Raw genomic sequence first — 57,190 nt, forward strand, 5'->3', positions numbered from 1 at the left:
CTAAAGTCCCAGAAGGACAGAGTCTACAGCATGCATGGAGCATGTAGACCAATCGGTTTCAAATATAATAATCTTTGAAAAAGGGAGGAGCAAATGATCATAATAAGGAGGCAATGTGCTCTTGAAGATCTACGACATAACACTTCATAGACCTTATGAAAGGTTCAAGTACCAAAAAATAATGAAGTGATGAGATTTCAGTAAGTTTTGTCGTATTGAGAACCGATACAAATGATATATTGTTGACGATATCTTTGATACTATATAGCGCGCAATATAGTATAAGGTTGTGAGGATCAGATTTCTACATCTCTTAAAGCATGTTGACGTAGAAATAATTAGCAAGTGAAATGATGCATCTTGGTAAGCGGTTGGACCTATAGTCCAGACATCAGAAGATGTCACAATTTATACTGATGGAAGTTGTCACAGCCCATATGGCTTAGTTGACAAAATTTATATAAAATTTCTGAAGGATTCAAAATGCCTGAAGCATATACAAATTCTTAGGAAACTTGTTTATAATCCTTAAATGGATTAAATGAATCAAGGTTGATGTACTGAAATCGCCTTAATGTATATTCATTGACGAATGGTACAAATATACTATGTTTGCCCTTGTCTCTTTATGATAGTCAGAATCTTTCATATGAATATTGTTGGAGCTCTTGAAGAGTTTACAAAAGCAGTACATTATCTGCTGAAAGAATTTGAAATAAGAAAATTGAATTGGTCCTAAAGTACCATATCTTTATGCAATTGATGCACTTATATATCTTGCTATAACTATGAGCATGATATAATTTACTCCTATATGGAGATATTAAAATAAGATCAATTGCATACTGCTAATGAAAGTATTACATGAATGTGTTTATCCTAACAAATATTGTCAAGTGTTTTAGATATACAAGGCATTCATCTGATCGACATAAGAGTTCGATCCAAATATGTTATCTCTTTCCATGAAGGATTATTGTTAAACCATGTTATTATACATGACAGTTAAACCATAGAATGATAACATCAGATAGATTATGAAGCAAGTCAAGAATGTACTTGACGTGATTTTAACAATATTATATGGTGATGATGCAACTCTATCTAAGGAATAAAGATGCATATTATCAGCCAGGTCATTTGACAGATCTGATCACAAACACAGTATCAACCTCAAGATATGATATGTTGGTATATACAAGATCGGAGTACATCATCTTCAAGAATTATGTGATGCTTTAATCAGGGGGAGCAAATTCGCGCTGTACTCTTTTTCCCTTAACCAAGGTTTTGTCCCATTTGGATTTTCCTGGCAAGGTTTTTAACGAGGTAGCTCTCAAAGTGTATTACTAGATATGTGTACTCTTTTTCCTTCATTTAGGATTTTTTCCCACAGGATTTTTTACTACATAAGGTTTTAACGAGGCACATCATCTAATTAATGGACATCCATGGGGAGTGTTGCAAATATTAATATGTTTGTCCATGAATTTACTTGTAAGTTAGATGCCCACCAAAATACTTGGGCATCAAATATGTGTAGCCACCAAGTCGTTCACTTATGGCCACCAAGTTGTTAACATATTTCCTCCTATAAATAGGAGTGTGTTTTCTTGTATTAGCGACACCAAAAAACAAGAAGTGAAATATAAAGTTTTTCCCCTTTTTCTAAAGCTTTTCTTCTTTTCAATTATTTAGTTTTATAACAGTTTTTACTTCTTTTTTTTTCTACTTTTTTCACTTTCATTACATTCAAGCAATCAAATATTTCAAAAATTATAAACAAACACAACTTCATCTTCAACTCCAACTTCAAAATTCCATAAAAAGTGAAAAATCTTTGATTTTTCATGGCCAAACGCCTACTATTTTTTTTTTTTTTGCCGAAAACACAACTAACATATACAGTAGTTACTTATATATATATATACTCCCTCCATCCCATATTACTTGTCCACTTTTCCTTTTACACGCCCTTTAAATACTGGATACATATTAGCTGAGGCACCATAAGGTGCATTGCACATTAGACATAGTAAACCAACAGGTAGAGCAAGTTTATAAGTTTAACCAACTATTACTATTTCCGGGAAAGAACTTCAAAGAAAATCTTAACTGGCTTGTTATTTTCCTGGGTGAAATTTTCCTGTTCTCTCACAATTGATAAAGGCATCTGAAGCCAGGGGAGAATCCATATTTTCATGAGGATGAGTTCACCATTGCTTTAGAAAATAATGGCAAAAATTAAAAAAGCTACCCGAGCTGGGGATTGAACCTGTGATCTTCAGAATACAAAGATAACCTTTGACCAGTGCTCTACTCAGCCTATTATGACAATGTGTTCATGTGACCCAAAATATACACACAGATTCGCCCCTGTTTGAAGCATGAGAACCCGGAGAGAAGCATTACGAATCTCTTATTAAGAAACTGGTTATACATATATAGTCATTTACATGAGGACATATGTGTTAGGGACGACCTACATGAGTTTAGAGCTGGATTCAGAATTTTGAGTTTATGAATTTTAATATCTAGAAAATACAGCTTAGCAAGTTCTGGTAAGCATATTTCTTAACAAAAATACAGAATTTGGCCTGGCCAAAACTATTGAGTTCTGCCACACTAGTAGTTAGAACTCTAGTTCCGCGCCTGCACGATTAAAACAAAGATGCATAGATGAGGCTTTCAAAGAGTAATAGCTCATGATGTTAAATCTTTCTTTGGTACATTTTGTGTTTACATGTTCTTGCTGTCTAGTGCCAAGAATAATATGACTAGAAAAGAAAAGGCCCTTTCTAATATTAATTAAAAACCTGCCACATTTCGCTTAATAAAACCCACGAATACATCAAGAACATGCAAACACAAAGTATGCAAATCGTGAAACATTAAAATATCTCCTCCAACTAATACATCAATTTAGTTCATCTCAGCATATAATACAATGCAAACTTCACATATAATACAATGCAAACTTCACATATAATACAATGCAAATTTCACAGAATACAAGTGATAAATTCATGAAATGCAATCTACCAATTCCCTAAATGATACTGAAGTAAGAAATTCATCAACATTTCCCCAACACTTAACTAAGCAAGCACGAAAGAAGCGAAGAGCACGAGTAAGCTTGACATTCCAGTCCATGCGACCCTGCTCACTCCATTTTTATTTTTTGCTGTCATGGAAAAAATTCATCATGAGGACAATATTGTGAGCTAGAACGCAATGTAAATTAATTCTATCTGGAGTCTACATTTGAATAGGAGATTAATTCTAAATGAGGAAAGATGATGGATGCATATAATTTAGACATAGACACTTCCGTGCTCCATTTGGCTAACCCACCTGTCCAGTTCAGTGATTAGAAGTGCCTAAACAGGGTACCTTCCAGACATAACTTGTAAATTTATATATTGTGATCATAAGTTGAGAAGCATAACAAATTTGCAGAAAGCTGAAAAGCAACATCCACGATAAACTGCTCTATATAATACCAGTGGCTTATTGGATAGTAGCGCCACCGTGATTGTCACCGTGATCAGAAAGGAGTGTTTGGAGGAAATCATGTTTCTTTGTTTGGTTTGATTGTTTTGCTTCCTACGGAAAAGGTTTTCTGTCACCTTTTTCTGCTCTAGACTAGATGACTACTAAAATGCCACATTTATATTAGTGGTTTAGGCTGGACTATTTTTTGGAACTTGTGATACGAAGCAGGCGTCTGGCCAGGAAAAGCAAATATTTTTTTTCACTTTATTTTGAGATTTTAAATGGAGTTGAAAATGAAATTGTGTTTACTAATAGTTTTTTGCAAATATCATTTGGTTATTTGAATGTAATGAAAATAAAATATAACTTGAAGTTATATTTGGAATTTTCATGGCCAAACAATAATTTTCAAATAAAGTGAAGAAAACAATTCATAAAAAGTGAAAAATTCTCACAGCCAACGGTTCCGTGTCATATTTTTTCCCCCTAATTCACATGGTCGTATTTGAATCTTGAGAGTCAAATGAGTTATTTTTATCACAATATTTTCTTGTCTTTAAGATATTTCAAGTTATTAATTAGCGTGACTTGTACTAGTATTTTTTTTTGTAGTTCTAAAAATGTATATTTTATTTTAAAAAATTTATGTCGAATTTAAAGTCAAAATTAAGAAGTTTGACCTCTCAAAGTTAAAAAATTGACATACAAATTTGGACATAATGGATAAAATTTATAGCAATAAAACTTTTTGAGATAATGATTTTCACTCGCAAATTTTAAATTCTTAATTTTCATATCTAAGCACACAATAGAAACCCACTTTCAATTTCTTTTTTCCTTTTTTTTTGAACTTTAACTTCAAATACGCAATTTGTTCAACTTCTCTCAAATAAATCGTGTTTGAAAATTTGTTTAAATAAATTTCTATGACAAATTTTCTATATTTTATAAATTTAAGTGAAATATTTCTTAAAGACTTTTAACCAAAGTAAAGGAGCTAAAATATGATAAGATAGAGCTAGAGCCCGTTTGGATTGGCTTATAAGTTAGCTTATAAGCTGTTTTCAATTTTTTTGAGTGTTTGACTGACCAGCTTAAAGTCATTTTGTGCTTAAAATAAGCTCAAAAAAATAATTGGGCCCATTTGACTTAGCTTATCTAAAGCAGCTTATAAGCTGAAAACAGCTTATAAGCCAAAAAAAATAAGTTAGACTACCCCAACTTATTTTTTTTAGCTTATAAGCTGCAAACAGCTTATAGGCATAAGCCCATCCAAACAGGCTCCTAGTATGGTTACTTTGGCCATGAGAATTTTTCACTTTTTTCTAGATTTTTTTTTTTCACTTTATTGAAAAATCAGCATTTAGTCATAAAAATTCAAAATTTTAAAATTAGTTAAAATCTTGTTTTTACTTTTTTTTTTATATATATTTTCACTTTCATTACATTCAAATAATCAAATATTTCAAAAATTATATACAAACACAACTTTATCTTCAGCTCCACTTTCAAAATTCCATAAAAAGTGAAAAATATTTGATTTTCATGGCCAAATGCCTACTAAATATTTCTTTTTTTTTCTTTTGCTGAAAACAAGAACCAACACATACAGTAGTTACATTATATATATATATATATATATATATATATATTCTCCCTCCGTCCCATATTATTTGTCCACTTTTCCTTTTACATGCCTTATAAAAAATCATAAATAAAAGTATATTTTTACTACATTACCCTTATCTCTCTCTAATTAATTGCACTCTAATTAGGGCTAAACACGAAAAACCTAACCAAACCAATAACCAAACCAAACCGGTAAAAAAAATTGACATTTATTTGGTTTGATTTGGTTTGATTTTTAAATTTTAAAACTGACTATATTTGGTTTGGTTTTGATTTCAAGTCGAAAAAAATCGAAAAAAACCGAACTTAATCGTCTTTATATATACATATTTTAAAAATTATATTTGTATATATATATATATATATATGTGTGTGTGTGTGTGTGTGTGTGTATTTTAATTTTTTTATGAAAAAATTACAATTTATATTATGTTTTTATACTCTTGGACCATGCTTTTGGAAAAACTACTTTGGCATATTTCCATGTTTATAGCAACCTCTGGCAAGGAGTATTATATCTATAGACAAGTGAGTCACTAGTACTGTTAGCTAATTTGGCATGTTTTCATGTTTTCATAATAAAGATGTGGCAAGTTTTTATTTTTAGAAAGGTAATAACTAGTAAAGGTGTGGCAAGCTTTTGTGGCAATATCCAGTTTTCTATTTTAGATGAGTTTGGTTTCAGATAGTGATTACAATGTATTTTAAAAAACCGTCAAAAACCGAATAGTAAAAACTGATATAGTCTGGTTTGACAATTTGAATAACCGACTTAATTGGTTTGGTTATTTTTTAAATAAAAACCGATCCAAAACGAACCGTGAGCACCCCTAACTCTAATCAATATTGTTACTTTAAAACAATTAATGTTAAGGGCAAAGTAACAAAAACTTAATTAATTCTATCTTGATTTTGTAAATGAATAAATATTTGTTACGAATATTTATAGTAATGTGGACAACTAATATGAAACGGAGAGAGTATAAATTATTCAATCGTAAGGATCCTAGCTTCCCACCACACGTCACTTAATAGTGGCCTCTCTTGTTGACTCGAATGGTTTGAGGTTGAAGGTGGGGCCTGGGGATCATAAACAACTTGAATAGTATTCTCTCGAAATCTTTAAGATAAAGTCTTACATAACATATTAGCATACTCTACTTGGAAATATCTAAATTAATTGGTAATTAATCACCAATTGCTACAAACTCGCAAATTTAAAGAAAACTGCGCTACACTAACATGAATTGAATACGAAAAAAATCACGAATTTGAAAAAAAATAAAAGTTGGCCTGAGATATTAAATAGTACTGCGCTACACGATCATACTCGAATGATTATTTTCCCATGCTGGCCAGAGTACTACCAAAGTTGGAGATTTCTTGCTCAATTTGTTTTCTTTGTAAATTTGTTAAGGATACTGTATACATGGAAAAGTAAAGATTGACACGTGGCGTATTAACAGGATATGTGGCAATTCGGGTAATAACTATAAACTGATACTAAGGGAATAATAATAACTATTAGTTAAGCCAGTGGTGGAGCTAGGAATTTTATCAAGGGTGTTCGAATTCATATAATATATATATTAAGGGTGTTTAATATGTAATATATGTTTGTATTACGTGATAATTGACATGTCTACACTGTATAATTTTTCGGCGAAGGGTGTTGGTTGAACACCCTTGTTGGGCTGTGGCTCCGCCACTGAGTTAAGCGACAGAGAAATACCCTTTTCCCATCCAAAAAAGGAAGAAGATGAAGACAGAACAAAAAAGGCGGAATAGCCTGGAAGGCCTGTACTTGTCCAGTTTTGTCATCCGATGTTCGTATTTACGAGTTTGCCAACTAAACCTCTCCACTCTTAAAAAATGAGCATTTTAAGTCCTTCCCATTTCAAAAAACAAAAATAAAATCAAAATCTGGGGTTTGAACTAAAAGCCCACTAATTTAGTAACAAGTGAAGAAAACTGCTCTAATTTATTTCAAGTGATAAAGCAATTGTACCTTTACAAGCGGTAACATCACCACGGATCTTACAGTATTTAGGAAGAAGATCAAGAGCTTGAGTAACATTAATACCAAGAGAACTTAACGAAGTGGGATTTGGATTTTCATAAAGTTTGCAAAGACAAGCATGATCTTTAGTTACAGCTTCTTTAAGTGGGTTACAACAAGATGCTGGTGGTTTCTTTGACTTAAGATATTGTGCACATGGTGCTAATTTTGAAGCACATGATGGCAGTTGGGCGGTGGTGGTGGTTGCTGATAGCAGCGCCACCGTGATTGTCAGCGTGATCAGAAAGAAGTGTTTGGAGGAAATCATGTTTCTTTGTTTGGTTTGATTTTTTGCTTCCTACGGAAAAGGTGTTCTGTTACCTTTTTCTACTCTAGATCACTAGTAGTAGAGTTGTCGAGGGAACTAAATGCCACATTTATAGGAGCTGTTTAGGCTTGGAGTATTTTTTAAAACTTGTGATACGAAATGTGTTATATTTTCCCTAATTCACTTGGTGGTGTTTGAATCGGTGTTTTAAGAGGCGACAGAGCGAGGCGAGGCGTTTCACCCAGTACGAGCGAAGCGTAAGTTTCGAGATACGGGGCGTAAGTCCCAAGCATCTACAGATTGTATGTTTCATGTATCTTCAATTTTATTACTAACAAATATGTAAAAGTAAAATTTTCATTAAAATTCCATAAAAATTCAAATACATCACCAATAATATAAAAAATTACCATAATTATTTTTTGAGAAAGGACAAAAAAAGGATAATAGTTTAGGTAATTTTTAAAAAATAAATCTTTATCCACTTCATTATCAATCTCCGTCCTTTTCACCCTCAACTAATATTTGCATTGATTTTTATTTATATATTTCAAAGAAGTAGAAGGGTAAAAAGTATAAGAGTAGAGAAAAAAATAGATAAAGTTGCTTCAGGAACATAGTGCTATGAAATCTCTATCCTACTCAGAGATAATTATCTAAAAAACTATTTATGGCAGTGTTATTTTCTACGAAAGTTGCTTTCTTTATTTATATATTTTAAGAAAATGACTACAACATAAAAACATGATAACATAAACTATAAATATCATTGCACCAATAATAAAAATCATAATCTATAGCAAAATACTTTTAAAACAATAAAAGTCAAATTTTACGCCCGGGATTAAGCTTTTGCGCCCGAGACTTACGCCCTATGGATCTACGCCTTTCATTTTGCGCCCCGAAGCTTTTTGATACGCTCCGCCCTAGAGTTCACCTCTAAAAGGCCTTGAAAACACTGATATGAAGAGAGTAAAACAAATTATTTTTTATCGCAATAATTTCATGTCTTTCAGATATTTTAAGTTATTAATTAGTGTGACTTGTAATGTTTCTTTTCGTAGTTCTTAAAAATTTACAGTCAAAATTAAGAAATTTTGCCCCTCAAAGTTAGAACCGTGACACAAATTTAAACATAATGAGTAATATTATAGCAATAAAACTTTTGAAATAATGATTTTCACTCCCAAATTTTAACTTCCTAAAATTCATGTCTAAGTACACAATAGAAACCCAACTTTCAAATTATATTTGTTTAACTTTAACTTCAAATACTCAATGTGTTCAACTTCTCTCAAATAGACCGTGTTTAAAAATCTGTTAAAATAAATTATTAGAAATTCTCTATACTTTATAAATATAAGTGAAATATTTCTTAAAGATTTTTACCAAACTAAAGGAGTTAAAAGTTATGATAAGATAGAGCTAGGACTAGTACGGGGCAAAGGTTAATACTCCTATTAGTTACTTTAGGCTGTTTAAGATTTTTTTTTTTTAAATAGTAGTATAAAATTAAATATTTCGAAAACAAAAACTAACATATACAGTAGTTACTTCTTCTTTTTCTTCTTTTTTTTTTAAAAAAAAAAAAATATTTCAACCGTAAGCATCCCAGCTTCCCACCAGACATCACTTAATAGTGGCTTCTCTTGTTGACTCGAATCGTCAACATCTATATTATTTCATTATAGAAGTGTGAAAAAATGGACGACCAAGGGTAGTATTGTAATTTCGCAGCCAGCATTAAAACATCTTCTTCGATTCTTCCATGGGCCCCACCCCACCCATTCAATCTCGTGCATTTGTATGTTCAATATTTTGCCATGCTCATTTAAATATGTACTACAAATGATGTCATTTCAAATAGCATGTAATAATTATCCGCTAACCACGTGTCACTTTTTATGCTTTTACTTTTCGCTCTTTTGTTTATGCTCACATAATTTACTTCTTCATTTCATCTATAAACTCTTTTTAATACTTCTATAGTCAATGACATGAATATACACTATTTATATTTAGTTGGGTATTTTGTATACACTCTTCGTTTTAATTTATGTGACACTTTTTTATTAGTTAATTAAAAAAAATGACATCTTTCTGTATTTCGTAACGATTTAACATCAAACTTTCCATTTCCTCCTTAATAAAATAATTTACAACCACATAAATTTTTATACCTTATTCTAGACAACAATTTTCAAAAATATTTCTTTATTTATCAAATTTCATGTCCAGTCAAACACCATCATATAAATTGTGACGGAAGGAGTAATATATTGTGGCATATTTTCTTAAAAATCCAAATGAAGCTTTATCACCTTAGTAATTAATTTCACTGTCTTTATTAACTAAATAAAATGTTCATATGTGCCTCTTTTATAAAGTATTTTGATTATATAATTAAGAAGAAACTAATCTAACCTATAAATAAACAATATTAAAACACAACATCAAAATCTAATGCAATAAAACGTTTGGGAAAATAAATTAATTTTGACGGAGGATGAAATCAAATAAATGATGGAGGATGAAATTCTTCAACTTTTTTTTGACTTATAAAAATGTTCTTGAAGTACTTTCCAGAAGAGCTTAATTAATAGTACGCTAAAATGTATTTCTTTTCATTGTTGTTGTTTGTTAATAGCAAATGATGTTATTAAAAAGGTTCAAGTTCAACATTGTAATAATTTCATTCTATTAAAAAAATAGTAAAATGTTGAAGAAAAGCAGTTTTTGTTTCTATTCCAAATTCGTTCAGAAAATATATACTATATGAAACTTTTTTTTTTCTTAATAATTAGAATTCTTTATCTCAAATCTATGTTTATTTGGGGAGAATATACCTTAAATCTTTGATATCTAAGAAACACGAATATATTAGGAGAGATATTATCAAAGTTGACTTCAAAGTAGCAAATTTTAATTTCTTAGCCGTCTATATTTTTCTAAATAGTATTACTTTAAAATTAAATTAAAAAATTATGGAAAGAATATCAATTTGAATACAAAATTTCTATTATATAGGAAAACCAAGAAGCAGCTCATGTGCAACATGTCTACTTCTTGGCAATTAATTTATTTTTAAGGTATTTTTTTACTTTTAGCATTTAGTGATTTTTAAAATTATTTAAATTTAATTGTTATCAAATATAATATATTATTATTTTTAAATATATTAATAAAATTTAATATTAAATAAATTAAAACAAACGGTGTAAAAAGGACTACATTAATAAGCAAAAAACAATGAATAGTTGGGCCGTGCTTCGGTGGCATCTTGTTCTAGTAATAATAATAATTGAAGTTGAAGGTAGGGCCTGGAGATCATATACAACTTGAATATTATTCTCTCGAAATCTTTAAGATCTATCTTACATAAATATTAGCACACTCTACTTGGAAATATATAAGTTAACTAGTGAATTTATTTGCGCTTCGCGCGATCATGAAGGATCTCATTAAGTTATGATATACTAAACATATATGTTTATAAATTCAACAGGCCATACATATTTTGAGAAACTAAATTAAAAGACGAAGCAAATCAGATCATCACCATTATTTTTTGTGAATCCAAAAAAGAAGTACGAATGACAGCACAACAATAAAAGCTTAAAATAAGTCTTGAATATATCTTATCAACAAAATATATATATATTGCAATTGAATTTATCAATTTAACCCCCATTTGGCTTATTTTAGTATAATTAACTACAAAAACTAATATGAATAAGCAATGTATTTCTTAACGTCAGATGACGTGGAACTCTTTGTGGTTTGCTTGATCGTCAAGAAAAGTTTAAAAAATGCCGATTTTCCTTTAAGATACTACATCAAATCTCTTTCTAAAAGGCTCGCTTACTCAACTATATATGAGCAAATGAAATTTCATGGAAAAATAATTAAAGAAGTTCATGAAAAACATATACCATAAATTTAAAGCGAAAAAATCTTCACTAATAGAAAATCTTCATGTGAGACCAATCTTTCCACCCTTTTCCCTCTGGCAAGGAAGATAATTAGACATGTATGAAGCTTATGAAACAAATTCTAACCTTGTCAACATGCATATTCTTTTGATTAATAAAAAACTCAAACTTTTACACAAACTAATAAACAATATATACCTTTCTCTAGCACGTAGTGAATTGTTTTTAATACTCCTTAGCATTCTGCATCAATCTTTATTTTTTTTTATTTCGGCAAAAAATCTTTAAAATAGTCATTTCGTTCGAGACTCTGTCTAAACGTCTTCTCAGTGCTTTCTTCTCCCTTAATTCCCTGCCTCTTCCTCAATCATTTAAATCAGTACATATGAACTTGAATAAAGAAAGATAATATAATTTATTCTACTCATACTTTCTAGCTTCAATACATGTGAACTTGAATAAGAAAAGATAAAATACAATGATAATTGTTTTGGTAGAAAATAATTTCTCTAGTTTATATGGTGTAGTTTCTTGATGAATAATCTATTACAATATTATCGAACTGAATAATCAGATCCATCTCATTGATCTATTCAAATATTATTAAATTAAGGATATATCAAGAAACAGATAGACTTTTTTTTTTTTGGGGGTCAAATAAGTGTTTACACATTATGAGTTATTATAATATTATAATAATAAAAAGAAAACTTACCTTTATTTGGCTGGTAAAAATCTTCACTATGAAAAAAAAAAAAAAAAAGGAAGAAGATATTTTATACGATATGATTGTCACAAAGCAAATGCTATATATTTCTAATCTCAATTCAAAATAAGCCACATAAAAGATGGGAGGAAAAAACAAATACCGTAGCGGTTGGTTATGATTCGAAATCTATTTCAAGTTTCAAACAGTGTCGTGCTTAGTTTGAGACCTTCCATGACCATTTCTCTGGCAAACCTTGCATAGGACTACATATAAAAATTCCTCTCTTCTTCTTTATAAACATATTAAATTGTCATAAATTTACACATTAAATATTTGGAATTAAGGACATGAATAACATAAGAATTATGGTTGTTAATTGTTATTATGAGTAGAAGTTGTAGAGGTGTGAGTTACGGAGGTGAGACGTGAGATTTTAAAAAAAGATAATTCAAAAGTAAGAGGAAAAGTTCAAAAAAAAAAAAAAGATAAAAAAGATAAAGGCAAAAGTCATAGATAGCCCCCTAAACTTTGTCACATTTTTCTTTGGGGTACCTAAATCGAGGGTTGTACCTATTTGGTACTTAAACCAGTCCAAATTCGATCCTATTGGATACCTTTTTCACTATAATCAGCAAAATTCTCCATGACGTGGCAACTTTGTCAAATGAAGTCGTGACACGTGGCGGTGGGGTCCAGCATAATAATTAAAAAATAAATTATAACCTCCCCCCCCCCCCCCCAAATTTTCATCTCCTTACCCCCCCGCCCCCCCCCCCCCCCCCAACTGGCCGCCGCACCACCACCCCAACCACCGTCCCTCCACACCATCAATAATTTATTCCCCTTTTCTTCTCTTATTTAGGTCTATCAATGTCTTTACAAGACCCACCAAGCTTTAAAGTTCTTGCTAAATATAAGTTAATCAACGAAAGGTGAGATAAAAAAAAGAGTCATAGTAATGGTAAATTTCCATTTTTTTCGGTGAATAAGATGGTAATGCTACTTTTCAAATCTAAAAAGGACAAAGAAAATGGTGGTAAGAAATAACATCCAATTCACAAATTAATTTATATAAATAATTTAAAGAAATGAAGTGTTATAATAAAGAAGAAGAAGAGGAAAAAAAGGAAGAAGAAGAAGAAGAGGAGAACGTACAGTGGAGAAAAAGAAGAAGAGAAAAAAAAAAAAAAAAAAGGAAGAACAAGAAGAAGAAGACGTACAGTGGAGGAGAAGAAGAGAAAAAAAAAAAAAAAAAAAGGAAGACCAAGAAGAAGAGGACGTACAGTTGAGGAGAAGAAGATGAGAAAAAAAAAAAAAAAAAAAAGGATAACACGTACAGAACATTTTGGGCCAAAGGGAAGGGGTGGGGTGGGGTCAGGGGACAGACGTGTGGAGGGGGGGGGGGCATGGTGGGGTAGGTGGGTTAATTTTTATTTATTTATCTATCAAATTTTATTTAAAAGAGATAAAATTTTAATCAATAAAAAAAAAATTAAGGAAAAAAAGGGTTGTCCACGCGCCTAACAAAAAGTGGACTCAATTGCTGCGTCACGTAGGCAAAAGGTATCCAATGAGATCGAATTTGGATTGGTTTAGGTACCCAATAGGTACAATCCTCAACTTAGATACCCCAGAAATAAATGTGGCAAAGTTTAGCGGGCTATCTATGACTTTACCCAAAAGATAAATGTATCCTTGGCGATAGAGATGTGACACATCATGTTATTTATGCCTTATATATACAAGCGCGCGCACACACACCCTGTAGAAAATGTGTAACGTAGATTGAGAAATTATTCTAAGAGGTGACTTTTTTTTTTTTTTTTTTTTTATAGCACATAAATTTTTAAAAAAATAAGAGAATGTAAAAATATTGAGAAAAAAGAAACATATCATTGCCGACCAATAAAGAGTGCCACATCATTTTGTTTATGCCCAACTTTATATATTAGTTTTCCTTTACTCTAATACAAACAATGTAATAGTTGCAAGTTGCAACTTGCAACCATTCAATTGATGAAAAGTATACTTACCACCGTTATTGACATTACGATAGTATATTAATAGCTTGTTTGGCCAAGCTTTTAAAAATAACTTATTTTAAAAAATATTTTTTTTAAAAGTACTTTTCAAATGACTAAAAGTAGTTTGTGTTTGGTCAATTAATTTAAAAAATACTTTTGAGCAGCAAATTAGCGTTTGACTAAGCTTTTAAAAAGTGCTTCTATATGTGTTTTTCTCAAAAGTACTTTTTAAAAAAGTGCTTTTGAGCAAAAACTATTTTTTTTAGCTTCTGAAAATCTGCTTCTCCTACTCCCCAAAAGTACTTATTTTCTCCCAAAAGCTTGGCCAAACACCTCACTTTTTTTAAAATAAGCACTTATTGAAAGAATAAGTACTTTTGGGGGAAAAATAAGCTTGGCCAAACATGCTATAATTCCCCTATTTTTTTAACGCACACGTTCCTTCCCCATTGAAACCCATTACTTTCGGTTATCAATGAACAACATTGCATATTTTCTTCACACATTGCATCTTTATTGATTTTGCAAAAGGTGTAATTAAGAGAATTAAGAGGTGTAATAAATTAAGAGAGTGGTTTTTTGGATTTTTAATTAATTTTAAAATGAAAAAAAATGAAAAAAATGATAAATAGCATTCTAGCCATAGAGAGATGTCACATCACCTTGTTTATGCCTAACTTTATATTATATATAGATATATATTGGTAATTAATCACCAATTGTTACAAAATTACAAATTTAAACAAAACTGCACTACATGAACATGAATTGAATACGGAAAAAAAATCAAGAATTTGAAAAAATAAAAGATGGCCTAAGAAATTAAACAATACTGAACTACACGATCATACTCAAATGATTATTTTCCTCTTGCTGGTCAGAGTTGGAGAATTCTTGCTCAATTTGTTTTCTTTGTAAATTTATTAAGGATGGTAGTCTTCTTTTTCTGGAAAGAATATTGTTTATGAAATATGAGAAAATATACGAGCAGCACCTCGTGGCGCTATATATAATATATCACAAAAATAGAAAATATAACTTTTCGTTTTCTCATTTTTAAAAAAATTACGAAGCATCATGTAAGATACAACAAAGAAAAAACCATGTACACTCAACTTTCATTCTACTTTAGCTTTTTAGATGCTTAACATAATTATAAACTACACTCAGTATTTCCAATCAAGAATAAAGATGGTGTGTGCATATACAAAGAAAAAATATACTTAATACAGTATATATTTTTTATTAGTTCTAGGAATGGCAGTCTTATGCCATCAATTGACAAAATGCCAATCAATAAAAAAGTACAATCATCTTTCACACTTTATTCTCTTTTGTTTTCTCGAGTACGTACAAAAGAAGTTTTCACATTTCTCCACTATCAAGTATCAACCTTACAATTATGAAACTCCACTGGCTCAAACTATTTTTATATATAATGGATTTAAAGGTGTTTTGTTTGGTTAAAAAAATCATCCTAAAAATAACGTGACATTTCAGACATTCAAAGCAGAAAGAAAAGAGTGACTTTATGTTTCAGACATTCGATACCTGCTTTGAGCTTCGATTAATCCTATTCATATCGGAAAGTCAATTTTTGGAATAAAATGTTATCTACCAAAAACAACTTCACATATCTTGATTATTTACTAAAATGATTCTGAAATATTTAAAGCTATTTATCATATTGAAGAAAATGAATGTACTAGTTCAAAAACATATGTTATTCGTGTGATCTGTTATGGTGATGAAATTAAGTTAAATACAAAAATAAGCTTAAAACATTAAAGTTGTTATAAATATTATTATAATATTGTGATGTCTATCTTTAGGAGGAATTTTAGGGTTTGTGACTTTGGCACCAAGTCAATTCTCTCCTATAAATAGAAGGGTTCTCTTCATTGTATTTCATTCCTCATAAGAAATAAGAACTCTTTTCTCTCTTTCTCTACAATATTCTTGTTCTTGTTTTATTATTTTATAACAAAAGTAGATATATACAAATTGCAAATCATACAGGCCTTTAAAGTGCTTCTAGAATTCATTTATCCACTCAACTAATACGTCTATGCTGGTCCCATGTTTATCTAGGGAAAATGATCAAAAATACCTTCTACTTTAGGAAAAGAGCTCAAAATATCCTCCGAACTTATGAAAAAGGGTTTGGAATACAAAAATTAGAATATTTAGTTTTTTTTTTTTTTTTTTTTGTGTGTGTGTGTGTGAAAAGTGAAATTGAGCATAGATTTCAAAATAAAATATTACAACAAAAGTAGACTAAGTCAATATAATTAGTGCTATTAAATATTTTTAAAAGGCTTTGATTGGAAAAAACAGTTTAATTTTTCAAATCATAACACCTTCACGTGAAAATTAATGGAAAGGTAAATAACAAAAAGGGATTGTTGGCCTCGTGGCCAGCAAGAAAATCGTTGCTTTCCTTTTTACAAGTTAATCATTAACAAAAGCTCACGTCGTGTCCTATATTTATAACAAAAAAAATATGCCAATCAAGATTTTACAGTTATGAGTTGCATTCGATCTTAGTTGGAGTTAACTAGTCTATCACGTTTATCTGTTTATCATTCTTTTGATTAGAGTAATAATTCGATTTTTAAGGTTAATTAAGAAATTGGAATGGACAGAAAATGTTCAAAAGAATGAAAAAAAAAAATCTTTTGAACATTTCCTGTCCATTCCAATTTCTTAATTAACCTTAAAAATCGAATTATTACTCTAACTACTCTTTGATTTATTAAATTGATCTCACTACTTATTACTTAATGAAGAAAGAAAAAGATTCTTGGAACAAGTCTTCTAAAGACAATTAAATTTATTTGTGAACTCGTTGATAAGCAAATCAGTTTGAAGTCATTTTATATGATTATAAAATTAGGGTCATTTTATATGATTATAAAAGTAGGGTCATTTTATATGATTATAAAATTAGGGTCATTTTATATGATTATTTTGGATGATGATTTACCTTTTACCAAACTGCTACCGAGTAGACTTGACTCTTGAGTGTGAAAGCAAAGTTTTAGGAAATATCCGAAAACAAACAAATAACAACAATATTTTAAATAGGCTAAATACCTAGATAGCCCCTTAAATTTAATAAATTTTGTAAGTTAGACATTTAAACTTTGCTAGTAATTAGATAGACACTTCAACTTAGCAGATTAAACATTTCATGGTGACATGGCAAATTAAATGTTTTGCACGCACATAGGAGCGTGTGAGTTACTTAAATTCATATCCCCACCCACCCACCCCCCACCCCCCAAAGATTACTAATGTGTATGTAGTTGGTTTTTTATGAAATCGTGATTTCAAATCAGCGTTTGTTTATGCAATTTGCACAAAACTTCAATTTCAACTTCATATCATGATTTCAAATTTTAAATGTAAAAGTTGACCCATAAGCTTAAATTTTGTAAAAAATATCCATACGTTGGTAGATATATTCATCGATCATGTTTACTAACTATTTATATCAACTATTAAAAGATTTGTAAGTTGATAGTATATTTATAACAAATTTACTCTTACCAACCATGTGGAAGGATTATATAGTTACACTACAACTCCTGTTGAATTTTCCTTTTTATTGAACTAAAGTTTGATCAATTGATGTTGTATCTTTTAGAAAAGCCTTCTAGTAGCGTATTAATTTTTTTCTGAATTATGATTTGCTCATTTGATAAGATTGTATAAGAAGTGTGAAAGTTTTGATAGTTTTCACAACTTATAGGGTTTTTATCTCTATGAGAAAAAACACAACTAAAGAAATCCAAATTGCATGTTCAAACAAAACTTCAACTTCAAATCATCATAATTTCAAATCACTGATTTCATATCATGACTCAAATCATGTCCAAACTACTCCTTAATATGACTCCTTGTAGGTCCCATAGTTTCAGCTTTACCCCTTCACTGTTTTTTATAACATGTTTCTCCTCCGGTTATTAGTTCTCCATTTTTACGAAGATCAACTTCTTTTTCATAATTAGGTTATTATTAGTTTTAACGTAGGTGCGTTGCGCGTGTGTATCACGTTAACCAACAAACACATTGACGCACTAAATTAATTCAATATGATGAATTTCGTTTGTATTTGTATCTCACTTGATAGTTGTCACACCCCATTTTAACCGGGTTGATTTAAGGAGTATGACGTATTGGTGATTCCCGTTTATTTTGTTTTAAGGAGTCGCCACCTAATTAATTTACGGTGAATTAGGACACCTAATTGTTAACTAAGGTAAAGTTAAAACTAAACCTCCGTTAATAGTCTGCTTAACCAGTGTGATTCTAGGTAAGGGCTCTATATTATCCTAAAGGGAAGGGGTTAGACATCCTTTAGAATCCGTTAACTTACGGTTATCCGACCAAACTTAGGTTAATTAATTTAGAGTAAATATAATGCTTAAATTTTAAAATGGTTCACAAATGTTGCTAAAGTTTTAGAAGGAAAATATTAGTGAAAATAAGGTTTACAGAAAATATAATATAAAAGAAAACTTTAAATGCCATTTTTTAGAATAGGACTTATGAATGTCGGTTAGATTTTAAATGAAAATATAGTAAATGCTATTCATAATAAAACATATAAAGGATTTCAAATAATAAGGATATTAAAAATAAGACTAGTAATTTGCATAAGAGGAGATTTCAAAATGCTATTTGAAATAAAAATTTATAAACATTGTTGAGGCTTTAAATAAGCATGCTAATAAACTTATAGAACAATGTGAATAATTTGTATCAAAGGAGATTTCATATGCTATAAAATTCGTAAATATTACTAATGCTTTAAATAAAATGTTATTTAGAATGAAATTTGTAGGAAAATATGATAATTTGCATAAAAGAGGAAAATTCAAACGCCGTTCAAAAAAAAAAAAATTTGGAAATGTTGCAAAAGACTTTAAATAATAATGCTATTAAAAAATAAGATTTTGCATGAAATAAAAATAGAAGAATATGCAGGTTGTGGAGTGTTTTAATAAATACTTGGAACAAACTAAACGATGAAATATTAATTGACTTTGCATTTTTTAGAAGTATAAATAAAATTATGTATTATTAACTGCATTCGGCTAAACGCGTGCATAATTTAGATAATCTTAAAAGATGTTCACAAAATATTTTTTAGTTCTTTCCCTTAAACTAACTACCCATTCTCTAACCAAACCTACTAATTGATCCAGATTTATCTAAAACTAAAAAGTTAGTTGCCTAATACAAATCAATGAGCACAAAATAAAATGAAAGGGTAATAAATCAAATGGGCCAGCTGCTGCTACTGTTGGGCTTTTAGCCCAGAATTTTTATTTGCTGCGGACAGAGCTTCTTCGGGCGCAGCGAAATGAGGCGAGGGTTTCGATATCTACCTCGAACACCGCCGAACCCGAGCTTGCGATGCTCGGACTCACAGCAGCACCAAAGTAAACGAGAATAAAATTGATTTGATATTTTGATTTGATAATAAAACAAAATTGAAATTGCTAATAGAACTCGTATTTTGGGGAATTATAGGCGACTAAAAGACTCATATTTTAGAGCTTTTTCGGGGTTTCAAAACTCGTTTCAGAACTTTGATTTTCAGAGCATTTTTTTTGCGATTCGAAATCCCTATTTTTGTAGGGGATTTATGGGGATTCAAGAACTCATTTTTTGAAAGGGGATTTCGGGTTCACCTCTGGTTTTGCAAGGCAATTTTTGGGGGGTTTTCAAACCTGTCCAATTTCGGATTCAACGTCGACCATTTATAGGGTTTTGGCTCTTTTGAGTTGAAGAAAAAGGAGAGAGGAGCGGGGGAGACAAAACGAGCTGGGGTGATGGTGAGGGTAGCGTGGGTGTGACAGGGGTAACGTGGGTGTCAGAGGAGTGGGTGTGTCAGGGTATGGGTGTGTCAGGTGGTGGCGACAGACGAAGGTGGTGAGGTCAGACGCGTGGGGGTAAAGGTGCGGTGGAGATGACAGAGGGGTGCGTGTGCGTCAGAGATGTCGGGTGAGTGGAGGTGTCGGACGGTGGTGGAGTGTCAGAGATGTCGGGTGAAGTGGTGGGGTGGCGACGGAGTGGATTAGTGGAGGTGGTGGTGCGGAGGTTGGAGGCGGTGATGGACGAGGATGGTGGAGACGGTGGTGGATAAGGGAAGGGAGGCGGAGAAGTCAGACGCGTGGGGGTAAAGGTGCGGTGGAGATGACAGAGGGGTGCGTGTGCGTCAGAGATGTCGGGTGAGTGGAGGTGTCGGACGGTGGTGGAGTTGGTAGAAGAAACGTGGGGCGTCAGGTGAGGGAGATGGGCGGCGCTAGGGTTAGGGGTAAAGGGAGAGGGAAAGAGATGGAGGAGAAACGGCGGGGATGGGAAATGAGGGGAAATAAGGGTTTTCCCTTTTTTTTGGACGAGATGGGTCAGACCCGGTTCATTTATGGACCCGGTCAATTTTTAGACCGGGTATTAAAAATGGGCTAATGAATTAAAAATATGGACTGGTCTAAAAATTGAGATAAAAAATATGATCTAATCCAAAAAATGTTAGGAGTTAATCGGACTTTGATTTGGGGTCCGGTAAGTCAAAATACGGATCGAGTGCAAGAAATAGTTTGGCTTTAAATTTGAAGAAAAGACCCATTTTAATTAATGAATATACCGAGGGTGACAAAATATTACTTAATACCAAAAAATGTGTGATTATTAGACTCGGGTAATAAGATCATATGGTGTTATGATAGCCGTGTAATAATATATATTATTTTTTCTTCGAAAATCCGCACTAAAATAAATACTTTATATTTAATTATGCAAAGATAAATGCGATGTGTGCGCGTAAGCTGGTAAAATGCCGAAATGATAAAAATTGTGAATAATAATAATAATAATAATAATAATAACAATAATAATAATAATAATAATAATAAAATACGGTAAATAATAATAATTGATAGAATGATACAATGGCTGTATTGATAAGAGGCTAATAATTATAGTAAACATAATATATATTTTTTATTTTTTTCCAAAAAATATTAGAAGCTTAAAAATAGGTATTTTGGTAGAGAGACGGGACAAAATTGGGTGTCAACAATAGTTTCTTACAAATGATGTTGTCGATTTATGTTCTCTTCTGTCATTTTAACTACTTTATCGTTATCAAAAAATTGTTACCGTCATTGATAGTCCGTAAAGGGAAACATATGTTTATTCATACAACATATCATTTGGAGTTTCATACTCTTATAATAAAAATGTAGACAAAGTTCGTAATTTACTGAAGAGATTGAATAACAAGAACACTTGATTATTGAAACAACTTAAATATGTTATGTTTCTATATTTTCTTTTCCAAATTATATAATTTTTTTTTAAAAAGGAAGGAATTCAACGTAAGTAATAATGCATAACGAAGTTAGATGGTGTTGATGTAGCTGAAGCACTTATGGGAAATGCTGGTTTTGATTTATCCTGAGATGCTGGAGGAAGAGGAGGAGGTGACGGCGGGAGCTGTATCGCCCCAAAATGCTTAAGATGATTGGTAAGGTTTAAATTTTCAGAGTAGCTTTTTGAGATATGATTTTGATATTTTGGACGGCTCTTATGTATTGACCATTGAGTATATTTTCCTTCTTTATTTCACGGATCTACTTCAGTCATATCCTTCGTTTTAATTTTTGTGAATTTTTATGATAATATTTTGCAGTGAAAATGGAGTATGAGATATGATTCTGATATTTTGGACGGCTCAAAAAAAAAAAAAAGAGTCAGCCACTAAGAGAATTGCTTAGGGGTAAAGGTTTTTGCTTATATTAGATTACATGTGGAGTGAGAAGTACAACGATTGAAAAGTCTTACGACACCTTTAAAATTTGGTTCCAAAGGTATTAAGGTTATTATTATTATGCGAACTAGAATTGTGTTGAATATTGTTGATTCAGACCCGTACCTCCTGTCGCTTTTACCTGACAAGGACAATTGGAATTTGATGAAGCAAAGGGCAATTCTGGATAATACTACTGGCAGGAGGAGAATGTCGATGCGATAAGGTTCGAAATGGCCAGAAAATGTAAAGAATTGTCGTTAGTGGCCAAAATACTCGGGAGTACTATGAATTACGTTCCTTTTGAGGAGTGAGATTTTATTTTGAAAAGCGATTTGTGAGACTTGACTTAGTTTAAAGATGGAATGTTTCCAGCTTTAGTACTTAGCTACATCTTCCTGCAGAATTGAAGAATTTTTTTGCTTATGGTACTCTATTCCTTGCAAATCATAAGTTTGAGGAAAACAACTTGATCTTATTCTGGATGCTGAAGGTAGGGGTGCTCATGATTCGATTTGGATCGAATTTTCCCTAAAAGAAAAAACTGACCAATTAATTTGATTTTTCAAATACTGAAATCAGACCAAACCATTAAGTCGGTCTTTCATAGATTCAGTTTTTATCGGTTTTTTCAATTTCTCATCTTAGTTTTTACTAATATGTGATATACAGTGCCAAAAGTTGGCATTTACGAAAATATCTTGATAATAATTGAAATAAATCATGACAAATATTTTAAGAACTTAGATAAATTACTTTTAACATGAACTAGATTCTTGAACTTAACAAGATAAATAATATCTGTTGACACCCAATTTTGTCCCACCTTTCCTCGAAATACCTATTTTTTCGTTTCCAATATTTTGACGACTTCAAAAAAATAATTATTTGCATTTTTACTATAATTATTAGCTTTTATTAATACCGGCATTTCATTATCCTTTCACTATCTTTACTACCGTCACTACTGCCATTATTATTATTACTATTATCATCATTATTATTATTTGTTATTATTATTACCAGTATTTGCGTTACAACATCTTACCACCTTCTGCATACGCATCGCATTTATTTCGCGCAATTAAATGATAGCGTTTATTTATTGCTAAAATATTATTGCACGACTATTACAGCATCATATAATTTTATTACCTGAGCCATAATAATTACATATTTCGTATCAGGTAAAATTTTGTCACACTCAGCATATGGTTAATTAAAATGGGTCTTTTATTCAGGAGCCAAAACTATTTCTTGCACTCAGTCCGTATTTTGATTTATCTGACCCAAATCAAAGCCCAATCAACTCATAAACATTTCGGACCAAATAACCAGCCCATTACCTATTTTCCCAACGGTCCAGCCCAATTCTACTTTTACCCGACCCGGTCCGGCCCAATCCCCTTATTTTACCCTACCTCTTTTCTCTTTCACTCCCTCCCTTCTTCATCTCCTTAGCCGCCACACCCCTTCACCCGACACAAACACCTCTCTCCCACGCTCACCTCTGCCATTCCTCCCTGCCACCCCCACTTCGCCTTGTCCCCCCCACGCCACTGTCACCCCCCACACCTTCCTGTTCCCCACGCTCTTCCCTCTCTCGCCTCCTTCAAACAACCATAAAGAAAGGGGAGAGATTCGAAAGAGCGGCGGCTTCTTGGACCGAAAAAAAAACCCCACAGAATCTGGATTTTTTTTTTGAAAACTCTCCAAGTACTGAGGATTTTAAAGAGAAATCAGAAAACCCCCCTGAAAAAAAAGAGGTTCTTGAACCATAAAACACCTCAAAATCGAATCCTACCAATTCCTTCAAACCCTTTGAAAAGCTACTAAGTTTCACTGTTTCGAGTCTGAGAATCGAGAGCTCGGAGTTTTGTGTCGTTTCGAGGTAGATCGGAGGCTCGAGGCTCCATTTCGTTGCACCTGAAGAAGGTCCGCAACTCCATTGTCTATTCATTTCATATTTTCCCTTTTTTAGTTACCTGTATGCATATGTGTTTATGTGCCAGCTTAGTTAGCAAAAACATGTTTTCCTGTGTTAGTTTAGTTTAATAGTTAAGCCTGTTTTATATGTTAGTCCCAGCTTAATTTATCGAATCCTATATATTAGCTTAGTTTAGTTTTATGCAGTCAAATATGTCTTATGTGTTATTATACCCTAACATATTAAGCATGATCTAGTTGTTTTTTTTTTAGCTGGTTTAGTCAAATACGCCTCAGAAATTATGTTGGCTCTAGTCTGCCTGTATTAAGCATTTATATATTGGTTTTGCTTTAGTTCATCATGATTTGTGTGATGTTCTTGTTATGATTAATCGATTAGCTATTGTATAGCAAGATTCAGATGTTTGCTTTTTTTTTTACGTAGTCTGGCTGCAAGGTACATGTTGGTCTAGTTCCTGCCTATCGTTCGCTTAAAGCCTGGTTTTGCTATTGTTTGCTGTTGTTCTGTTGCCAGGATAGATGTGGTGTCTTTGCATGTAAATTAATTTGAAGTGGTGCTGAAACTCTAGCATGACTGTCTGATATTGGTATTCATTTAAGTCTGATGTAGAAACTGTTTTGAGTTGTTTTGTGCTGAGTCATGTGTCTTAATCCCTTAATAGATATTCCTTGCTTGTTTTTTCTTATGCCAATTTGAAGATATGCTTAGATAAAAGCTTAACCCCAAAGTGATCCTAAATTGTTAAGAGTGTGCTAGTGAACTCATTTGAAATATATGGTGGTCTGTAATGCATTGGTACTGGGCATAGCTGTTTAGTTTACATATGTGTTTGTTTGAGCATGTTTTGTATGCCCTTTTGACCACTTATGCCCATTTGCACATCTTTCCTTTTTGCCCCCTTAAGTGTAGAAAGCATATCTCCAGTTCCAGTGATAACATTAAGTTATGCGAAGTCAGATGACTGCTAGGATTGAGCCTCGATTCAGAATTTCTATGTTTGTTGCTCTCTAACAAGATTGAGAAAGTTTGTTTACCTTGCTCAAATATAAGAATTCTATATAATGTTTGGCACTAGCATAAGCTCATCCCTCATGCCTGTCCTCAGCAGCCTCAGCATGCCATCCTCAAATCACCAACATGTACTCAATATGCATGAATTTCGATTGCTAGTATGTGCCTTCACGTAATTATATATGCTTGCATATTTTTTTCCTTTAAAAATGACTTGCTGTTTGAATGCTTGTTTGAATATCCAAGGGTGATATGAACCCTTTTCTATGAATTGAATGTGTTTTAGTTCTTTTTTTTCTTTTTGTTGAGAACCTGTTTGGGGGTTGTTTGGTCGTCTCTTTATGCATTCAAACACATGCAGAAATCTCAAACCTGTTTATATAAAGGGGTTCCATAGTTTGATATCTTCTTTTTCAGGGTGCATTTAAGTATACATTTTTAGCTTTTGGTTGTTTTGCTCAAGATAAAAAATCTGGAAAACAGTCCTTATCCCATTCATATGTCAAAAAATGGAATAACTTCTCATCTTATAAATAACATATGTTGAAATTGCTACTTATGAACTTGAGAGTGAGATCCGACAAGGAATCTCGTGCATATCGGCATAGCTAGTTGAAATATTTCAAAACATGAGTTGATTCTGTGTTTCGCATTGGCTGTTGTATGGTGATTGTTTGGGAATATCCTCAATATACTTATAAGTATTTCAATTTTGTTAAGGCAAGGGGCATACACTTGATATACATGTGATATATGCATCCAGGTGTACATATCTTAGGAATATCATGTATACGACTAAGATTGGCAGAATACATAAGGCCCATATTTTCCTCAGTTTAGAAAACTGAAGCCAGCGAAATTGCTATTGAGTTAGATATTAAATTTTCAAGTATCATTCACTATCATGCCGTCAGATCAGCAAAATATGTATTTGTGCAAGAAATAATATGTTGTAAATATTGGTTTGTTTTTGGGAACTTACAATATATATATGTTTAACATTCGTCGATTACATGCTAATCCTTTTCTTTTCATTTTTGCATGATCACCACATACGAGTCCGAGTGACTCGTTCTTCGTCCATATTCGGTGTTGGGCTAAAAGCCCAACAGAATCTTCTCCGTGTTCGAGGCCCAAATTTCTGCTGGGCCGAGGCCCAACAACAGCAAAACAGACCGTAGCAGCTCAAAAAAAGGGGGGCTGAGCCCATGCCCGATTGCAGCATTTTTTTCAAATGGGCTGAACCCATTTAAATTATCTATTCTTCTTCTTATTTTATGCATATTAATTTGTACTATACAACTAACTCTTTGTTTGTCTTTTTTCGTTTTCTTAGTTTAAAATAAAACCTTAGCGAAATTAATGGGGTTTAATTTTGGTAATGGTTAGTTAATTTAAGGAGAATCAATAATTAATTCCATAAGATTCATTTCCTGCTTGGTTTTCGTCAAAACTATTTATAGCATCTGCAATATTTATTTTCATTAGAATAATTGATTTGCAAATAACGTAACTATATATACTTCAAGTAAAGGGAAGTCATATTTCCAAAACGTCACTAATACGCAAATATAAGCTCAAATATATTTTATAGAATTCTTTAAGTTTTGAGCCAATTACGCATATTTTTTAAGCATAGTTAATAAAAGGACAAAGAAAGCTCACATAAGTTGTTTTTTTTCTATATTTTTGCTCTTAAATCATAAAATCAATTAACATTTTATCATTTTGAGTTGTTTCAAATATTTATTAAAATATTGCACAAAAACTCGTGTTTTCGTCTATTTATATATTCTATGCAAAATCTTGTTTTCAAAAGCATTATCACTTAGAGCTTTAGTAACTTTTATAAGTTTTTATTCGAAATGGCATTTAAGATCTTCTTTTATACAAACCATTGTATTTTCTCTGAAACAACATTTATATTTCCTTTTAAACTTTAGTAGTATCTATAAGCTATTTTCGTTAATTTTAAATATTATATTTGCATCTTTAGCCTTAATTAACTCACCTAAGTTTGGCCGGATAACCGTAGTTAACGGATTCTAAATGATGCCTAACCCCTTCCCTTTAGGATAATATAGAGCCCTTACCTAGAATCACATTGGTTAAGCAGACTATTAACAGAGGTTTAGTTTTAACTTTACCTTAGTTAACATCTGGGTGTCCTAATTCACCGTTAAATTTAATTAGGTGGCGACTCCTTAAAATAAGCAAAAATAGGAATCACCAATATGTTGTACTCCGCTTCAACCCGGTTAAAATGGGGTATAACAATATCAACCAAAAAGCGACTAATTAGCTGGAACAAAAAAATAAATTGATAGACGAATAAGATAAAAGTACTCTAATATTATTAATTGTTTTATCTTTTTCTTTTATCGTGTTTGGTACAACATGGGGCAGTGGAAAGAAAGGCTTTTACTGATCTTCCAGTCGATCCATGTTATCACTTGGCGTTGCTTCATACTACTCACCAATTCTCTGTTGTTGTTGTTGTTTTTTTTTTTTTTTTAATTGGTATAGATTTGAGATATGCTCATAAACAACTTAGGATAAAGTAGTATAAACAATCTCAATTGCTTATTTTGAAATAAAATTTTCAACCAAACATAGAATAAAGTAGTCCCACATTATATCTCTTAATTGGTATCTCTTATCCTTATAACCAAACGAGATATGAGAGTCTAACTCTCGATACAGTAATATCACGTGAAGAATTCTTACATTATTATGCCACCTAAAAGATAATTATGTGTATGTAACCGCAGAACTGCCTACATTAAGTAGAATTAGTAAATATGAAAAATACTAAGGTAAGTAACACATACAACATATGAAATTGCGGAAAGTACAAATTTATTTACACTACCTGTATATATAAGTTAAATCTTTTTTTAGAAAACTTCAGTTTTGTTTGTATCCACTTTGTAATAGATCTCTAACTAAAGTTTTGGTATGCAGTAATCTAGGAACATTCCTGACGGTGCGTCAAGCGGGTGTCCGAGAGCAACAACAATTGACGTAAGAGTTCTTGTTTCAATAATATTTCTTTTTCTTGTAATATACATATATATCTAATGAGAAGCATAATGTCGTCTTGTGTAGGTTTAATTAGATGCTGAATTGAAGCAAACTTTGGAGTATATACACACACATTCTTGACGGTGCGTCAAGCAGGTGTCCGCGAGCAACAACAATTGATTTTAGAGTTCTTGTTTCAATAATATTGCTTTTTCTTGTAATATACATATATATCTAATGAGAAGCATAATGTTGTCTTGTGTAGGTTTAATTAGATGCTGAATTGAAGCAAACTTTGGAATATATATATATATATATATATATTATGTTTTTTTCATTTACATGGAAAAAACATGTAAGATATATTTGAGTTTGTTGCACTTGTCTTCAACCAACTATAATCTATCAGCTATTTTAAAAGTAAACTTTAGTAAAAGCGAAGTGTATCTTAAATCTTATGCTATGTTAATATGTTATGTCTTGTGCTTATTTAACAACTTTCTTAAATTTATAATTTCAGTTTGTTGCTAATCTCAGAGTCTTTTTTACCTTTTGGAATGCACTTTCACTAAAATAATTAATTACAGCTTGTTTGTCTATCATCTTATTCTTTTGAAGTATTGCAAAATTGATTTTATGTATTAAAATCTCAAATTCAGAATCCCAATATTACTTTGTTGTTGATCGATGCAACTGATAACGTCCAAATTGACTCCTCAAAGAGAAAGTGTACAAGATCGTCGCAATATAATTTACCCAACTATGAGTCGGGGTCGATCCCATAGGGAACAATATGCTAGGCGATTTAAACAAGTAAGGAATTATCACTTTCTACGCTAAGCCAAACACTTTTTCTTCAATATTTGGGTTTTTGATTTAACAACTAAAAAAAGATAAAACTAACTAGAAAGCAAGTAAAATGATCAATGGCCACAAGCATGAATACAAGGGAATTTACTCTCAAGTAACGATCCAATGTATTTCACGATTTTACAACTAAGAGTGAGTTTATGCTAATTAGATAATGATCTCTAAAATCTCATCGAAAGTCTCTCGACCAAATTAATGAATTTCACTCTAAGTTTCTCAAGCCTTAGAGTGTGATATTAAGCACAATCAATATAATCTCAAGTAACTTTCCTATCTCTAACTTAAGTTATTAGATGGGTTTTAAAACCCCAATTTTTGTTAATTAATCTTTCCCAACCTCAATCTTCCTCTCTCGAGCTCAAATCGAAGTAAACGAGCGGGTCTTAGGGTTAGCTAATCCCTTAAGAAACATTAAAGAACAAGATTAATTAAAACAACAAAGACCCACTTCAATAGAAATAAAAATCATTCAATACATAAGCAAAACAAGAGTTTCAATCCAAATTTTAACAATGTATACTTCCATAATCAAGGTTCAAGTATAGAAATGAAATGCTACACACTTAGATATTCAATACATAGCAAGGAATTGAAGAAATGAGTAAAGGATTAAAAAATTTCTTTTCAAATCTTCAATCCCCAAGTGTGGTGTGGGAACCCTAGTCCCCAAAACTTGTGCTGAATGACCAAAGATAATGATATTTTCTCCCAAGTCATGCTCTTATAGCTCCCAATATTCCCACATTAAAAAATGACAAAAACAGCCCGTAACTTTCAGTTTTTGCAAATCTGACCCGAAATTGCATTTTCAGCCATTTTTTCCGTTTTCTCAATTTGGCCTCTTTTGACTTGTTTTCACTTGTTATCTCTCCCGATCACTTGTAAATCACATAAATCTGTAAAATAGAAATAAACGGCATTAAATGCACTACTTAATCAATCAAACGTAGCAAAATTCTAAGATTAAAAAAGAGATAAATTGGTAAAATACCAACTTGTCAGCAACACAAAATAAGAATATTTAAAAGAATGTAGAAACAGCTAGCTTAGCTTGTGTGGTTTTCTCTAAAACTAGACCTTTCCAAAGTCAATTTGTTTCACTTTTTCCTTTGTAAAACTACAAACATGCCTCATTAATAAAACTGTGAACGTCTTTTTTATTTACTATAGACGATACTATGACATACTTATGTGAAATTCAAAGAAAGTCATGCGTTCGACGATAAAGGTGTTCACTGGTAGACGATGAGCCTAAAACAAAATTTAATCAAGTGATAGCCCCCCACACACCCCAACTCCCACCCCGCAACAATTTACAACCCAAATTATGTCTTTTGCCAATATAATATGTTGAATTACACTAGAAGAAAACCGGTGCACAAATGCTTTCGTGTTCATGCAGTTTTAGCGAAGATTGTAAAAGAAATTTATTATGTTGTCGAATATCGAGTATCTATTTTGCATTAGAAAATATGATGTTCCTTCTTTTTTTGTGGTCAATAACTAATTGCTCAATCATTCTTTCTCAATTGTATTCTTTTTACTATTTCTTTAATATTTAAGACTTTAATTAGTGCCCTGATATTTTGTACTTCAAAATTAACTAAATTTTATGTATTATTTTTTTTCTTATTATTTGATATATTAATTTTATGCATTGAATTTTTTCTTATTTTGTTTATGTAACATATACCATATTCGTAAAAGAAGACCACATTTTTAGGTTTAGAAGCTTAAAAGAACTGTGCAAAATCACATTTTTAGGTTTCGAAAATCTTTGTAGGTTTAGGTGTCATCTTTCTTTGTAAATACTGAAATTCTTATAATTTAGGACTTCCAAATCAGGTAGGGCTTTTGTATTCTCATTAATTGGAATATGAAGTCCATGCATTGCTTTTTTCACCTTTCCTTATTATCACTCTCCTTAATGGATGCAATTCATGTTTACCTTCTGGTGTAATGCGCGGTGATGACGGATTCTCTTCGTTGAACGATTTACTATTATTTTGGGGGTGAGCAGTAATAAACGGCTTTGATATCATCTTTATTATTAATATATAGAAAGATGATGAAGTGGGACGATCAAGGGTAAATCTGTCATTTTACCGTATAATTCATAAAAAAATTATATATTTGTTATTGTAATTAGCCTCTAATTCTATTTCATATGGTTAAATATCCTACAAAATACCACATACTAACTTTTTCTGGAAAGCTTCAATAAGATTTAAAAAAAAAAAAAGGTAATGCTAAATGACACAGCTCGTTTTGGCACAAATTGGCACAATATTGAATGAAATCAAAACTTAGTAAAATTTTTTTTTCTCAATCTTATATACGATCTAGGTGAAGTAATTCAATGTTTAAATTACAGTTAATAATAGTGTTGATTGCTTGTTTCCATTTTGTCCTTTTAAAAAAAAAATTGTTTCAATTAAATTAAAAGTTACTAATTGTTATTCAATCCTAGTTTTAGCTCAATTGAAGTACTTCAATGTTTCAATTAAAGTCAATCATAGCTAAAATTGACTATTAACATTTCATAATGTATTTGGGGAATGAGTAGTAAATGTTAAGCGAAAAAACTTTTAAAAAAATATTTTTCTCTTAATATATACTAAAGTGGACAAGTAAAAGTGAAAATTTATTTTTAGTACAATATTGAAGTAAAAGTTAACGGAATGAGTGAGTAATCATTATTCCCTCCATTTTCTTTAAGTGATTTTTAAAGGGTTTGGCACACTCATTAAGAATGTCACTTAATAGCATTAATTAAGATGGTTATTTTACGAAATAACCTTTAACATATGCATAAGAAATGTAAAGAAGTTCTAAAAGACTTTCTATAAATTTGTTCAACACTTATTAGATGTAAAAAAAAAAAAAATAGCTTCTTGAGTTTTTACGAAATCACTTGTTTTCAAAATAAACTAAAAAGACCAAAAATCACTTAAAAAGGAATGAAGGGAGTAGTTGTTTGGTGTTATATTTTTATTGGTTAGTTGCTGACTTTTTCGTATTCTTTGATTTTTTCTCTAAGAAATTGAAAAGGTTCATATCAGAACCAATTGCACTTCTATTAGGGGTTTATTATCATTTATTAACCTTGCTATTTTATTATTCTTATTTTTCTAAATCCTAGATTTTCCGGGGCGGAATATTCACCCGATTCGGCCCTCTCTCTCATTCACCTCGGTAATTCACATTATATCAAGCTTGCTAACATCTGAACGAGAGATTAATTAGTTACTCAAAATTCAGAATTAGATTGAACAAGAATAGTAGGGGAAAAAAAAGAGTTAAAATTTATATAAAATGGTTACGAATTTTCGTGAAGAACTTGGGATAACATGGATATTTAGTTGCTACTCATTATTCAGATTGAATATTTAATATTTTCATAAGGGCAATGCAAACATCAAATATAATTTTAAGTAAATGACAGTCTTGTGCACAAAGCATCCCAAGAGAGTGATGTATCAAATATAATTTTAAGTAATAATAAAAATTAACTTACTGATAATGATCATTTTCCTATCATTATTTAAAAATAGAAAAAGTTTTACGGAGCAAAGACTGAGCCTTAGTTTTGAACGGGTGTTTTTCCAAAACTTTGCTCGGTGTTCTCCTCACTGAAAACCTAAGAAATACGAAAACAAAGAAGAATGATTCGAAACACTAAAAGGGCTGGCTTTCTTTCTTAAAATGTACTCTAAAAGAACAGATATAACATTTCCAAATAATATCTCTCACGTTTAATAGAATTTTAAGGTATACATACTGACTAAGACACTTCTATTTTTCCTTTAAATACTGGATACATATTAGTTGAAGCACCATAAGGTGCATTGCACATATTAGACATAATAAACCAGCAGATATAGCAAGTTTATAAGTTTAACCAACTATTACTATTTCCAGGAAAGAACTTCAAATTCAAAGAAAATCTTAACCGGCTTGTTATTTTCATGGTGAAATTTGCCTGTTCTCTCACAATTGATAAAGGCATCTGAAGCATGACAACATGGTGAGAAGCATTACGAAACTCTTATTAAGAAGGCAAAAGTCATAGATGGCCTCCTAAACTTTGCCACATTTTCCTCTAGGGTACCTAAACCGAGGGTTGTACCTATTTGTACCTAAACCAGTCCAAATTCAATCCCATTGGGTACCTTTTTCACAATAATTAGCAAAATTAGGTACACTCTCCATGACGGGACAACTTTGTCAAATGCAAACATGACACGTGGCGGTGGGGGTCCATCATAATAATTAAAACACGCCCCCCCCCCCCCCCCCCCAAAATTCATCTCCTTGCCCCCCCAACTGCAAAAGAAACCGACCGCCGCACCACCACCCCCAACCGCCGTCCCCCCACCCCACCAATAATTTATTTCCCTTTTCTTCTCTTATTTAGGTCTATCAATGTTTTTACAAGACCCACCAACCTTTAAAGTTCTTGCTAAATATAAGTTAACCAATGAAGGTGAGATAAAAAATAAAAAATAAAATAAAAAAAAGAGTCATAGTAATGGTGAATCCCCATTTTTTCCGGTGAATAAGATGATAATGCTACTTTTCAGATCCAAAAAGGACAAAGAAAATGATGGTAAGAAATAACATCCAATTCACAAATTAATTTTATATACATAATTAAAAGAAATGAAGTGTTATAACGAACAAGAAGAAGAGGAAAAAAAAAAGGGAAGAAGAAGAATTAGAAGAGGAGAACGTACAGTGGAGTGGGCGAAAGGGAAGGGGTGGGGTGGGGTCAGGGGACAGATGTTCCGTGGTTGGGGGGGGGGGGGGGGGAGGTTAGTTTTTTTATTTATTTATCTATTAAATTTTATTTAAAAGAGGTAAAATTTTAATCAAGAAAAAAAAATTTAAGGAAAAAAAGGGCTGTCCACGCGCCCAATAAAAAGTGGACCTAATTGCTGCGTCACGTAGCCAAAAGGCACCCAATGGAATCGAATTTGGACTGGTTTAGGTACCCAATAGGTACAACCCTCGGTTTAGATACCTCAGAGGAAAATGTGGCAAAGTTTAGCGGGTTATCTATGACTTTTTGCCTATTAAGAAACTAGTTATACATATATAGTCATTTAGATGAGGACATATGTGTTAGGGGCGACCTACAAAGAGTTTAGAGCCGGATTCAGAATTTTGAGTTTATGAATTTTAATGTCTAGAAAATGCAGCTTAGCAGGTTCCGGTAAGCAGATTTCTTAACAAAAAATACAAAATTTAGCCTGGCCAAAGCTATTGAGTTCTGTCAAACTAGTAGTTAGAACTCTTAGTTCCTCCCCTGCACGATTAAAACAAAGATGCATAGATGAGGCTTTCAAAGAGTAATAGCTCATGATGTTAAATCTTTCTTTGGTACATTTTGTGTTTACATGTTCTTGCTGTCTAGTGCCAAGAATGATATGACTGGAAAAGAAAAGGCCCTTTCTAATATTAATAAAAAACCTGCCACATTTCGCTTAAAACCCCACGAATACACCAAGAACATACAAACACAAAGTATGCAAATCGTGAAACATTAAAATATCTCCTCCAACTCATACATCAATTTAGTTCATCTCAGCATCTAATACAATGCAAACTTCACAGAATACAAGTGATAAATTCATGAAATGCAATCTGCCAACTCCCTAAATGATACTGAAGTAAAGAAATTCATCAACATTTCCCCAGCACTTAACTAAGCAAGCACGAAAGAAGCAAAGAGCACGAGTAAGCTTGACATTCCAGTCCATGCGACCCTGCTCACTCCACTTTTTTCTTTTGCAGCTGGTGCCATGTAAAAAATTCATCATGAGGACAATATTGTGAGCAAGAACGCAATGCAAATTAATGCCATCTTGAATCTACATTTGACTAGGAGATTAATTCTAAATGAGGAAAGAGATGGATGCATATAATTTAGACATAGACACTTCCGTGCTCCATTTGGCTAACCCTCCTGTCCAGTTCAGTGACTAGAAGTGCCTAGACAGGGTACCTTCCAGACATTACTTGTAAATTTATTGTGATCTCTATACCCATTCTTCTTTCTTTCCCAGCCGTAGAAAAACATTCAATTAGCATGATTCAAGAGGTGGAAAACAGAAGAAAAAGAAACTTACTCTAGAAAGACAATGCGACCAGTGGGTAGGGCCTAGAAAAGACTTTAAAAACTTAATCCATAGCTATGCAGAAAGCTGAAAAGCCACATTCACGATAAACTGCTGTGTAATACCAGTGGCTTATTGGATAAGAAGAACAAGCTTCTAAAGATTGAGAAGCATAGCTCCCTTAGTAATCAGGTGAAATCAGAACAGTTTCATTTCGACCACAAATGACTTTATTTCCATTTCAACTCGTTCTTCTATGATACAGCTTGACTCCCTCAAATCAAGCTTCTCAAAGGTCAAAAGTTTTGGCCGAAGATCTAAGATTTAATTGAGCACCGCTAAGAAATAGGACGGACTTCAGCTAAGTACTCCTAAAATCAATTAACGATTGTGTCTGGGGACAAAATGTAAAAGTATTTTGCAACTGTAGAGAAACTTGATTAAAACAGGAAGAACGGGAACTTTGAAAGAAAAAGCAACAGAACACTTATTTGTATGAATTTAATTTCTCACCAGACATCATTCACTATTTTGTGTTTTTTTTTCTCCTCTAAGCCTCTAAGTTGCAAACGAAGAGAGACAATTCTAAAAAGCTTTATGTCTCTGATATTAAATTTCACATCCGAGAAAATCTCATTTCAGCACAGAATTAACAAAACACGTTGAGTGCATCAACAAGTCCAACATAAACATTCTTGTCGCACCACAAATTTACGGTACATCACAATCTACTCACATTCTCGTTGTGCAAAAGGTTCACAATATTGTGTTTTGTCTCATTTCAAAAACCTTATACGACAAGTCACTCACTCCGTGTAAACTGAAAACTTATTTAATAGTTGGAACAAGTCAAGGTATACAACTTTGCTGTAAAGTTTCAAAATTGGGGGCTCTGAGTTATTGAACAAGAACAACTATATCAAGTCAACCTTTGAATTTGTAATCTTGCTTTAACTTAAATATAACAAAGATTGGCCCGTAAAAGCAGAAATAAACTTAAATTGTCAACTTCTTTATCAGATATACCATAGTGGAGCAAATAAACATAAGTACAAACACCTGTGGATCACAATTCGGTAAATTTAAAGGAACAAGGTCCAATTGTTGCAGGAAACAGGATTCACTCTTGGCTCTCTTCCTATAAGATATCTTGGTCTTCCACTCTCATTAAAAAAGTGGAGCAAAATAAAGTGCCACCAACTTACAGAGAAAATCACCCACAGAATCACTAGGGTATATTCAAAGCAATTATCCATTTATCCTATGCAGGTAGGTTGCAGATTATTATCTCAGTGTTGTTCTCAATTCATAGTTTTTGGGGATCAGTCTTTATTCTACCCCAAAGTGTGATCAAAGATGTGGACAAAAAGTGCAGAGAGTATTTGTGGGGCACTACAGAGGGAAAAAGGAAGATAGCAATTGTGGCTTGGGATAGTGTGTGCGTGCCAAAGAAAGTTGGAGGACTAATCCACAGGACAGATGGGTACATGGTGTGTATATGAGGAATAATGATAATATATGGGATCATCTACCTCCACAGGACAGTAGTTGGTACTGAAGGAAACTAAATGCTTTAAAAGTGGACATGAAGAACTGGTACTCACAACAAGGGATATACAGACTGAAATCAAATGGGAACTACTCTATCTCAGCAAGCTATACACAAATGTTGGGAGATCAGAGAAGATTGAGAGGGGCTGAGCTGATTTGGAGCAGAATCTTACAACCGAAGCATAGGTTTATTGCTTGGCTTCTGTTAAAGGGAGATTACTAACAAAAGTGAGGCTGCAAAGGTTGCAAATTCCAGTAAACAATTTAGACTGTTGTTTATGTGATGAACAGGCCAGAGAGACACAAATGCATATATTTGCTGAGTGTAGGTGGACTAAACAAATATTTGATGCTATGAAATAATGGACTGGAGTGCAGATGCCAGTTGGGGATGCAAAACAGGTGATAGCAGGGATCAGAAGGAAGAAATGGAGGGAATTCTACAAGGAAGTTATAGCAGCACTTTGGGGTGCAATGATATATAATATATGGAAGACTATGAACTGGAAACTCTATAGGGGAACACCTGTGAATACAGAAGCGGTGATCACACAAATAAAACAGGATTTTGTAACTAGACTAGATACAGTGAGGTATTCAAGAAAGGCCAGCAGCTGCAGGACATTGATTCAAAAGTTTTTCTTGTAATTAGATGGTTTGTTGGTAGGCTTAGTGCTATTAACACCCTTCCTGGAAGGTGGTTAATAGGGTTAGATGCTCTTTAGAGTGTAATGTTTTTTATGTTAATGGTAATATTTACATTTGTTACCAAAAAAGGTCCAATAATTAACAAAAATAATTCAGTGGAAACAATGAGCAATACAATCTCAGTTACCTGGTGTTGTCTTTGAAGGAGAACGTGAACTTGGAGAAGCCGCTGGTGACAAAAACAAAAATAAAATAAAAATTAATGCTAAATCCAAAATGACAGCTACAAACAAAAATAGTTAAGCCCCAATTATTTTTCAAAGAAAATTTTGTCCATTTCCCGAAATTATTTTTCCAAGTTGATTTCTCAAACATCACTCAATTAATAGTTATTATCTAATAGAAAATCACTTTTTTGTTATGTAACCAAAAAGAAGGATGACTTTATGAGATACTCCCTCAGAAGGTGCGTGACTGAACACGAAATTAAAAAAAAAAAATTAAAACTTGTGGTCTAAAATAAACCAAAAAAATTTATTTTGGTACAAGGTAAAAAGTTAAATTTAAAGTAAAATTATTATATTACAGGTAGAAAGGTGTATTTCTTTTTGACGGAATACAAAGGAAAGAGGGTAATAACAATAAACCGACACTAAGGGATCGTTTGGTACATAGACAAAATTATCTCAGGATTAATTTATCCCATCTCTTGGGACTAATTTATCCCATCCAGGAGATATGAGATAAAATAATCTCAAGATTAATAAGATAAGATGAGATATCTTTTTTTAAATTTGAGATGTACTTTATACTTTGTTTGATATAAGATATTAATTTATATGAGATAAATTTATACCTTCTGCAAAAAAAAAAAAGACAGAACAAAAAATGAAGAATATCAGATTTGAAGTAGAGATTTTGCTTCAATCAAAGTCAACTAATTGACACGCAATTCAAATCACAAGTCCTTCTCATTTCCAAAAACAAAAACAAAATCAAAATCAGGGGTTTGAACTAAAAGTCCACTAATTTAGTAACAAGTGAAGAAACCTGCTCTAATATATAATTCAACTGATAAAAACTGTACCTTTGCAAGCGGAAACATCACCAGGGATATTACAGTATTTAGGAAGACCAATAGCTTGAGTAACATTAATACCAAGACTAGGTAACAAAGTGGGATTTCCATAAAGTTTGCAAAGACAAGCAAGATCGTCAGTCACAGCTTCTCTAAGTGGATCACAACAAGATGCTGGTGGTTTGGTTGAGTTAAGGTAAGGTGCACATGGAACTAACTTTGAAGCACAATCTGGCTGTTGGGCTTGAGTGGTGGTTACTGATAGTAGCGCCACCGTGATCAGAAACAAGTGTTTGGAGGAAATCATGTTTCTTTGTTTGGTTTTATTTTTTGCTTCCTACGGAAAAGGTCTTCTGTCACCTTTAGAGGTATAGTTGTTGAGGGAACTAAATGCCACATTTATGTTAGTGGTTTAGGCCGGACTATTTTTCTAAAACTTGTGATATGAGGCAGGCGTTTGGCCAGGAAAAGCAAATATTTTTTCACTTTATTTGGAATTTTAAAATGGAATTGAAGATGAAATTGTGTTTGCTAATAACCTTTTGGAAATAACATTTGATTGTTTGAATATAATGAAAGTTGTATTTGGAAATTTCAAACAAAGTGAAAAAAATTCATAAAAAGTGAAAAATTCTCACGGCTAAACGGTTCTGTGTCATATTTTGTTTTTTCCCTAATTCACATGATGGTATTTGAATCTTGAGAGTCAAACGAATTATTTTTATCGCAATATTTTCATGTCTTTAAGATATTTCAAGTTATTAATTAGTGTGACTTGTACTAGTATTTTTTTTGTAGTTCTAAAAATGTATATTTTATTTTAAAGATTTTATGTCAAATTTACAATCAAAATTAAGAAATTTGACCTCTCAAAGTTAAAAATGTGACATATAAATTTGAACAGAATGAATAACATTTATAGCAATAAAACTTTTGAGATAATGATTTTCACTCGCAAATTTTAACTTCTTAGAGTTCATGTCTAAGCACACAACAGAAACCCAACTTTCAATTTTTTTTTTTTTTTTTTTTAACTTTAACTTCAAATACTCAATTTGTTCAACTTCTCTCAAATAAATCGTGTTTGAAAATTTGTTTACATAAATTTCTATGACAAATTCTCTATATATACTTTATAAATTTAAGTGAAATATTTCTTAAAGACTTTTTACCAAAGTAAAGGAGTTAAAATCTGATAAGATAGAACTAGTACTAGTTACTTTAGGCATGAGAGTTTTTCGCTTTTTTCTAGAAATTTTTTTCACTTTATTGAAAAATCAGCATTTGGTCATGAAAATTCAAAATTTTAAAAATAGTTAAATCTTATTTTTACTTTTATTTTTATATATATATTTTTCACTTTCATTACATTCAAACAATCAAATATTTCAAAAATTATATCCAAACACAACTTCATCTTCAGCTCCAACTTCAAAATTCCATAAACAGTGAAAAGTATTTGATTTTCATGGCCAAACGCCTACTAAATATTTCTTTTATTTTTTATTTTTTTGCCGAAAACAAGAACTAACATATACAGTAGTTATATATATATATATATATATATATATATATATATATATATATATATATATATATATATATAAACAGTAATACTCCCTCCATTTCATAATACTTGTCCACTTTCCCTTTTACACGTCTTTAAGAAATCATAAATAAAAGTGTATTTTGACTACATTACCCTTATCTCTCTCCAATTAATTGCACTCTAATTAGGGCTAAACACGAAAAACCGAACCAAACCGATAACCAAACCAAATCGGAAAAAAAACCGACAATTATTTGGTTTGGTTTTTAAATTTAAAAACCGACTATATTTGGTTTGGTTTTTATTTCAAGTCTAAAAAAATCGAAAAAAAACCGAACCAAACCGACTTTATATATACATATTTTAAAAATTATATTTGTATATATATGTGTGTGTATTTTAATTTTTTTATGAAAAAATTGCAATTTATATTACGTTTTTATACTCTTGGGCCATGCTTTTGAAAAAATTACTTTGGCATATTTCCATGTTTATAGCAAGCTCTGGCGAAGAGTATTATATCTATAGACAAGTGAGTCACTAGTACTGTTAGCTACTTTAGCATGTTTCCATTGTAAAGATGTGGCAAGTTTTTATTTTTAGAAAGGTAATATCTAGTAAAGGTGTGGCAAGCTTTTGTGGCAATATCCAGTTTTCTATTTCAGATGAGTTTGGTTTCAGATAGTGACTACAATATATTTTAAAAAACCGACAAAAATTGAATAGTAAAAACTGATATAGTTTGGTTCGACAATTTGAATAACCAGCTTAATTGGTTTGGTTATTTTTTAAATAAAAACCGAACCATGAGCACCCCTATCTCTAATCAATATTGGTTACTTTAAAAAATAATTAATGTTAAGGGCAAAGTAAGAAAAACTTAATTAATTCTATCTTGATTTTATAAATGAATAAATATTTGTGATGGATATTTATAGTAACGTGGACAATTAATATAGGACAGAAGGAGTATAAATTATTTAATCATAAGCATCCTATCTTCCCACCACACCTCACTTAATAGCGACCTCTCTTGTTGACTCGAATTGTTTGAGGTTGAAGGTGGGGCTTGGGGATCATAAATAACTTGAATAGTATTCTCTCGAAATTTCTACTATTATAGAAGAGTGGGTTTGGATCGTCGTCCACCCATTTTCTATAATAGTTAATTAAAAAAAATTGAAGGTGGGGCCTATGTGAAGAAGTAGGAGAAAAAAAATTAAGGTGGGGTCCACATGAAGAAGTAGGAGACAATTGCAAAAAAAAAGGACATTTAAATAATGATAATAAGTCCAGAAAATGGTAAAGGTACGCTTAGAGAAAATTTAAAGAAGAGAAATTCGAGAAAAAGGAAATAACGATTTAAATTGAACACAAAAACCTCTAAAGAAGTCATAAAACCAAAATATTTAAAACTTATACCTCTGGGTAAAGATAAAAATGCACTAATTTTAGATACATACGTCTCACACAAATAATGAGGAATAATATCAAGAAAACTAAATATAAACGGTAAGAAACGTATACACATATTTTCTTAAAATGATGAAGTTGGCCTATACTTAAAAATTTAAGACTACAACAGATGCTAACGCATGAAAGCATTTTTCAGTGTTGTTGAGTAGAAAAAGATGATGGCATGAAACTCGGTAGGAGAAGGTGTATTTCAAATCTTTCAATTGGAGAACCAAACCAGGAAAGTCATATATGGAAGAAGCAGACTAAGTAAAATAATTTATTGATATTTTCAATTAATTAAATTATAATACTCTCTCTCTCTCTCTCTCTCTCTCTCTATATATATATATATATATATATATATATATATATATAAAAGGACATTTAAATAATGATAATAAGTTCAAAAAATAGTAAAGGTATATATATATATATATATATATATATAGATGTGTGTGTGTGTGTGTAGGAAAGTCATATATGGAAGAAGCAGACTAAGTAAAATAATTTATTGATATTTTCAATTAATTGAATTATAATATTTTCTATAATAAAAATTCCATAATTATATTACTAAAAGGTACTCTCTCTGTCCTAATTTATGTGACATAGTTTGACTAGACACGAAGTTTAAAAAAGAAAGGAAAGATCTTTGAAACTTGTGGTCTAAAACAAGTCATAGATATTTGAGTGGATTTAAATCATTTCATTAAAGGTAAAAGGGGAAGTTTCAAGTTAAATGATTTTTAAACATAAAAATATATTATTCTTTTTTAGACAGACTAAAAAGAAAAGTGTTGTACTATTTTTTGTGTTGGGCCCATGCTAACACGGGCTTTTATCATCTAGTCTTTAAGATAAAGTCTTACATAAAATATCATTTTTTTGCGCGGATTGCCCTTCTTTTGTGGTGGTCTTTAAATTTTGCCGCTCATATTTGTGGTCATTAAGCTTTGCCCTTCGCTTGGATACCTGAGGTTCTGGGTTCGAACCCCCGCTCAGGCATAAAAAAATATCGCAAGGCAAGGCTGGCGGGAGTGTATGCCAGATCCGGCATATAGTCCTTAAGGAAAAACTAAAGTTATGCCGGAGGGGGCAGACTTTGCTTTGAGGCATATATATATATATATTTTATTTTATTTTACTTTTCAAGGCAAACTTTTAGTTATGTCTTAAGGAAAAACTCCGTCTTATGGGGCATACTTTTAGTTATGCCTTAAGGAAAAGCTCCGCCTTATGGGGTATACTTTTAGTTATGCCTTGACTAAAAGTGTGCCCCATAAAAGTATGCCCCATAAGGCGGAACTTTTCCTTAAGACATAACTAAAAGTTTGCCTTATAAGGCAATGTCTATGCCTTAAGGAAAAGTTCTGTCTTATGGGACATACTTTTGGTTATGTCTTAATTAAAAGTTTGCCTCATAAGGCATAGTTCCTTAAGGAAAAGTTCTGTCCCATAAGGCATAACTAAACTATACCTTGAGGAAAAGTTATGCCCCCTCCGACATAACTTTAGTTTTTCTTTAAGGACTGTATGCCGGATCCGGCATACACTCCCCCCAGTCCTGCCTTGCCATTTTTATTTTTATTTTATGCCTGAGCAGAAGTTCGAACCCAGAACCTCATGTATCCAAGCAAAGGGCAAAACTTAAAGACCACAAATATGAGGGGTAAAATTTAAAGACCACCCCAAAAGAAGGGCAATTCGTATAAAATATTAGCACACTCCACTTGGAAATATATAAGTTAATTGGTAATTAATCATCAATTGTTACAAACTCACAAATTTAAAGAAAACTCGCTACGCGAACATGAATTGAATACCAAAAAAAAAATCACAAATTTGAAAAAATGGCCTGAGAAATTAAACATTACTGCGCCACACGATCATACTCGAATGATTATTTTCCCTTGCTGGCCAGAGTACTACCAGAGTTGGAGATTTCTTGCTCAATTTATTTTCTTTGTCAGTTTATTTAGGATACTGTATACGTGGAAAAGTAAAGATTGAGACGTGGTGTATTAACAAGACATGTGGCAACTCGAGTAATACCCTGTACTTATCCAGTTTTGTCATCCCGATATTCATACTTACGAGTTTGTCAACTAAATCTCTCTACCTTTAAAAAATGAGCATTTTAAGCCCTTCTCATTTCGAAAAACAAAAACAAAATCAAAATCCGGGGTTTGGACTAAAAGTCCATTAATTTAGTAACAAGTGAAGAAAACTGCTCTAATTTATTTCAAGTGATGAAACAATTGTACCTTTACAAGCGGTAACATCACCACGTATCTCACAGTATTTAAGAAGAAGATCAACAGCTTGATTAACATTAACACCAACATTAGGTAACAAAGTGGGATTTTCATAAAGAAGAGTGATGTATCAAATATAATTTTAAGTAATAATAAAAATTAACTTACTGATAATGATCATTTTCCTATCATTATTTGAAAATAGAAAAAGTTTTACGGAGCAAAGATTGAGCCTTAGTTTTGAATGGGTGTTTTTCCAAAACTTTGCTAGGTGTTCTCCTCACTGAAAACCTAAGATATACGAAAACAAAGAAGAATGATTCAAAAAATTAAAAGGGTTTGCTTTCTTTCTTAAAATGTACTCTAAAAGAAAATATATAACATTTCCAAATAATATCTCTCACGTTTAATATAATTGCAAGGTATACATACTGACTAAGACACTTCTATTTTTTCTTTAAATACTGGATACATATTAGTTGAGGCACCATAAGGTGCATAGGTATAAAATGGGCATCAAGTACGAAGTAAGGAGTTGCATTGCACATTAGACATAATTGAAAGAGATTAATTCCGTGATTATTCTCATTGATTGAGTTGGTAAATATACCATAGTTACAATGTCCTATTAGGATACAAACTATACTAACCTAAAATAGAAGATTTACAAAATATTCTTTTACTACATATTTACACTATTTATCACACCCCCGCAGTCGAAACGGGAGGTTTACGAACGCTGAGACTGTCCCGAAAATCTTCAAATAAGACCTGTGGCAGTCCTTTAGTGAAAATATCGGCGAGCTGATATCGGGACGGAACATGAAGGACACGGACGTGGCCGCGCGCCACCTTTTCACGAACAAAATGTATATCCATCTCAATGTGCTTGGTGCGCTGATGTTGGACTGGATTTCCTGACAGGTAAATGGCACTGACATTATCACAATAAACTAAAGTAGCCTTAGGGATCGGACAATGTAGTTCCAAGAGGAGGTTACGTATCTAGCATGATTCAGAGACAACATTAGCAACTCCCCTATATTCTGCTTCCGTACTAGAGCGGGAAAGAGTAGGTTGGCGCTTAGATGACCAGGATATCAAATTATCTCCCAAAAACACGCAATAACCCGACGTCGAGCGTCTGGTGTCTGGACATCCCCCCAATCAGCATCAGTGTATGAAACCAAATCAGTAACTGAAGATGAGTAGAGATGCAAACCATGATCAAGAGTACCCTGAATATACCGAATAATCCGCTTAAGAGCAAGCATATGCGTATCTCGTGGAGCATGCATATGAAGACAAATCTGCTGTACGGCATAAGAAATATCCGGTCTGGTGAAGGTAAGATACTGAAGAGCACCTGCAAGGCTCCGGAAATGAGTGGGATCGTCACACAGATCGCCAGAAGAGGCACTGACCTTCGGTTTAGTGTCAACCGGAGTGGAAGAAGGCTTACACGAGGACATTACTGCACGTTCAATAATGTCCGTAGCATAACTTCGTTGTGATAGAAACATACCACCCTTGTGACGGGTCACCGCAATGCCAAGAAAATAGTTCAAAGGACCTAAGTCCTTCATAGCAAATTCTGAGCCAAGAAGGCCCATAATAGAACAGCGGAGAGCATCTGAAGAAGCAGTAAGAATAATATCATCCACATATAGTAAAATGTAAGCCAAGTGGTGCCCTTTGCGATAGATGAACAAGGAGTGGTCAGACCTGCTATTAGCAAAACCAATGGAAGAAACAAAGTCAGCAAATCTTTTATACCAAGCTCTCGGTGCCTGTTTAAGCCCATATAAGGACTTGCGCAACAAACACACATAATCGGGACGAGATGGGTCTCTAAAACCCATAGGCTGATGCATATAAACCGTCTCCTTGAGCTCGCCATGAAGAAATGCATTTTTGACATCCAACTGATGAATGGGCCAATGTTTAGATAGAGCTAGACTTAAGACAGTGCGGATCGTTGCTGGCTTCACGACCGGACTGAAAGTCTCACCACAATCAATGCCAACCTGTTGTGTTTTGCCATCACATACAAGACAGGCTTTATGCCTCTCAAAATCACCATTAGACTTTTATTTATGAGTAAAAATCCACATAGACCGAATAACATTCACATTAGGTGGACGGGGTACCAAATCCCACGACTTATTTTTAATAAGAGCATCATATTCATCATCCATGGCCAATTTCCAATTCGGGTCACGTAGCGCATCCAACGGTTTACGAGGTATGGGGGACTTGGTAACCGCCACATGTAGATTAAATGGGCGCTTGGGTTTGAAAATCCCGCGCTGACTACGAGTGACCATACGTGTGTGGGTATTGGGCTGGACAAGTGGAGAAATAGTCGAGTTTTGCGGGGTGGTGGGAAGCTGGTGGGGGAGAGGGGCGGACTGGTCCTGCGTAGAGGACGATGGAGGCTGCTGCCCAGGTGGGGAGGGGTCGGCGTGGTCCTGAGTCACGGGCAGCGACGGAGGGGGACAGGGCAGCGGTGGAGGGCTGGCGGCTATATGATGGATCAAGTAAGGAGAGAGGCCATCATCAAGGAAGTCATAAGAGGTGGGAGCCGGAGTATGAATTTTGGAAAACGGAAATTGAGTCTCATCAAATAAAACGTGACGACAAATAATGATTTTATTTGAGGATAAATCAAAACATTTGTAGCCACGATGGTTTGGTGGATATCCCAAAAAGACACATGGAGTTGACCGAGGGTGCAACTTGTGAATAGTAGTAGACGGAAAAAGGGGATAACATAAACACCCAAAGACTCGGAGATGAGAATAAGATGGTTTCCGTTGGTAAAGGACCTCTAAAGGTGATTTGTGACCCAATAGCTTACTTGGTAAAATATTAATGAGATACGTCGCCATTTGCAATGCATGATGCCAAAAAGATGGAGGAATGGAGGCATGAGCAAGAAGAGTCCGGATGTCATTATTTAGTGAACGAATTTTTCTTTCTGCTTTCCTATTTTGAGAGGATGTATGAGGACACGAAAGATGGAAGGACATCCCATTGGATGCACAAAATTTTCTGAATTGACTATTAGTATATTCCCTCCCATTATCACATTGGACATTCTTGATAGGACGTTCAAATTGAGTAAGAATATGGGTCTTAAAATCCATGAATTTTGAGTAAACATCAGATTTTCTAGCCAAAGGGAAAGTCCACAAATAGTTGGTAAAATGATCCAAAAACAGAACATAATAACGATGGCCCATAGAACTCAAAATTGGAGAAGTCCACAAATCACTATGAATAATGTCAAATGGAAACAAAGTTTCTGAAATAGAACTAGAAAATGGCAACTTAACATGTTTACCACGAACGCAAGAATGACAAATACTAGATGAACTAGAACTATTACATTCAATGCTTTTATTACGCCTAAGAAAATCCAAAATAGAAGCTCCCGGGTGGCCCAAACGATCATGCCAACGGGTAGAAGACAAGGCAGCAAAAGTCGACGGTGAATTGGTGGAAAATTTGAAGGTGGACAATGGATAGAGAGCACCCCTACTATTACATCTCATGAGAGCCATCCCCGTCCGGAAATCCTTCACAGAAAACCCATAAGGATCAAATTCAACACTCACATAGTTATCAGTAGTAAATTTACAAACCGATATCAAATTTTTTATGAGTTTTGGCGCATGAAGGACATTGTTTAACAATAAAGGAAGGTTCGGGGGAGGCAATTTAGCATGACCACAACCTCGAATTGGAATTGAATTACCATTACCAACAACAATGCCAGTATTACGATTGCTCAAATTAAAATAAGACGAGAGAGTACCTTTTGTGGATGTCATATGGGACGTGGCGCTGGCATCCATATACCAATTCGAATTGGGTTGGTTCAACGTCATCGTGTGCATAGCCGATTCAATATCCGTTGGAGTCCATTGCGTCGGGGGGCCCGCGGCTGCATATGCCTGCTGTTGTGGTCGCGAGCCCAAAATGTCAAGCTGGGCCAGCGACCTCGGGCCAGACGAAGAAGATGGCGGCTGCCACTACTGCTGTGGCCGAGCCCACTGCGTGGTAGGATACGGGCAAGGGGGAGCCCACTGAGGCATCCAACCCCACTGCCACGGTGAGGAGGGCTGTTGCCACTGCTGCTGGTCACCTGAGGGGTGTCCTCCATGGCGTCGGCTGCCACTGCCGCCGCCCGAACCACGGCCACCGCCGTTATTATTCCCGCCGCTAGAGCCGCGGTTTTTGTTGTTATTTTTGCCCCGATGATGGTGGTGAGAACGACCAGAATTTTCCAGATGAGAAGAGTCATCAAAATCACGTTTGGAATTAGCCACCATAGCCGCGGGCGAGTCATCATGCATTTCAGCCAACGCCTTTTCCTCAAGGCACAAACTTGACCGAGCTTCGGAGAATGGTGGAAGAGGCTTACTTTGGCGGATATAGGTACCCAAATTCTTGTATGCCTCTGGGAGTCCAGCCACCAGTTGGAGAACGAGGTGGTTGTCGGTCACCGGAGCCCCCACACTCTTAAGTTGATCGGCCAAGGTCTTGAGACGTTGGCAATACGCCGAAGCGTTTGGAAAGTCTCGCATCTTGACATGAGAGAAATCATGTTCCAAAGCAACGGCACGGGAGTTTTTGTTGTCTTGAAAAAGATTACGGAGGCGATCCCAGGCCTCCTTTGCCGATAGGTATTCTTCGATGATTGTATGCAATAAGTCCGTGGAGATGGTTGCATATACCCATTGAAGTACCGTGGCATCCAAAGTGGACCACAACTCCTTTTCGTCGTCGGTGGTAGGATCCTTCTCCTTTCCGGTTGGCAGAATGTGGGAAAGGACACGGTGAGACCGGGCATGAAGTTTGAATAATTCGGCCCAAGCCGAATAATGATCCGTTTCCATCTCAAGAATGATTGGGATGTGATTCTTGATGTTGGAGACAGCCAAAGCAGGATGGAACTTGGTGTTTGCCATTGATGGAAGGCAAGAAAAATGGACGGAAATCGAAGAAGAAGAAGAAGAAGAAGAAGAAGACGTCGGAAAAGTGGGTAGAGGACGTCGGAGAATTAGGGCAGCGGAAGAGAAGGAAAAGAAACCCTAGGCTCTGATACCATGAAAGAGATTAATTTCGTGATTATTCTCATTGATTGAGTTGGTAAATATACCATAGTTACAATGTCCTATTAGGATACAAACTATACTAACCTAAAATAGAAGATTTACAAAATATTCTTTTACTACATATTTACACTATTTATCAATAATAAACCAACAGATATAGCAAGTTTATAAGTTTAACCAACTAGTGTATTACTATTTCCAGGAAATAACTTCAAATTCAAAGAAAATCTTAACCGGCTTGTTTATTTTCATGGTGAAATTTGCCTGTTCTCTCACAATTGATAAAGGCATCTGAAGCATGAGAACCCGGTGAGAAGCATTACGAATCTCTTATTAAGAAACTTGTTAATACATATATAGTCATTTAGATGAGGACATAAGTGTTAGGGACGACCTACATGAGTTTAGAGCCGAATTCAGAATTTTGAGTTTATGAATTTTAATGTTTAGAAAATGCAGCTTAGCAGGTTCTGGTAAGCAGATTTCTTAACAAAAATACAGAATTGGGCCTGGCCAAAGCTATTGAATTCTGCCAAACTAGTAGTTAGAACTCTAGTTCCGCCCCTGCACGATTAAAACAAAGATGCATAGATGAGGCTTTCAAAGAGTAATAGCTCATGATGTTAAATCTTTCTTTGGTACATTTTGTGCTTACATGTTCTTGCTGTCTAGTGCCAAGAATAATATGACTAGAAAAGAAAAGGCCCTTTCTAATATTAATTAAAAACCGGCCACATTTCGCTTAACAAAACCCCACGAATACACCAAGAACATGCAAACACAAAGTATGCAAATCGTGAAACATTAAAATATCTCCTCATACTCATACATCAATTTAGTTCATCTCAGCATATAACACAATGCAAACTTCACAGAATACAAGTATGCAATCTGCCAATTCCCTAAATGATACTGAAGTAAAGAAATTCATCAACATTTCCCCAACACTTAACTAAGCAAGCACGAAAGAAGCAAAGAGCACGAGTAAGCTTGACATTCCAGTCCATGCGACCCTGCTCACTCCACTTGTATCTTTTGCAGCTGGTGTCATGTAAAAAATTCATCATGAGGACAATATTGTGAGCAAGAACGCAATGCAAATTAATGCCATCTTGAATCTACATTGCCTAGGAGATTAATTCTAAATGAGGAAAGAGATGGATACATAATTTAGACATAGACACTTCCGTGCTCCATTTGGCTAACCCTCCTGTCCAGTTCAGTGACTAGAAGTGCCTAAACAGGGTACCTTCCAGACATTACTTGTAAATTTATTGTGATCATAAGTTGAGAAGCATAACAAATTTGCACATTTCACTTTTAACTGTATCAAAATTCTCGGAGTACCTAGGGCATATAACTTTGAACGGAGTAAAATATTACTTGGCGGAAGTTGTAATAACAAAGATTGTCATCCTCTATCCCCATTCTTCTTTTCTTTCGCAGCCGTAGAAAAATATTCAATTAGCATGACTCAAGAGGTGGAAAACAGAAGAAAAGGAAACTTACTCTAGAAAGACAATGCGACCAGTGGGTAGGGCATAGAAAAGACTTTAAAAACTTAATCTATAGCTATGCAGAAAGCTGAAAAGCAACATCCACGATAAACTGCTCTGTGTAATACCAGTGGCTTATTGGATAAGAAGAACAAGCTTCTAAAGATTGAGAAGCATAGCTCCCTTAATAATCAGGTGAAGTCAGAAGAGTTTCATTTCCAACACAAATGACTTTATTTCCATTTCAACTCGTTCTTTTATGATAAAGCTTGACTCCCTCAAATCAAGCTTCTCAAAGGTCAAAAGTTTTGGCCGAATATCTAAGATTTAATTGAGCACCACTAAGAAATAGCACGGACTTCAGCTAAGTACTCCTAAAATCAATTAACGATTGTGTCCGGGGACAAAATGTAAAAGTATTTTGCAACTATAGAGAAACTTGATTAAAACAGGAAGAACGGGAACTTTGAAAGAAAAAGCAACAGAACACTTGTTTGTATGAATTTAATTTCTAACCAGACATCATTCACTATTTTGTGTTTCTTTTCTCCTCTAAGCCTCTAAGTTGCAAATGAAGAGAGACAATTCTAAAAAGCTTTATGTCTCTGATATTAAATTTCACATCCGAGAAAATCTCATTTCAGCACAGAATTAACAAAACATGTTGAGCGAATCAATAAGTCCAACATAAACATTCTTGTCGCACCACAAATTTACGGTACATCACAATCTACTCACATTCACGTTGTGCAAAAGGTACAATTTTTAACTTTAGATGTGACAAGTTTTTATTTTTAAAAAGATAATAACTAGTAAAGGTGTGGCAAGCTTTTGTGGTAATATCCAATTTTTTATTTCAGATGAGTTTAGTTTCAGATAATGACTACAATGTATTTTAAAAAACCGACAAAAACCGAATAGTAAAAACCGATATAGTTTGGTTTGACAATTGGAATAACCGACTTAATTGGTTGGTTATTTTTTAAATAAAAACCGATCCAAACCGAACCATGAGCACCCCTAACTCTAATCAATATTGTTACTTTAAAAAACAATTAATGTTAAGGGCAAAGTAAGAAAAACTTAATTAATTCTATCTTGATTTTGTAAATGAATAAATATTTGTGACGAATATTTATAATAATGTGGACAACTAATATGAGATGGAGGGAATATAAATTATTCCATCGTAAGCATCCTAGCTTCCCACCACACCTCACTTAATAGTGGCCTCTCTTGTTGACTCGAATCGTTTGAGGTTGAAGGTGAGGCCCGAGATCATAAACAACTTGAATGGTATTCTCTCGAAATCTTTAAGATAAAGTCTTACATAAAATGTTAGCACACTCTACTTGGAAATATATAAGTTAATTGGTAATTAATCACCAATTGTTACAAACTCACAAATTTAAAGAAAACTGCGCTACATGAACGTGAATTGAATACAAAAAAAAAATTAAAAAAATCACGAATTTGAAAAAATAAAAGATGGCCTGAGAAATTAAACATTACTGCGCCACACGATCATACTCGAATGATTCTTTTCCCTTGCTGGCCAGAGTACTACCAGAGTCGGAGATTTCTTGCTCAATTTGTTTTCTTTGTAAATTTATTAAGGATACTGTATACATGGAAAAGTAAAGATTGACACATGGTGTATTTAACAGGACATGTGGCAACTCGTACTTGTCCAGTTTTGTCTGATGTTCGTATTTACGAGTTAGCCAACTAAATTTCTTTGCCCTTAAAAAATGAGCATTTTAAGCCCTTTCTCATTTCGAAAAACAAAATCAAAATCTGGGGTTTGAACTGAAAGTCCATTAACTTAGTAACAAGTGAGGAAAACTGCTCTAATTTATTTCAAGTGATAAAACAATTATACCTTTACAAGCGGTAACATCACCACGGATCTTACAGGATTCAAGAAGAGGACCAAGAGCTTTATTAACATTATTACCAAGATTAGGTAACACAGTGGGATTTTCATAAAGTTGGCAAAGACAAGAAAGATGTTTAGTTACTGCTTTAAGTGCCTTACAACAAGATGTTGATGGTTTCTTTGCACATTGTTTTAATTGGGCTAATTTTTTAGCACATAGCAGTTTGGCGGTTGTGGTGGTTGCTGATAGCAGCGCCACCGTGATTGTTACCGTGATCAGAAAGGAGTGTTTGGAGGAAATCATGTTTCTTTGTTTGGTTTGATTTTTTGCTTCTTACGGAAAAGGTGTTCTGTTACCTTTTTCTACTCTAGAGCAGTAGAGTTGTCGAGGGAACTAAATGCCACATTTATAGTAGCTGTTTAGGCTGGAGTATTTTTTAAAACTTGTGATACGAAATGTGTTATATTTTCCCTAATTCACTTGGTGGTGTTTGAATCGGTGTTTTAAGAGGCGAGTGCGCGAGGCGAAGAGTTTCACCCAGTAAAAGTTAAGTGTAAGTTTCGAGACACAAGACGTAAGTCTCAAGCATCTACGGGGTGTATGTCTCAAATCATCATGATTTCAAATTACTGATTTCAAATCACTGATTTCATGTCATTATTCAAATCATGTTCAAACTGCTCCTTAATATGACTCCATGTGGGTCCCATAGTTTCAGCTTTACTCCTTCACTGTTATTTATAACATGTTTCTCCTCCGGTTATTAGCTTCATGTTCTCCATTTTTACAAAGATCAACTTCTTTTTCATAATTAGGTTATTACTAGTTTTAGCGTACGTGCGTTGCACGTGTGTATCGCGTTAAACAATACACACACTGACGCAAATAAATTAATTCAATATGATGAATTTCGTTTGTATTTATATCTCACCTGACAGTTTCTTACAAACGATATTGTCGGTTTATGTTCTCTTCTGTCTTTTTAACTCCTTTATCGTTATCAAAATTTTGTTATCATTGATAGTCCTATTGAAAGGGCATCATATATTTATTCATACAACATATCATTTGGAGTTTCATACTCTTATAATAAAAATGTAGACAGAGTTCGTAATTTATTGAAGAGAGTGAATAACAAGAACACTTGATTATGGAAACAACCTAAAATATGTTATGTTTCTATATTTTCTTTTCCGAATTATATAATTTTTTTTAAAAGGAAGGATTTCTATAAGTTAATAACATCTTAATTGGTTTGAAAGTATTAAATATTAAAACTTTCAATATAGTTCAAATAAGGAAAGATTTAAGAAACAAAATCGTAATTAATTTCAAAGTCCTGAATATCAGGAGTTCTTATATCTTTCAAATAAAGAAAGATTTAATAACTACAATTTCAATTAATAACTATAGTTGCTATCACATTCCTACCTATAATTCTTGGACACGATATAAAAGTAGAAAACCAAGAAAGGAATTTGAAGTCATCGAAGTCAACTGCAAGTTTAACATTCCCCAACTTATAACTCTTAACTAATACTAATAATTATATGATGACAATATATATTAATCCTACTTCAAATCTAATTTCAGTTTATTGTTCTTTCAAATAATAATTAATCAATTAGTAAGTCATGATTGTGTCATTAGAATTTCTAATATTAATATTATTTTTGTTTATATTATGCGATGCACGTACGTATAATTATACATTTTTATTTTAGGAAAACTGATAACTCTTAATTAATACTAATCATATGATGACAATATATAATAATCCTACCTCAAATCTAATTTCAGTTTATTGTTCTTTCAAATAATAATTATTCAATTAGTAAGTTATGATCGTGTCATTACAATTTCTAATATTAATATTATTTTTGCTTTTATTATGAGATGCACGTACATATAAATTATATATTTTTATTTTAGGAAATTGATTATTATACTTCGTACATATTTGACAATAACAATTATTTTTAAAATATAGTACTGGTTTAAATTTAAAGTATATATTTTATGTTTGCATTTCGTAGCTTTCGAAGCAAGATATTTTCGTGCAAAGCACGAACATAGTGACAAGTTATATTAAAAGCATGAATTCCCTAACTTGAGAGTTAAATTACTTAAATACCTCTTTTAAATAAGAAAGCTTAATTACCTAATACCCTCCAAAAATAACTTAAAATACTCTACTAAAAAACTTACTGCCTACAGTGCTCTCACGAAGAGTTGCGTTAATACTTTGCTAACTTAATATTTCTATCACGAATAGTTGCTTTAACAATCACAGTCATTAACAATTTTTCAGACCACAAATCTTTTTGGTAGGACACAACAATTTTTCAGACCACAACTGTCCATATAAAACACACATACACACACTACATTTTCCAAACGGTGATTCTTTTTAATTTATTCAAGCATAAATCATTAACCACTTCATGGCAAGATCAAAATAGGAACTTCTGGAGTACAACTTTTAGTTTAAGCATTTTAATTTTTTCCACCTCTACATTATTTATTGAGAAGTAGAAACTAATTTGATTTGAAGAGTTTTTTCTAAAAAGTTGTGTTCTTTTGATAAGTCATTAATTTTTTTCTTTTTATAGATGATTACTCTAGTGTTCATCCCGAAGGAAGCTCGTTATTTTGACTCTTCGGTTATCTAAATTCAACTTCTGCCTTGGATTTTTTTTTTTTGGCTTATAAATCTATAATCAAAGGTAATGTTAATCATCATTGTAGCTTAGATTCATTTTTCTTTATTCTTAATTTTTTATGTTCTCTAACAACATTTTGATATATTTTCTTCCTCAAAGAATACTTGATTATTATTTGTGAAACATATTCGTTCATTTTTTATTTTTATCCTTGTATCATTTCAAGTGCATCTGAGACTGTCTTATATAATATGGAGTTTCTAATAATAACTGATCACATAAATATTATATTTAGTAAAAATAATATAAGATAATGGTTGAAAATATTGCACCATATTTAAATGGAATAGTTAGATGATTTTTTTTTTTGTGTCATGAATTGGAGAAGAGGAAGTAAAATATATTTATAATTAAGTAGGCCATTTTAGAGATGATGAGATTTGAAACCTCTGAATTCTCTGTTGGGATAAAACGGCCCAAAGATACTCTCAACATGATGTGATATTGTTCGCTTTAGGCCAAGCCCACACGGTTTTCTCCAAAAGGCCTCACATCATTAAGAGTATCCAACTCCTTATAAGTAGCTCCTTTTTATTTTCAGGTTCCAATGGTATTTTGTTCGCACACCCAACAATCTCCCCCTTGAACTAAGTTCCACGTGGCTCATTATCTTACCACGGGTCAGAGATTCAATATGTCTGTGTGCCACCTACATTGTCAGAGTCTTTACAGTCACCGAAGCCCAAGGCTCTGTATGCGTCTTCAGAGCTACGGGTAAAGGTTGTAAACCGGCCCATAGACGGGCAAAGGCATTAAGGCGGGCCCCACGCCACACTCCGCCATCTTCATACTTGTCCCACCAAACCATTGCTCTGATACCAGTTGTTGGGATAAAACGACCCAAAGATACTCTCAACATGATATGATATTGTCCGCTTTGGGCCAAGCCCGCACGGTTTTCTCCAAAAGGCCTCACATCATTAAGAGTATCCAACTCCTTATAAGTAGCTCCTTTTTATTTTCAGTTACCAATGTGGTACTTTGTTCGCACACCCAACATTCTCTAGGCAAAACTTTTTGACACGAACCTTCTCTATAATGAAGACAAATAGGAAAATAACTTATTCTAGGGAACGCTAATCAATAAAAATAATTAGTTTTGACCGAGAACCTAAACAGATGCAAGGTTGTTAGTTAAATTGAAGTTCTCCGTATGATTTAATTTTAAGGAAGGAATTTTCGTCGGTGAATTTCTAATGATCTACTAATCAAGGACTACATAACTTTTCCTATTTACAATATCTTTCATAAAATGTATTTCTTGTAAAACTTTTATTCTTATTAGGTTTCACATATTACCTAATTTCACATCATAGGGATAAGTTAATGAAGTTGAAGGTAGGGCCTGAAGATCATATACAACTTGATTAGTATTCTCTCAAAATCTTTAAGATCCGTCTTACATAAAATATTAGCGCACTCTACTTGGAAATATATAAGTTAATTGGTAATTAATCACCAATTGTTACAAAATTATAAATTTAAACAAAACTTCTATACACGAACATGAATTGAATACGAGAAAAAAAATCAAGAATTTGAAAAAATAAAAGATGGTCTAAGAAATTAAACAATATTGTGCTACACGATCATACTCAAATGATTATTTTTCCTCTTGCTGGCCAAAGTTGGAGATTTCTTTGCACATATACATTTATTCCCAAAAAAAAAAAACTCCAATTTCCTAATCTGTATCTTTTTCTGGAAAGAATATTGTTTATGAAATATGAGAAAATATAACTATACGAGCAACACCTGGTAGCGCTATATATAATAGAGTATATCACCAAAAAAGAACATATTACTTTTCGTATTACGAAGCATCATGTAATATACAACATAGAAAAGACCATCTACACTCAACTTTCATCCTACTTTAGCTTTTTAGATGCTTAACATAATTATAAACTACGCTCAGTATTTCTAATCAAGAATAAAGATAGTGTGTGCATGCATATACAAAGAAAAAATATACTTAATACAATATATATTTTTTATTAGTTCTAGGAATGGCAGTGTATGCCATCTATTGACAAAAAATGCCAATCAATAAAGAAGTACAATCATCTTCCACACTTTATTCTCTTTTGTTTTCTCGAGTACGTACAAAAGAAGTTTTCACATTTCTCCACTATCAAGTATCAACCTTACAATTAAGAAACTCCACTGGCTCAAACTATTTTATATATAATGGAATTAAAGGTGTTTTGTTTTGTTAAAAAAATCAATCCTAAAAATAACGTGACATTTCAGACATTCAAAGCAGAAAGAAAAGAGTGACTTTATGTTTCAGACATTCGATATACCTGCTTTGAGCTTCGATTAATCCTATTCGTATCGGAAAGTTGATTTTTGGAATAAAATGCTACCTACCAAAAACAACTTCACATATCTTGATTATTTACTACAATGATTCTGAAATATTTAAAGCTATTTATCTTATTAAAGATGCACTAGTTCAAAAACATATGTTATTCGTGTGATCTGTTATGGTGATGAAATTAAGTTAAATACAAAAA

General features: G+C 32.9%; 3 protein-coding genes across 3 annotated transcripts; all 3 read right to left on the reverse strand.

Annotated features, from left to right (window-relative positions):
- Positions 1-2,720: 2,720 nt before the first annotated feature.
- On the reverse strand, positions 2,721-7,609 carry LOC132638133 (non-specific lipid transfer protein GPI-anchored 9-like). The gene is made up of 2 exons (XM_060355109.1): positions 7,133-7,609; positions 2,721-3,184 (listed from the first exon to the last, which is right to left on the reverse strand). The coding sequence occupies exons 1-2, from the start codon at positions 7,449-7,451 to the stop codon at positions 3,099-3,101; spliced, it is 405 nt and encodes a 134-aa protein (XP_060211092.1). The 5' UTR covers positions 7,452-7,609; the 3' UTR covers positions 2,721-3,098.
- A 26,709-nt stretch (positions 7,610-34,318) lies between these two features.
- On the reverse strand, positions 34,319-38,592 carry LOC132635060 (non-specific lipid transfer protein GPI-anchored 7-like). Its single transcript, XM_060351278.1, has 3 exons — positions 38,197-38,592; positions 37,297-37,338; positions 34,319-34,587 (listed from the first exon to the last, which is right to left on the reverse strand). The coding sequence occupies exons 1-3, from the start codon at positions 38,492-38,494 to the stop codon at positions 34,499-34,501; spliced, it is 429 nt and encodes a 142-aa protein (XP_060207261.1). The 5' UTR covers positions 38,495-38,592; the 3' UTR covers positions 34,319-34,498.
- Positions 38,593-49,319: 10,727 nt separating this feature from the next.
- On the reverse strand, positions 49,320-52,388 carry LOC132638134 (uncharacterized). Its single transcript, XM_060355111.1, has 2 exons — positions 51,951-52,388; positions 49,320-49,613 (listed from the first exon to the last, which is right to left on the reverse strand). Exons 1-2 carry the CDS (start codon positions 52,249-52,251, stop codon positions 49,525-49,527), a joined length of 390 nt encoding a protein of 129 aa, XP_060211094.1. The 5' UTR covers positions 52,252-52,388; the 3' UTR covers positions 49,320-49,524.
- Positions 52,389-57,190: the final 4,802 nt, after the last annotated feature.

Source organism: Lycium barbarum, chromosome 4 (genome assembly GCF_019175385.1).
Source record: "Lycium barbarum isolate Lr01 chromosome 4, ASM1917538v2, whole genome shotgun sequence".
In the NCBI taxonomy this organism is placed as follows: domain Eukaryota; kingdom Viridiplantae; phylum Streptophyta; class Magnoliopsida; order Solanales; family Solanaceae; genus Lycium; species Lycium barbarum.

What these genes read in the sequence shown, in the direction of transcription:
- LOC132635060 (XM_060351278.1), bottom strand. Translation starts at nt 38,494, where the DNA reads ATGATTTCCTCCAAACACTTGTTTCTGATCACGGTGGCGCTACTATCA. An exon ending in TGATGTTTCCGCTTGCAAAG is followed by an intron (nt 37,339 to 38,196) that starts GTACAGTTTTTA and finishes TTTTGTCACCAG; the next exon opens with CGGCTTCTCCAAGTTCACGT. An exon ending in TCCTTCAAAGACAACACCAG is followed by an intron (nt 34,588 to 37,296) that starts GTAACTGAGATT and finishes ACATGGCACCAG; the next exon opens with CTGCAAAAGAAAAAAGTGGA.
- LOC132638133 (XM_060355109.1), bottom strand. Translation starts at nt 7,451, where the DNA reads ATGATTTCCTCCAAACACTTCTTTCTGATCACGCTGACAATCACGGTG. An exon ending in TGATGTTACCGCTTGTAAAG is followed by an intron (nt 3,185 to 7,132) that starts GTACAATTGCTT and finishes TTTCCATGACAG; the next exon opens with CAAAAAATAAAAATGGAGTG.
- LOC132638134 (XM_060355111.1), bottom strand. Translation starts at nt 52,251, where the DNA reads ATGATTTCCTCCAAACACTCCTTTCTGATCACGGTAACAATCACGGTG. An exon ending in TGATGTTACCGCTTGTAAAG is followed by an intron (nt 49,614 to 51,950) that starts GTATAATTGTTT and finishes ACATGACACCAG; the next exon opens with CTGCAAAAGATACAAGTGGA.